General features: G+C 51.2%; 2 protein-coding genes across 2 annotated transcripts; one reads left to right on the forward strand and one right to left on the reverse strand.

Annotated features, from left to right (window-relative positions):
* Positions 1–12,331: 12,331 nt before the first annotated feature.
* On the reverse strand, positions 12,332–51,827 carry gucd1 (guanylyl cyclase domain containing 1). Its single transcript, XM_070887502.1, has 6 exons — positions 51,598–51,827; positions 51,208–51,292; positions 23,025–23,190; positions 20,532–20,623; positions 16,744–16,985; positions 12,332–13,930 (listed from the first exon to the last, which is right to left on the reverse strand). Exons 1-6 carry the CDS (start codon positions 51,626–51,628, stop codon positions 13,839–13,841), a joined length of 708 nt encoding a protein of 235 aa, XP_070743603.1. The 5' UTR covers positions 51,629–51,827; the 3' UTR covers positions 12,332–13,838.
* A 196-nt stretch (positions 51,828–52,023) lies between these two features.
* On the forward strand, positions 52,024–60,273 carry snrpd3 (small nuclear ribonucleoprotein D3 polypeptide). Its single transcript, XM_070887503.1, has 3 exons — positions 52,024–52,275; positions 58,050–58,242; positions 60,077–60,273. The coding sequence occupies exons 1-3, from the start codon at positions 52,150–52,152 to the stop codon at positions 60,136–60,138; spliced, it is 381 nt and encodes a 126-aa protein (XP_070743604.1). The 5' UTR covers positions 52,024–52,149; the 3' UTR covers positions 60,139–60,273.
* Positions 60,274–70,838: the final 10,565 nt, after the last annotated feature.

The following is a 70,838-nucleotide window of genomic DNA, read 5'->3' on the forward strand; positions in this document are numbered from 1 at the left end:
GTCGGCAAACTTGGCTATGTTACACTCAGTCCCTTCATTCAAGTCATTAATATAGATTGTAAATAGTTGGGGTCCCAGCACTGATCCCTGCGGCACCCCACTAGTTACTGATTGCCAACCCGAGAATGAACCATTTATCCCGACTCTCTGATTTCTGTTAGTTAGCCAATCCTCTATCCATGCTAATATATTACCCGCAACCCTTTTATCTTGTGCAGTAACCTCTTATGTGGCACCTTATCGAATGCCTTCTGAAATCCAAATACACCACATCCACTGGTTCCCCCCTTTATCCATCCTGCTCGTTACATCCTCAAAGAACTCCAGCAAATTTGTCAAACAGGATTTCCCTTTTATAAAACCAGCTGGCGTTGCTTGATTGAATTATGCTTTTCCAAATGTCCCAAAACTGCTTCCTTAATAATGGACTCCAGCATTTTCCCAACGACAGATGTTAGGCTAACTGGTCTATAATTTCCTGCTTTTTGTCTGCCTCCTTTTTTAAATAGGGTCGTTACATTTTCAGTTTTACAATCTGCTGGGACCGCCCCCCAGAATCCAAGAAATTTTCGTAGATTACAACTTCTCTTAAGACCCTAGGATGCAAGCCATCAGGTCCCAGGGACTTGTCTGCCATTAGTCCCATTATTTTACCGAGTACTACTTCATTAGTGATAGTGATGGTATTAGATTCCTCCCTCCCTATAGTCCCTTGATTATCCACTATTGGGATGTTTTTAGTGTTTTCTACCATGAAGACCGATACAAAATATTTGTTCAATGTCTCTGCCATTTCCCTGTTCTCCAGTATTAATTCCCCAGTCTCATCCTCCAGGGAGCAACATTTACTTTAGCCACTCCTTTCTTTTTTTATGTACCTGTAGGAACTCTTACTACTTATTTTTATATTTCGTGCTTGTTTACTTTCATAATCTATCTTCCCTCAATAATTTTTTTGGTCATTAATAATGTCCCAATCCTCTGGCCTCCCACTAGTCTTGGCCACATTGTAAGCCTTTGTTTTCAATTTGATACCCTCCCTTATTTCCTCCTCAAATTCAGCTGCCCTTAAAAGTTTGTCACCATCCTCAGCCTGCTCCACGATGACATGCAAGCCGTGATCCTGACCAATGGATCCACCACAGACCCAATTCACGTACGGACTGGGGTCAAGCAGGGCTGCATCATTGCACCAATGCTCTTCTTGATCTTCCTTGCTGCAGTGCTCCATCTCGCCCTCAATAAGCTCCCTGTAGAGCTAATCTACAGAACAAACGGGAAACTGTTCAACCTCCATCACCTCCAGTCCAGATCCAAGGTCGTCCCATCCTCTCATTGAATTACAGTACGCGGACAACGCTTGCGTCTGTGCACACCGAGGCCGAACTCCAAACCATCATCAACACCTTCATCGAGGCGTACAAGAGCATGGGCCTTACACTAAACATCCGTATGACAAAGGTCCTCCACCAACCTGCCCCCGCCACACAGCATTGACCCCCAATTATCAAAATCCACGATGTGGCCTTGGACAACGTGGACCATTTTCCATACCTCAGGAGCCTACTGTCAACAAGGGCAGACGTCGGTCGCCTGTAGAAGTGTGTTTGAAGACCAGGACCTCAAACCCAGCACCACGCTCATGGTCTACGGAGCAGTAGTGATACCTGCTCTCCTATATGCTTGAAAGACAGAGCAAGCACCTCAAAGCACTGGAGATGTACCACCAGCAATGCTGCCTCTGCAAGATCCTGCAAATCCATTGACAGGATAGGTGCACCAGCGCCAGTGTTCTCGTTCAGGCCAACATCCCCAGCATTGAAACATTGACCATGCTCGATCAGATCCATTGAACGGGCCACATCGTCCATATGCCGTAGATACTAGACTACTAAAACAAGCGCTCTACTCGGAGTTCTGACACAACAAGCAAGCCCCAGGTGGGCAGAGGAAATGCTTCAAGGACACCCTCAAAGCCTCCTTGATAAAGTGCAACATCCCCACCGACACCTGGGAATCCGTGGTCCAAGATCGCTTAAAGTAGAACATCTCTAGTCTCTTCGCCGGGAGCACACGGAAGCCAAGTGCAAACAGTGGAAGGAGCACACGACAACCCAAGCCTCCCACCCAAGGTCCTCACCCAACATCTCTTCAACCACCATCTGCCCCACCTGTGACAGAGACTGTAGGTCCCACATTGTACTCATCAGTCACCTGAGAACTCATAAGTGTGGAAGCAAGTCATCCTAGTCTCCGAGGGACTGCCTAAGAAGAAGCTATGCGGAGCACCTCCGTTCAGTCTGTAAGTGTGACCCTGAGCTTCCGGTCGCCTGTCACTTTAATTCCCCGCTCCACTCAAACTTTGACCTCTCCGTCCTCGGTCTTCTACACTGTTCCAATGAAGCCCAACGCAAACTCGAGGAACAGCACCTCATCTTTCGTTTAGGCACTTTACAGCCTTCTGGACTCAACATCGAGTTCAACAAATTCTGCTTCTGCCTCCATTTTTTTCTCCTTTTTTTAAACAAACCCCCCCCCAACCCCTTTCCTCTCTCTTTCCCATGGCAGCGGGTGATGATTCTGCCATTCACACCCCTTCCACACTCGTCTTTTGTTTAACTTGCACCATTACCATCTCTTTTTTGCCCATCATGCTTTTTGTCTCCTGCCTTCCACCCTATCACAGACCTTCCCTTTTGTTCTCTCCTCCTCTTGCACTTCCTTAATAATCTGTTACATCTCGAACTTTTCCCGTTCTGACGAAGGGTCATCGACCCGAAACGTTCACTCGGTTTCTCCCCACAGATGCTGCCTGACCCGCTGAGATTTCCAGAATATTTACCATTGTGTGCTCATCCTTAATTTCAATCCAGATTGTATCTTTTCAGATTTTCACCTCTGATGCCCTTTTACTGTTGCAATACTGAAACAATGTTTTTATAGTTGTCTTTATAGTCTCTGCTGCCTCTTTGGCCCTCTGATCATCTTTCAATATCCTTCATTTTCTGATGCTCATCCCAGTGAACCGCTTGCTCTCTCCTTCACCGGGTTTTGTACAGGTTCTTTTGTCTCCTTAATTCACGTAATTTTTTTGATAATCGGCTCAAGGCCTCATTAGCCAGAGCTTTCTGGTTCTCGGGATGTATTTATCCTGTATGCTCAGCATTATTCCTTTAAAGGTTCTCTACTGTTCTTCTTGAACAAGCTCCCCAAATCAAATTGCTCAAATTGTTCTGTAGTTTTTTTTGAGTTAGCCCTTTTAAAGTTGTATACCTGACTCCCGATCTTTGGTATTTCTGACTTGCAAATTTGAACTTGATCATTCTGCGGTTGCTGCTCCCAAGAGGAGCTAGGATTCCATTTCCTGGGTTATTATACCAGATCAAGGTTGAGCAATGCTTCGTGGGGCTTCCTTGATACACTGGGTTAAGAAACAGTCATACATTACATAGGAAATAGGAGCTGGAGTAGGCCATTTGACTCTTTGAGCTGATCTGCTAGCCTCTCTCACTATCCCCATTCATCTTAATTCCCTTTGTTCCCAAAAGTTTATCGACCTCTGTCGTGAACATACTCAATTTCTGAACATCCATAGCTCTCTGGGGGTAGAGAATTCCAAAGATTCACAAACCTTTGAGTGAAGAAATTTCTCCTCATCTCAGTCCTAAATAGCCAGCCCCTTATTCTGAGACTATGACCCCGTGTTCTAGATTCCCCAGCTAGGGGAAACTTTTTCTCAGCATTAACCCTGTCAAGCCCCTTAAGAATTTTATATGTTTCAATTAAATCACCTCTCGTTCTTGTAAAATCTAGGGAATATAGGCCTAGTCTATTCAATCTCTCTTCATAAGGCAATATCCTCATCCCAGGAACCAATCTAGTGAACCTTTGTTGCACTCTCTCTACGTTAAGTATGTCTTTCCTTAGGTAAGGAGACCAGAACTGTACACAGTACTCCAGGTGTGGCCTCACCAATGCCCTGTATAATTGTAGTAAGACTCATTTACTCTTATACTCTAATCCCTTTGTAACACAAACATGCCATTTGCCTTCCTTATTGCTCGCTGTAACTGCATGTTAACTTTCTGTGATTCGTGTACAAGGACACCCAGGTCCCGCGGAATGCAAACCTCTCTCAGTCTCTCACCATTCAAAAAGTATTCTGCTTTTTTGTTTTTCCTACCAAAGTGGATAACTTCACACTTCCCCACATTGTATTCCATTTGCCATGCTCTTGCAGACTCAGTCAACCTGTCTATATTTCTCTGTGGCCTCCTCACAGCTTATTTTCCCACCTAACATTGTATCATCAGCAAACTTGGATACATTACACTCAGTCCCTTCACCCAATCATTAATATAGTTACAGCCTGCCAGTCTTAAAAAGTCACATTTATTTCTACTGTGTTTTCTGTCCGTTAATCAATCCTCAGTCCATGCTAATATATTACCCCCAATCCCATGAGTCCTAATTTTGTGTAATAACCTCGTGTTGCACCTTATAGAATGCTTTTCGAAAATCGAAATACACCACCATCCACTGGTTCCCCCATATCCATCCTACTAGTTACATCCTCAAAAAACTTAAGATTTTCATAAAATCATGTTGACTCTACCTAATCATATTTCAGTTTTCTAAGTGCCTTGTTATCACATCCCTAATAATACAGTCAAGCATTTTGCCAACTACTGATGTCGGGCTAACTGGCCTATAGTTCCCCATTTTTTTCTCTTCCTCCTTTCTTAAACAGCGGGGTTATGTTTGCTAACTTCCAATCCTTGGGAACTGTTCTAAAATCTAGGGAATTCTGGAAGATTAATACCAGTGCATTCACTATCTCTGCAGCTACCTTTTTTAAAACCCTAGGCTGCAGGTCACCAGGTCAGGGGATTTTTTGCCACTTAATCCCATTAATTTTTCCAGGACTGTGTCTTTACATATACTGATTTCAAGGTCCTCATTCTTTCTAGACCCTTGGTTCCCCATTATTTCCGGAATGTTTTTTGTCTCTTCTACCGTGGAGGCAGATACAAAGTATTTGTTTAATGCCTCTACCATTTCCTTATTGCTCATTATAATTTCTCCTGTCTCTGCCTCTAATGGGCCCACATTTACTTTCATTAATCTCTTCCTATTTACACACCTATACAATGTGTTTTTACGTCTCTTGCTAATTTACTCATTCTTTTTTCCTCTTTCCTGATCAATGGTCCTCCTTTGCTGAATTATAAAATCCTCCCAATCCTCAGGCTTACTCACTTCCTCCAAATTAAAGGTGTTGCTATAGGAAACCGCATGGGTCCTAGCTATGCCTGCCTTTTCGTGGGATATGTGGAACACTCTTTTTCCGGTACATTGATGACTGTATCGGTGCCGTTTCCTGCTCTCGTCCTGAACTAGAAAATGTCATTCATTTTGCATCCAATTTCCACCCTTCCCTCATCTTCACATGGTCCATCTCCGACTTTTCCCTTCCCTTCCTTTACTTCTGTCTTCATTTTTGGGGATAGACTATTGACAAACATCCACTAACTCCCACACCTACCTGGACTACACTTCCTCCCACCCGCTTCCTGTAAGGACTCCATTCCATTCTCCCAGTTTCTCCGTCGCAGATGATGCCACCTTCCATGTTAGTACCTCTGACATTTCTTCCTTTTCCTCAACCGAGGATTCCCCTCTGTCATGGTTGACATGGCCCTCGACCGTGTCTGTTCTATTTCCCGCATCTCTGCTCTCACCCCTTCCCCTCCCTCCCAGAACCATAACAGGGTTCCCCTTGTCCTCACCTTTCACCCCACCAGCCTCCACATTCAACGGATCATCCTCCGCCATTTCCACCACCTCCAGCTTTTCGAAGGGACCGCTCCCTCCGCGGCACCCTGGTCCATTCCGCAGTCACCCCCAGCACCCCCTCCCCGTCCCACAGCACCTTTCCGTGCAAGTGCAGGAGATGCAACACCTGCCCTTTTACCTCCTCCCTTCCCACGACTCAGGGCCCCAAATACTCCTTCCAGGTGAAACAGCGATTTACTTGTACTTCTTTCTATTCAGTATACTGTATTCGCTGCTCACGATGTGGTCTCCCTCTAAATTGGGGAGACGAGGCGTAGATTGGGTGACCGCTTTGCGAAGCACCTCCATTCAATCTGTAAGTGTGACCCTGAGCTTCCGGTCGACTGTCACTTTAATTCCCCGCTCCATTCCCACTCCGACCTCTCCGTCCTCGGTCTCCTACACTGTTCCAACAAAGCTCAACATAAGCTCGAGGAACAGCACCTCATCTTTCATTTAGGCACTTTACAGCTTTCTGGACTCAACATCGAGTTCAACAATTTCAGAGCGTAACCTCTGCTCATAAACATTTTTCCTTTGCTCCTTTTATTAACCCCGCCCCCATCTTATGTATTTTGTTTCTGTTTCCCATCCCACCCTATCCTGACTAATGTTTTTCTAACTTCTGCCATTACTATCTCAAGTCGGCCCATCATCCCTTTTGTCTCTCTAATCTCGCCTGTCTTCCACCCTATCACATACCTTCCTTTTGTTCTTTCCTCTCCTCCCCTCCCCCCTTCAGTGCTCCTTCAGAATTTGTTCATTTTGAACATTCACCAGTTTTGACGAAGGGTCATCGACCCGAAACGTTAACTCTGTTTCTCTCTCCACAGATGCTGCCTAACCCGATGAGATTACCAGCATTTTCTGTTTTTATTTCAGGCTTACTGCTCTTTTTGGCAACATTATAAGCCTGTGCATTTGGTCTGATACTATCTTTAACATCTCTTCTTATCCATGGTTGGACTACTTTTCCTGTGGGTTTTTTGTGCCTCAAATTGTAAATTAGGTATTAATTCTTGAAATGCTAGCCATTGCTTGTCCACCGTCATACCTTTTAATGTAGTTTCCCAATCTACTGTAGCCAACGCGCCCCTCATACCTATGTAGTTTGCTTTGTTTAGATTTAAGACCCCAGTTTCAGACTTAACAAAAATCACTTTCAAACTCAATATAAAATTCTTTATGGAAGAGTGACCATAATATTAAAGGCCCATTTACTTACATAGAAACATAGAAAATAGGTGCAGGAGTAGGCCATTCGGCCCTTCTAGCCTGCACTGCCATTCAATGAGTTCATGGCTGAACATGCAACTTCAGTACCCCATTCCTGCTTTCTCGCTATACCCCTTGATCCCTATAGTAGTAAGGACTTCATCTAACTCCCTTTTGAATATATTTAGTGAATTGGCCTCAACTACTTTCTGTGGTAGAGAATTCCACAGGTTCACCACTCTCTGGGTGAAGAAGTTTCTCCTCATCTCGGTCCTAAATGGCTTATCCCTTATCCTTAGACTGTGACCCCTGGTTCTGGACTTCCCCAACATTGGGAACATTCTTCCTGCATCTAACCTGTCTAAACCCATCAGAATTTTAAACATTTCTATGAGGTCCCCTCTCATTCTTCTAAACTCCAGTGAATACAAGCCCAGTTGATCCAGTCTTTCTTGATAGGTCAGTCCCGCCATCCCGGGAATCAGTCTGGTGAACCTTCGCTGCACTCCCTCAATAGCAAGAATGTCCTTCCTCAGGTTAGGAGACCAAAACTGTACACAATACTCCAGGTGTGGCCTCACCAAGGCCCTGTACAACTGTAGCAACACCTCCCTGCCCCTGTACTCAAATCCCCTCGCTATGAAGGCCAACATGCCATTTGCTTTCTTAACCGCCTGCTGTACCTGCATGCCAACCTTCAATGACTGATGTACCATGACACCCAGGTCTCGTTGCATCTCCCCTTTTCCTAGTCTGTCACCATTCAGATAATAGTCTGTCTCTCTGTTTTTACCACCAAAGTGGATAACCTCACATTTATCCACATTATACTTCATCTGCCATGCATTTGCCCACTCACCTAACCTATCCAAGTCACTCTGCAGCCTCATAGCATCCTCCTCGCAGCTCACACTGCCACCCAACTTAGTGTCATCCGCAAATTTGGAGATACTACATTTAATCCCCTCGTCTAAATCATTAATGTACAGTGTAAACAGCTGTGGCCCCAGCACAGAACCTTGCGGTACCCCACTAGTCACTGCCTGACATTCTGAAAAGTACCCATTTACTCCTACTCTTTGCTTCCTGTCTGACAACCAGTTCTCAATCCATGTCAGCACACTACCCCCAATCCCATGTGCTTTAACTTTGCACATTAATCTCTTGTGTGGGACCTTGTCGAAAGCCTTCTGAAAGTCCAAATATACCACATCAACTGGTTCTCCCTTGTCCACTCTACTGGAAACATCCTCAAAAAATTCCAGAAGATTTGTCAAGCATGATTTCCCTTTCACAAATCCATGCTGACTTGGATCTATCATGTCACCTTGCCCATCCTCCCTACAATCCTGTTCCTCATCCATACAGACAGCAAGGGTCAAGGGCTGAGACTCCTCCATCACTACATCCTGGATCCCGATACCGACCTGACTCACAGTCACACCCACCCATCCCTGACCATTGATTAACTTGACAGCACTATTGAACCTAAGGGGTGTGACTGCCTCCTGGAGCAAAGTGTCCAGGTAACTCTCCCCCTCCCTGATCATCGCAATGTCTGCAGCTCGGACGCCAGCTCAGCAACTCTGAGCCGAAGTTCCTCGAGCTGCAGACACTTACTGCAGATCTGGTTGCTCAGGATCACGATGCTCTCCACCAACTCCAACATGCTGCAGTTACAGCACACCACCTGCCCGGCCCTCTCGAACCTTGTTTTATTTATATAGTTTTTATTCATATGACTTTTTTTAGTTTTAATTTTAAATTAGTTAATTTAGTTTATTCATTCAATAAAGTTATAGTACTCTCCCAGTTCTGAATTTAATCCACTTACCTAACCTAGAGAGGAGCTGAAATACCCACCAACCAATCACCTACCTGCTGTCTTATAACGTTACTCCTTGTTTTGCAGTCGCCACCTCTGCTGCCGCCGCTCCCGGTACAGTGCCGGCTGTGTGATGGGCCTTCTCTGCTGCTCCCTTTATACCGCCGCCTTCGCTGCTCAGGTCTGTGCATCTACCAACTCACCGGGGTTTCCCCGGTTTATTTTAGGTCAAGAACTTAAGAAGTAGGAGCAGGAGTACGGCCTACCGAGCTTGCTCCGCCAATCAAGAAGATCATGGCTGATCTTCGACCTCAATTTTCACTTGACCGCCTGATCCCCATATCCCTCGATTCCCCGAGAGTCCAAAAATCTATCTAACTCAACCTGGAATATGCTCAGCTCCGCATCTCTTTGGGACAGAGAATTCCAAACATTCACAACCCTTTGAATAAAGAAATTCCTCCTCATCTCAGTCCTAAAAGTGTCAGCTGTGGCTCAGTGGGTAGCACACTCACCTCTGAGTCAGGAGGTTGTGGGTTCAAGTCCCACTCCAGGGACATGAGCACAAAAATCTAGGCTGACACTCCAGTGCAGTGCTGAAGGAGCACTGCACTGTCGGAGGTGCCGTCTTTCAGATGAGACGTTAAACCGAGGCCCCATCTGCCCCCTCAGGTGGATGTAAAAGATCCCATGGCACTATTTCGAAGAAGGGCAGGGGAGTTATCCCGGTGTCCTGGCCAATATTTATCCCTCAATCAACATAACAAAAATCACAGATTATCAGGTCATTATCACATTGCTGTTTGTGGGAGCTTGCTGTGCGCAAGTTGGCTGCCGCGTTTCCCACATTACAACAGTGACTACACTCCAAAAGTACTTCATTGGCTATAAAGTGTTTAGAGACGTCCAGTGGTCGTGAAAGGCGCTATATAAATGCAAGTCTTTCTTTTAAATTGCCGACCCTATTAAAATAATGGCAAGCAGCATGATAAATCAGAAACAGTAGAGGGGTGGAGATAGAGCTGCGTACATGTGGAAGCTGGCTGCATATCTTAGAATAATGTTGCCAAAGGGCAGCACATGTAGATGAGAAATAGGAGGCCAAGGATAGATCCTTGGGGGTGGGGGGAACTCCAGAGGTGACAGTGCAGGAATGGGAAGTCATTGCAAGTGATTCTCTGGCTATGACTGGATAGATAAGAATGGAACCAGGTGAGTGCAGTCCCACCCAGCTGGACGATGATGGAGAGGCGTTGGAGGAGGATGGAGCGGTCAACCTTGTCAAAGGCTGCAGACAGTTCAAGATTGAGGAGGGATAGTTTCTAACTTTGATTAGAGTGGTGTCGGGGCTGTGTCCTCCCTCATCATTCACGTGCACAGTCCCATTGATTAACTTAGTTGCCTTTACACCCAAGTCAAGACTGCTCCCTTGCCGCAAATCTCTGCACCCACTACCAGGGGGCTCTGGCAGAGACTAGGAATGCACCAAAAATATCTAAAGTCCTGCCGCATGGTGTAATTAAACAGTGAGCCACTGGGAGCAGTTTCAGAGTCCTTTTATATGAAGATGAACTAATTCCCTCAATGAGTCACAAAGCATCATCATCATCATCATAGGCAGTCCCTCGGAATCGAGGAAGACTTGCTTCCACTCCAAAAGTGAATTCTCGGGTGACTGTACAGTCCAATACGGGAAATACAGTCTCTGTCACAGGTGGGACAGATAGTCGTTGAGGATAAGGGAGGGTGGGACTGGTTTGCCACACGCTCTTTCCGCTGTCTGTGCTTGATTTCTGCATGCTCTCGGCGACGAGACTCGAGGAGCTCAGCGCCCTCCCGGATGCACTTCCTCCACTTAGGGCGGTCTTTGGCCAGGGACTCCGAGGTGTCGGTGGGGATGTTGCACTTTATCAGGGAGGCTTTGAGGGTGTCCTTGAAATGTTTCCGCTGCCCACCTTTGGCTCGCTTGCCGTGAAGGAGCTCAGAGTAGAGCGCTTGCTTTGGGAGTCTCGAGTCTGGCATGCGAACTATGTGGCCTGCCCAGCAGAGCTGATCGAGTGTGGTTAGTGCTTCAATGCTGGGGATGTTGGCCTGGACGAGGACACTGATGTTGATGCGTCTGTCCTCCCAGGGGATTTGTAGGATCTTGCGGAGACATTGTTGGTGATATTTCTCCAGCCAATTGGTGTCTACTGTATCACAAAGCAATGCCCCAATCAAGGGCTCACATTTACCTGACTGGATTCAGGCTGTTACAGGTGAGCTGGGAAGTGCTTATCCCATAGACAAAGAGGGAGACAGAGTCAGGAGCAATTAGTGCTCAACGTCTGAACATAGATAACAAATTGAATGGAGTGTGACGTGCTGCTGTCCGATACACCAGCCTGGCTTTCCTCAGCTTGCTATACGGTGCATGTACGGGCCGTAGCAGTAATGATTGGTGACCCGGGAATGGCAGTGACTGCTGCACTCAGTCAGTTGGCGGAAGATCCACTTCACACACATAAGGGTTTCGCAGGAAGCTGGGTCCAAAGGGGTAGAAATGACTGCAACGCTCCACTTGTACCAACACCCAACGCTCTAGCACCCAGTCCTCCTCTCCATTCCTTTTAATGGCTTGAAACAGCACACAGTCGCGTTTAGGATGAATGTCTGCTCCGATCAGTTATAAGGAGACTGAATCTCCATTCTTCGACATAAATAATGACTTGATAGAGAAAAAAAACAGAAAATGCTGGAAACACTCAGTGGGTCAGGCAGCATCTTTCGAGAGAGAAACAAAGTTAACGTTTTAGGTCGATGACCCTTCGTCAGGCGTTAACTGTTTCTCTCTCCACAGACACTGCCTGACCCAATGAGTGTTTCCAGCATTCTCCGTTTTTATTTTAGATTTCCAACATCCGCAGTATTTTGCTTTTGTCTTAGTGGATAATGTGATTGTCATCGGACCATGGAGCACCCCCCCCCCCCCCCCCCGGGGACACGGAGACCCGGCCCCTGGGGACACGGAGACCCCCCTCCGGCCCCTGGGGACACGGAGACCCCACCCGGGACCACGGAGACCCCGGCCCCTGGGGACACGGAAACCCCACCCGGGACCATGGAGACCCCCCCCCCGGCCCCTGGGGACACGGAGACCCCCCCCCGGCCCCTAGGGACACGGAGACCCCCCCCGGCCCCTTGGGACACGGAGACCCCCCCCCGGGACCACGGAGACCCCCCCTGGCCCCTGGGGACACAGAGACCCCCCGGCCCCTGGGGACACGGAGACCCACCCCCCGACCCCTGGGGAGACGGAGACCCACCCCCCGGGGCCCCTGGGGACACGGAGACCCCCCCCGGGGACACGGAGAACCCACCCGGGACCAGTGAGCCCCCTCACCTCGCTATTCACTGAACTCTTATTAAAATTAAATATTTGTCCAAGAGAAGATTGTTGAGAAATCCAGCCTGGAATACTTATCAAATCACCTTTTAATTAGACCCCATGATATTCAAATAAACCTTATTGTAAACACACAAACATTGATCATACCACCACGAACAAAAAGGCGAACCTGTGCCTGGGATTAGCAGTCTCAATACCCTGGGATCGTGGCCCAAAGCCTCGGACAGAAACTCGAGCGTATCCAGCAGCCTGGTCAGGGAGTGCCAATATCAATGATGGCCACTAAGCAGATGAACTCTCGCCCAGCACAGTTAGCGCGTCAGAGGCACAGGACCTGCCAACAGGGTCGCGGCCTTTTGCTAATCCAGGATTAGATAGGACTTGGACTGGGTGGCACGAGCTGGGTTGCGGGGGGGGGGGGGGGGGGCGGGGGGCACAAGCTGTGATGTTTTGTTTGTGATGGATTTCTATATCACAAGGCACAGACATTTTTAAAAAATAATCTGGATGTTATAAGGGGGTTGTCTGGGATGAACCTCTCTGTAAAGTTAAAGTCTTTGCTAAAACATCATTGTTTTAAAAAAAAAAATCTGAGACACCCAGTGGAAAACGTATCCCATTTAGCACTGTACGCTGAGAATCCTATTGGAAAGGTGGATGGAGCAACCCTAGTCCTGATCGAGGTGGGATCAGCCAGCCAAATTCTTGCCTTGCTCCCTGGATCAGAGTGTGAGCCCGGGCTGCAGACCGCTCCACCCTCAGCGAGCTCCATGTCCTGGATGGACAGCTCAGTTGGGCACAGGTTTGTTAACCCCCCAAGCAGGCTGGCACTGGCGTCGGGGAGGCAGCTCCAGAGCTTCCTGGATAATCGGCCCTCAATGCAAGCTGCCTGGGACTCTGGCTGGGAGTGTATTGGTTGTCGAGTCCGGTGACCCTCAGCTCAGACAGTGCGAGAGGAGGCTGACCCCTGACCGAAGGTCACCTGGGCTAAACCAATCTCACAACAAGGCAGCATCCACCAAAACACTCTGCTCTGTATCGTGCTACATTAAAAGAGAATTTGTGCCCACCAAATCAAATCATCCTGTAGCAGAATTATCAGCACATGAAGCCAAAGCATTTGCTGGAGTTAAAGCTCTCCTTACTTCCATAGCAAAGTGCGAAACGTAGAAACGGTCATGCTTGACTCCGGTTATCAAAACCAGTTTAACTCAAAGTGGTTTGTAAGCAGCAAGGCGATGGAAAGCTGGTCTGATAGCGGGGTGTGCGGGGAGATTCTGGTGCTGCATCGCGTTACTTTTGTCCAGGACATGATTTCCCAGCGAGATTCATTGGCATGTGTCGAGCAGAGGTGCAGGAAAGACCGACGGGAGTCGTCGCTCCAGGGTGCTGTCCAACCTATGGCCATCACTGGGGGAACGAGGGGAGTCGGGCCTTGGGTGCTGCGCCGCGGCAGGAATCCATCACGCACTGTGCAAAGCGAGGAATGTGTCACAACACCACCACTTTCCTACATCCTTAGGTAGCAAGTGTTGGAACTGGAGGGAGGGAGGATCCTGCCGTGTGACACGGCAGTCAGCTGTCCTTGTAAACAAACAGGATGTCTTCGTCCGTCCCGTAGCTCGTGCGAGCCTCGTTGAAGTTACTTACGGTTGTGCAGCAGACCCCTGCGGAGCAGAAACAGGGCAAACATCAACAAGTGCACGATTCGCAAACTGCCGCATTTTACCATTTCTAATTGCCCCCCCGCGCCCCCAACCCGAGACGCAGACCCTTGCTGGGATAAAGACAGACTTGCATTTATATCGCGCCTTTCACGACCACCGGATGTCTCAAAGCGCTTTCCAGTCAATGAAGTACTTTTGGAGTGTAGTCACTGTTGTAATGTGAGAAACGCAGCAGCCAATTTGTGCACAGCAAGCTCCCACACACAGCAATGTGATAATGACCAGATAATCTGTTTTTTTGTGATATTGATTGAAGGATAAATATTGGCCAGGACACCAGGGATAATCCCCTGCTCTTCTTCAAAATAGTGCTGTGGGATCTTTTACATCCACCTGAGAGAGCAGACGGGGCCTCGGTTTAACATCTCATCCGAAAGACGGCACCTCCGACAGTGCTGCACTCCCTCAGCACTGCACTGGAGTGTCAGCCTAGATTTATGTGCTCAAGTCCCTTGAGTGGGACTTGAACCCACAACCTTCTGACTCAGAGGCGAGTGTGCTACCCACTGAGCCACAGCTGACACTGTGATAAAGTTAGAGAGAGTGGTGCCCGCCTTCCACCCCACCCCCTGCCCTTTGTTTATGTCAGAATCCGCGTGTTGGCTAGCTATTCGACCATGAGGACATTACAGCCAAACCAGATCCCACCCTCAGCCAATGTGACACACTCTCACACCAGCTCAGGGGTGGTGAGTTTAGTTACAGTCCAAGCCAAAAATAGGAAAGCCCCAAACTGGATGGGTAAGTAGAAAAGACAACAAAAAAAATGGATTGAGAAACTCTGGGGGCGACTTAGGAATTTACTTAGCATATTAAAGGTGGCATTAGAGTCCCGGAGAGGGGGCTAGCTGAAGGTGGGAAACACAACACTGAAAACTCCTTCCAGTATCACAACAGTTAACGATGGATTGAGAAAGTTGGAACTGAATGAACAAGTAATAGTGAAGAAAAAGTAGTTGATAAATTAATATTTACTAGAAATATTCACTGACGAGGAAAATTGTCTTGCTGCCCAGTGTCTGTAATATACCCAGAATCCCATGTGGCAAGTGCCTGCCTCTCAGATGAAGATCAAAGATTCTGTGGCACTATTCAAAGAGCAGGGCAGATGTCCTGGACAATATTTATCTCTCAACCAACATCACTGACATGCAACTCCCTCTACACTGTCCCATCAAACACTCCCGGGGCAGGTACAGGAGGTTAGATACAGAGCAAAGCTCCCTCTACACTGTCCCATCAAACACTCCCGAGGCAGGTACAGGAGGTTAGATACAGAGTAAAGCTCCCTCTACACTGTCCCATCAAACACTCCCGGGGCAGGTACAGGAGGTTAGATGCAGAGTAAAGCTCCCTCTACACTGTCCCATCAAACACTCCCGAGGCAGGTACAGGAGGTTAGATACAGAGTAAAGCTCCCTCAACACTGTCCCATCAAACACTCCCAGGGCAGGTACAGGAGGTTAGATACAGAGTAAAGCTCCCTCTACACTGTCCCATCAAACACTCCCGGGGCAGGTACAGGTGGTTAGATACAGAGTAAAGCTCCCTCTACACTGTCCCATCAAACACTCCCGAGGCAGGTACAGGGGGTTAGATACAGAGCAAAGCTCCCTCAACACTGTCCCATCAAACACTCCCAGGGCAGGTACAGGTTGTTAGATAGAGTAAAGCTCCCTCTACACTGTCCCATCAAACACTCCCGGGGCAGGTACTGGGGGTTAGATACAGAGTAAAGCTCCCTCTACACTGTCCCATCAAACACTCCCAGGGCAGGTACAGGTTGTTAGATACAGAGTAAAGCTCCCTCAACACTGTCCCATCAAACACTCCCAGGACAGGTACAGGTTGTTAGATACAGAGTAAAGCTCCCTCTACACTGTCCCATCAAACACTCCCAGGGCAGGTACACGGGTTAGATACAGAGTAAAGCTCCCTCTACACTGTCCCATCAAACACTCCCAGGGCAGGTACAGCACGGGTTAGATACAGAGTAAAGCTCCCTCTACACTGTCCCATCAAACACTCCCAGGGCAGGTACACGGGTTAGATACAGAGTAAAGCTCCCTCTACACTGTCCCATCAAACACTCCCAGGGCAGGTACAGCACGGGTTAGATACAGAGTAAAGCTCCCTCTACACTGTCCCATCAAACACTCCCAGGGCAGGTACAGCACGGGTTAGATACAGAGTAAAGCTCCCTCTACACTGTCCCATCAAACACTCCCAGGGCAGGTACAGCACGGGTTAGATACAGAGTAAAGCTCCCTCTACACTGTCCCATCAAACACTCCCAGGGCAGGTACATGGGGTTAGATACAGAGTAAAGCTCCCGCTACACTGTCCCATCAAACACGCCCAGGGCAGGTACAGGTTAGATACAGAGTAAAGCTCCCTCTACACTGTCCCATCAAACACTCCCAGGGCAGGTACAGGTTGTTAGATACAGAGTAAAGCTCCCACAGTGACTACATTTCAAAAGTACTTCATTGGCTGTAAAGCGCTTTGGGATCGTTTCAAGACCATGAAAGGCGCTATTGAAATGCAAGTTCTTCTCTTCTTTCCTACTTGAAGTGAAAGGGTGTGAGAAGTGCCCTGAGCCAGGTGGGATGTTTCCCCAGGTGCTGATGGAGAGGGGGAAGGGAGGAGTGTGTGGGGCGCTGGTGGGGTTACACACAACAGGCAGCAGTGGGCGGTCGATGGTTCAGGGAGCTCCCACTCGCTCCCTCAGCAGATTGCTGAGCTCCACTTACTGTCAGCATATGCCGGGTTGTTGTAGAAGATGCAGCCAGAGTTCCTGTTGTAACCGCACACCACAATGAAATGTCCCTGATAATCCGGCTTCCTGCAGAAACACTTCTGTCCGATGGGCAGGAGGCAGCAGAACTTGACCGGAGCTGAGCAGAGGTCACAGACCAGCAGGACCGCGTTGACCAGGACCACCACCACGTGTCCTTGGGCCAGGTGCTCCTGGATGGCCTGAATGGTGACCGACCTGTTTCAGGGACAGACAGAGATCACATCAGCCTCCAAGAAACGATTAAACACACAGACAGAATCCTATAGCCACCAACAAAAGATGGGAGACCCTTTCCCCACCCCCAGTGCCAGGCTTTGCCAAGAGTGGTGTCGCCAGTGCCCCATCCCCAGTGCCAGGTTTTGCTCTGGGTGGTGTAACCAGTGCCCCACGCCTAGTGCCCGGCTTTGCCCCGAATGGTGTCGCCAGTACCCCCAGTCCCAATCCCACCCCTAGTGCCCCTCCCCTAGTGCCCGGCTTTGCCCAGAGTGGTGTCGCCAGTGCCCCATCCCCAATCCCACTCCTAGTGCCCCTCCCCCAGTGCCCGGCTTTGCTCCAAGTGGTGTCGCCAGTACACCTGCGAGATCTGCCATTGCTCCGGGGAGACCACCCCTCAGCTCACCCACCAGGTCCCTGACTAATGTCTTCTTATTAAGTTTGTTTACATTGTTAACTGTGCTGAGCGCACTGGGGCCAGCATAGCACTTCCACAGTAACAGGTTCTGCTGCTAGTTCACAGTGAGGGTTCCCGACTGCTCTGGGACCTTCTATAGCCCACTGCTACCCCTCCCCAAGGACAATATCCTTTCAAAATGAAACAGGGGTCAAATTGACACGTTTTGTGTGTCAATGACTCACAAAAGCAAGCGGTGGAAATGAAACCAGACAATCATCAGTCGAGCAGGGACAGCCAGAACTATTTGTTCTCATTTTAAGATTGAAACGCTTGGTGGTGCCAATAGTAGGTCAGAGGATGGACCTAGTGTGACAGGAAGCAAGTATCCGATAGGAAGTTCACCCCGTGCACACATTACGTTGAACATATTACTGGGAACCTCCTGTGATCGGGCCACGGGCCAGGCTGAGCTTTTCGGAGGACGTGACTGTGGTTTGGTTTTGTACAGGGGCAGAAGGTTGCAGCAGTTGAGTATTGGTAAGGGAAGGGTTGCAAATGTTTGGGGCAGTTAGTCATTGGGGTACAGTAGCAGAATGGTTGAGGGGTGGAAGCAATAATTGGGTAGTCCATGTTTTGAGGGACTGGGGTACGGATTGGGGGTGTGTATGGGGAATGGATTAGTTCGATTATGGGCTGACCGGTAGAAAGAAAAGAACAATGGCGGGGGGGGGCCGCCACAGGCCTTCGAGGAAAATACCGTGGGGAAAGTGAGTGAGCGATGGAAGAGATCAGGACACATAGGAAACAAACAGGGCACATTACGGGCTTTAGAGAGAGAACCAGGAGTGAAGAAAGAACACAGAAAGGCAGCAGGCATTGGAAAGGATCAGGAGCTTTCAAAACAATGACGGGACCGGGGGGGGAGAATCCATGGGGCGGAGCAGGCTGGGGAAATGTACCTGTCGAGAGCATCTGCAGAACCTCGGGCTGTCCATACAGTGGAGATGGGGACACCAAGGGGAGGGGCAAGGAGGCCTGTCACATGATGCTCTCCAGCCAATGACCAGTAAATATGAGAGTGGTACTAAAGTGCCACCTAGCTGGGAGGTAGCAGGCCGCAATCGCCAACATTGAAGCGCTGGATCGTCGGGACCGGGGGTGACAAAATCGTGACACCAGGAAGTAAGTATGATAAACAGGAAGTGTGCACCAGAAGCAAGACTTTTAATACAATAGGTCAGTGTTCATAATACTCAGATAATTTGAAGAAACACACACACGACAATAACAGTTATCACAATCTGACATCATAGTATAGGCACACAGTTAAGACATAGCTCTTATTACACAAAGGATAGTGATCAGACATTGTGAACTGCATAACCCAGACATTTTGGAGCCTGGAACCTGCATGAGAACGCCAGCGGCAGATCGGGGCCATAAAAGGCGAGTGGCTCCTGGACCCCTTCAGGGAGCAGTGCGAGCCGGTGCAGGAGGGCGACGGCAGTGAAGAGGGAGACTGGATTGGACGCCACCATAACCCAGGTCGGTGACTGGAGCGTTAGCAAGTACAGCAGGAGCAGCGAGGTTGGAGCACAGAAGTAGAGGGATGTGATCGGGGCCCAGGAGAGCAGGGGCCCAGGGGCAGCCCACACTGCGATATGTGTGCACACTAGGTCCGTGCAACAGAGCTGGTCTCCAGTCGTCTTGGTTAACCCTTGCCACTGGACCAAGACCTAGCTCTGTCAAGCCCGCATGATGGCTGATGTACAACGGCCACCCCACGTTAAAAAATCCACGCATAGGCATCTTCCACCCTTCAACATGCAGTTCAGGACCTGGAATATTATGTCCTTCAATTAAACACCCGCGAACTCATTGAACACATCTCTTTTTGGCGTGGAAGCAAGTCATCCTCGATTCGAGGGACCGCCTAAGACAACGACAATAAAGGCCTTTAGAAACCAGCCAACAATGCTCATCTCTGACCAGTGTGTCCGACAGGGTTTTCTGCACAGTTACACACACTCAGAGAAATGTCTGTATAGCCAGGGACCAATCACAAGGAAACACTGGACTCACGAGCCAATCATGGGGAAAAACTGTGCAATATAGAGCCAATCACAGGGAGTGCTCCGTAACAAAAGATTCAATGTGTAATCAAAGGCCAATCGCCAGGGAACACTGTAATCTGACAACCAATCAAATGCTGTATCCAACGTACAGTAGGTACCTCAAAGCACCACCAACGCTGTCTCCGCAAAATCCTACAAGTCCATTGGAAGGATAGGCGTACCAACGTCAGTGCTCTCTCAGGTCAAGATTCCCAGCATCGAAGCATTGACCGCACTCGATCAGCTCCGATCGACGGGCCACATTGTCCGCATGTCCGATACTAGACTCCCAAAACAAACGCTCTACTCGGAGCTCTGCCATGGCAAGAGAGTCCCAGGAGGGTAGAGAAAACGCTTCAAGGACACCCTCAAAGCCTCCTTGAAAAAGTGCAACATGCCCACCGACTCTTGGGAATCCCTGGCCCGAGACTGCTCAAAGTGGAGGAGAAGCATCCGAGAAGGTGTCGAACACATTATAGTTTCTTCGCCAGGAGCACGCAGAAGCCAAGTACAAACAGCGGAAGGATCGGACGGCAACCCAAGCACCCCACCCACCCATCCCTCCCTTCAACCACCACCTGCCCCACCTGTGAGAGACTGTAGGTCCCGCATTGGACTCATCCGCCACCTGAGAACTCAGTGTGGAAGCAAGTCATCCTCGACCCCAGGGTACTGCCTAAGAAGTGAGTATACTGGAGTTCCTTATGTACTCCCATTTATTGAAGGCTTTATTCAGTTTTTTCAGTCGTGTTAACATACTGAGAAAGGCAAAAAAAATAACAAACTGCCATTTATCTGAATAAATTGGTGTTTATTTGTGAAAACTGATGAGAGTTAAGCGCTCTCGCCTGCCCAAACACCACCTCTAACTTCATCAACCAAACTGCCTACTTCCCACACCCGCCACTTTGGGGCCCCTCCCCTCGGAGTGCCACTGCCAATTTCCGCACCCTGTAAATGAAGCAGTCCACCTCAGTTATCCTGGTGTCTCGGTAAAGTTACGCAGCTCCCTACCTCTTCTCTACCTGAACGCCGCTCGCTTGTGCACGAGCAAACAGCTGATTGACCCGGTCCTCCTCACTGTCGAAATGTTTCCGATAGAACGACTGAGGAAAGGAAAGGAAAGCATTCAGGTCAGTTCTCTAAGAGAAACGATAGTCCATCAAGCCCCATGAGCTAGCTGGCCAGATACGGAGTGCCAACTCATTGCGCGAAACAAGTAGATTTATCTATTACATGGGTATCGGCCACACTTCCTGCCCACAAGTGTTACTTTTTATGTCAACACTTAGAATGGAAACTTATGTAAACATTTAGAATGGGATTTTCTATGTAAACATTCTATAATGGGAAAACCATATGTAAACATTGCACCATTATCGTTTGTCGATGAACCGATCAAATCACTCAAAATTCTTCTTGAAAAATGAGTCCACCATTTCTTAGGTGAAGTTATTAATGTCAAAATAATGTTTTAAACAAAATTAAAAAGTAACACCATTAAATTGATGCATTATTTTGTGTTTCTTAATGCCTTAAGGTTTTTATTTCAAGACATTAGCCTGTCACAGAAGTGTGTGCCTTGGCTGGAGGCTGCAGTTTCTACAACATGTGCCTGGAGTACATGCAACTTGTCCAATGCCCCTGCACCCCATCGATACACCAACAGCCAATGGACGGGAGAGGGTGACGGGGGTGGGTGGGGGAGAGAGAGAGACTGGTTGCGGGGGGGGGGGGGGGGCAAAAATTTGGCAGATGGAGTATAATGTTGGAGAGTGTGAGGTCATGCACTTTGGCAGAAAAAAATCAGAGTAAGTTATTTAAATGGAGAAAGATTGTAAAGTGATGCAGTACAGCGGGTACGCGCGGGCGGGTGAGGGGGCGCGGGCGGGGCCGATGGGAGGGAGGGGGGCTGACAGAGGGAAGGGAGCTGACAGAGGGAGAGACAGATGATGGTTTGACTAATAGTGATGTAATGATGTAATTCCCAGATTGTAAAGTGTTTGAGAGCATCCTTTGGACGTGCATAAATGCAAGTCATTGGCCCTCTCTAATAACTGCAATGAGACTGACAATTCCATCGTCAAACATATTCACCCAGGAGAACGGTGTGGAATCCTCCCCAGCCCCAACAAAATGGAGGATCGTTTGAAGTACAGAAAAGTTCCCGGATGAGACAACACTGAGGTAGAAATAATTCAGTCAGCAGGGAAGGTCAGAGTGCAGGCTCCCTGAATTTGTGCGAGACACTACGGTCAAATTTGGGATGGATTCTAACATCAAACGGGGACTGAACAACTGGAGCAATTTACATAGTATTCGTGAGAATCTCGATTTTGTAAATTGAGAAGAGGAAGGTGGTGAGAGTGTGAGAGAGCGCGAGAGGAGTCTCCATCCGTCACTCAACTCCTCAGTGTAATGCTGACTGCAGCCACTAGGATTTTGCTCAGTGACACAAACATTGGTGTTAAATGAAGCCCCCTGTAAGTAACCTTAGATTTATTGTTGTGATGCTGTGGATATTAACACTGAATGTATGGCACAAGCAATTTGGCCCTGGGGTTGTGAGCAATCGCGGATTGGAACAAATAACTTGACTGGTTAGAATAACTAGAAGCTTACAATTCTGTCTTTGGTTCCCTGTGGATGTTCTAACATTTAATGATTCATTCCATGGTACAATAGCTAAAGCCACTTGATCAGTGTGAACATCAATAACTGATAACAAGCATCTGAAGGCCAAGGATGGCCTGTCTGACTCCATCCTTGGAAGGATCAGGGAAGGAGAGATGGGCCTTCAGAAAGTAACAAGAAAGATATGTGGAGAGGAAGGTTTCATCCAAGAGTTGAGACAAAGAACTCGACATCTCATAAGTTAAATGGTCCTGTGTGTTATTTTATGCCAGGCCCACCCCTAAAAAGAGAATAAAGAGATTTTCAGGGCAGACGGTGCAGAGAAGAGCTGTTTGTGCCCACTGTCCGATCGGGACCACTACCAGCTACTTGTCACGGTCGTATGTCTGCTATGTCTATCCTGATTGTGTGATGTGTTTGACTATATTTGAACTACCGCTCTTTAGCAAACTGCCTTATGACTCCCAAGTCCCTTTGAGTGATGATCTGTGACTCCCAAGTCCCTTTGGGTGACCTGTGATCCTAATCTGACAGGGTGGGAAGAGAACGCTCAACCTGAACACCAAGTCCCATCAGAAGTTGAGAGCGTGGGATGAGGACAGGGTCAGAGTCCATGGTCGAATAGCCTGTCTTCACACATAAGCTGAGGTAAGATGAGCGAGGTGCCAGGGAGCTGCAGTACCAGTGGAACCATACCCCACCCCAGCAAGAGGCAGTACCATCAAGAGAGGAGGGGACTGCAACTGGAGAAAGACAGACTTCTGTTATGGCCTTAGATTAGCAACGTAGTGTCAGGAAGGGGCGAGAATATCTCGGAGTGGGAGGGGACCATTGGACAGTAAGTGTGCGCAGAGAGAATAATTGCGAGCTCACCTGATAGCGATAGCCCTTGTCCACTCCCAGGGTCTGTGTGCAGAACCTGTGCATAACACCAAACTGTTGCATCAGGTAAGCCAGGTCGATGGTCCAGACACTTTCATTGAGCTGCAGTCTCCAGTAGGCAGTCTGGAAATCGTCCTCACTCACAGGATGGAGGTACCTTTACACGGGTGAGACAGAGAAAGGGTTACAGCCCAGAGTTACCAGTGACTGTACAATGCCCAGTTAAAGTTCAGACAATGTGAGCCAGCCAGACTGGGCTTTCCCCTGTGCTATGTTCATGAAAGGCTCTATGATTAAACTCCTGTATTAAATAGGGATTGTAGCACATCAGCAGGAGATTTAAATTGCTCCCCGACCTAGAGGGTGGAACCTTGCAGTTCCTCATCCATGGCCACTCTTCACCAGGAGCCCAGAGGGTGAGCGGAGACACCGGGGGGGGGGGGGAACACAGCTCAGCCTCATCCTGTCCTTCCCCCACCCCACGCACTTCCCGACAGTGGCCTCAATAACGAGCAGGAATGAAAACCCAGGCGGATTTCTCCCCTCCTGGTCCATGGGAGTCGAGGCCAATGCTGGAACCCCTGGTGTGATGGGCTCGGAGTGCAGGCTAAAGACTGGATGTGGGCCCATGTACTACCCCGTGTGGGGCCTGTACATGCCCAGCCGGTGTGGCCTTCCCCAGTGTTTTACTGAAAGGGGGGTGGGGGAACCTTCACCAAAATGGCCAATCTTCATCTCTGAGCCCAGCCACACTAAGAATATTCAGCCATGGAGGGGAGCTTCACAATCGCTGCTCTTCACCCAATGTCCAGACACGGTAGTCAGCAGGGGGCGGGGGTCACTGGACAGCCACGGGGTGGGGTGGCGGAGGGGTCACTGGGCAACTGCGGGGTTGCACTTGTTTTCTGCATGCTCTCGGCGACGATACTCAAGAAGCTCAGCATGCTCCCGGATTGCACTTCCTCCACTTAGGGCGGTCTTTAGCCAGGGACTCCCAGGTGTCAGTGGGGATGTTGCACTTTATCAGAGAGGCTTTGAGGGTGTCCTTGTAAAGTTTCCTCTGCCCAACTTTGGCTTGCTTGCTTTGGGAGTCTTGTGTTTGGCATGCAAACAATGTGGCCCACCCAGCAGAGCTGATCAAATGAGGTCAGTGCTTCAATACTGGGGATGTTGGCCTGGTTGAGGACGCTAATGTTGGTGTATCTGTCCTCCCAGGGGATTTGTAGGATCTCGCTGAGCCATCGTTGGTGGTATTTCTCCAGCGACTTGAGCAATGTTACGGAGGGGGAAATAGGTGGTATTAGTTATGCCGTGGATATGTGGCCGGAAGCTCATTTCAGGGTCAAATATGACACCAAGGTTACGAACAGTCTGGTTCAGCCTCAGACAAATGCGAGGGAGAGGGATGGAGTCAGTGGCTAGGGAACGGAGTTTGTGGCGGGGACCAAAGACACTGGCTTCGGGCTTCCCAATATTTAACTGGAGAACATTTCTGCTCATTCAGTTCTGGATGTCGGACAAGCAGTCTGACAATTTAGAGACTGTGGAGGGGTTGAGAGAAATGGTGGTGAGGTAGAGCTGGGTGTCATCAGTGCACATGTGGAAACTGGCGCTATGTTTTTGGATGATGTCACCAAGGGGCAACATGTAGATGAGAAATAGGAGGGGGCCAAGGATAGATCCTTGGGGGACACCAGAGGCAACGATGCGGGGACGGGAAGAGAAGCCATTGCAGGAGATTCTCTGGCTACGATTAGACAGATAAGAATGGAACCAGGCGCGATGGTGGAGAGGTGTTGGAGGAGGATGGAGTGGGCAGCTCTTTGGTAGAGCTATCCAATTAATCCCACTCCCCTGCTCTTTCCCCATAGCCCTGTAAATGTTTTCCTTCAAGTATTTATCCAATTTGATAGTTGTCACTAAATCTGTTCCTATCTAGGGAAATCAGGGATAGTATTAAAGCCAAGGAAATGGCATACAAATTGGCCAGAAATAGCAGCGAACCTGGGGACTGGGAGAAATTTAGAACTCAGCAGAGGAGGACAAAGGGTTTGATTAGGGCAGGGAAAATGGAGTACGAGAAGAAGCTTGCAGGGAACATTAAGGTGGATTGCAAAAGTTTCTATAGGTATGTAAAGAGAAAAAGGTTAGTAAAGACAAACGTAGGTCCCCTGCAGTCAGAATCAGGGGAAGTCATAACGGGGAACAAAGAAATGGCAGACCAATTGAACAAGTACTTTGGTTCAGTATTCACTAAGGAGGACACAAACAACCTTCCGGATATAAAAGTGGTCAGAGGGTCTATTAAGGAGGAGGAACTGAGGGAAATCTTTATTAGTCGGGAAATTGTGTTGGGGAAATTGATGGGATTGAAGGCCGATAAATCCCCAGGGCCTGATGGACTGCATCCCAGAGTACTTAAGGAGGTGGCCTTGGAAATAGCGGATGCGTTGACAGTCATTTTCCAACATTCCTTTGACTCTGGATCAGTTCCTATCGAGTGGAGGGTAGCCAATGTAACCCCACTTTTTAAAAAAGGAGGGAGAGAGAAAGCAGGGAATTATAGACCGGTCAGCCTGACCTCAGTAGTGGGTAAAATGATGGAATCAATTATTAAGGATGTCATAGCAGCGCATTTGGAAAATGGTGACATGATAGGTCCAAGTCAGCATGGATTTGTGAAAGGGAGATCATGCTTGACAAATCTTCTGGAATTTTTTGAGGATGTTTCCAATAAAGTGGACAAAGGAGTACCAGTTGATGTGGTATATTTGGACTTTCAGAAGGCTTTCGACAAGGTCCCACACAGGAGATTAATGTGCAAAGTTAAAGCACATGGGATTGGGGGTAGTGTGCTGACGTGGATTGAGAACTGGTTGTCAGACAGGAAGCAAAGAGTAGGAGTAAATGGGTACTTTTCAGAATGGCAGGCAGTGACTAGTGGGGTACCGCAGGGTTCTGTGCTGGGGCCCCAGCTGTTTACATTGTACATTAATGATTTAGACGAGGGGATTAAATGTAGTATCTCCAAATTTGCGGATGACACTAAGTTGGGTGGCAGTGTGAGCTGCGAGGAGGATGCTATAAGGCTACAGAGTGACTTGGATAGGTTAGGTGAGTGGGCAAATGCGTGGCAGATGAAGTATAATGTGGATAAATGTGAGGTTATCCATTTTGGTGGTAAAAACAGAGAGACAGACTATTATCTGAATGGTGACAGATTAGGAAAAGGGAAGGTGCAACGAGACCTGGGTGTCATGGTACATCAGTCATTGAAGGTTGGCATGCAGGTACAGCAGGCGGTTAAGAAAGCAAATGGCATGTTGGCCTTCATAGCGAGGGGATTTGAGTACAGGGGCAGGGAGGTGTTGCTACAGTTGTACAGGGCCTTGGTGAGGCCACACCTGGAGTATTGTGTACAGTTTTGGTCTCCTAACTTGAGGAAGGACATACTTGCTATTGAGGGAGTGCAGCGAAGATTCACCAGACTGATTCCCGGGATGGTGGGACTGACCTATCAAGAAAGACTGGATCAACTGGGCTTGTATTCACTGGAGTTCAGAAGAGTGAGAGGGGACCTCATAGAAACGTTTAAAATTCTGACGGGTTTGGACAGGTTGGATGCAGGAAGAATGTTCCCAATGTTGGGGAAGTCCAGAACCAGGGGTCACAGTCTAAGGATAAGGGGTAAGCCATTTAGGACCGAGATAAGGAGAAACTTCTTCACCCAGAGAGTGGTGAACCTGTGGAATTCTCTACCACAGGAAGTGGTTGAGGCCAATTCACTGAATATATTCAAAAGGGAGTTAGATGAAGTCCTTACTACTCGGGGGATCAAGGGGTATGGCGTGAAAGCAGGAAGTGGGTACTGAGGTTTCATGTTCAGCCATGAACTCATTGAATGGCGGTGCAGGCTAGAAGGGCTGAATGGCCTGCTCCTGCACCTATTTTCTATGTTTCTATGCACTTCCTTTAAAATTGTACCATTTAATTCAGCGTCTGTCCTCATTCTTCCAACCAAAGTGCATCACTTCACACTTCTCTGCAATTGAATCTGCCACATGTCTGCCTATTTCACCAGTCTGTCACTATACTCCTCATTGTTAATATATATAACTTGGAAATGTAGTAAATAAAAAGTTGATACCGCCCCCTGGGGAACACTGTATACTTCCCTCCGGTCTGATAAACAACCTTTCACCATTCCTCTCTGCTTTCTGCCCCTTGGCCAATTACCCACCCTGCCACTGATCCCTTCAATCCCAAGGGGTTACTGACTGGTGGTAGATATTTGTTCTGTAAATATACACGTGAAGTTTATGGGAACGGTGGCACATTGGTTATGTTACTGATGCGGAGACGCAAGTTCAAATCCCACCGCGGCAGCTGGCGAATTTAAATTCAGTTCATTCAATAAATCTGGAATAAAAATCGAGTGTGACCCTGAAACTACCAGATCTAGTTCACTCATGTCCTTCGAGGAAGGAAATCTGCCGCCCTTACCCAGTCTGGGCCTATATGTGACTCCAGACCCACAGCAATGTCATTGACTTTTAGCTGCCCTCTGAAATGGCCGAGCAAGCCACCCAGTTGTAACAAACTGCTACAAGAAACAATAAGAATAAAACCGGATGGACCACCTGGCATTGACCTTGGCATCAGCTATGGACAAAACAGCACACCCAGCTCAGTCGACCCTGCAAAGTCCTCCTCACTAACATCTAGGTATTTGTGCCAGCGGGGAGCCAGGAGGCGGAGCGGGATGTTGCTGAGGCCGATAAGAGGCCCAACAGGATCGTCGGCAGTTCGAGAGGCTAGCCGATGCAGCTGCAGCAGGGAGGAAAAAACAAGTAGGAGGAAATCGAAAGGTGACGTCACAGCCAAGGGGGTAAGTGATTGGTAATAAGTTTTTCTTTTTCTTTTCTTTATCAGTAAGTAACCTTTAGCATTATTGTTGCAAATTTAAGTTTATCTAAGGGTTAAGTCATGGCAGGAGAGCTCGGACACGTGTTTCTTCCTCCTGTACTATGTGGGAACTCAGGGACGCTTCCGGTGTCCCCAACGACTACGTGTGCGAAAAGTGTATCCGCCTGCAGCTCCTGACAGACCGCATTGCAGCACTGGAGCTGCGGGTGGATTCACTCTGGAGCATCCACGATGCTGAGAATGACGTGAATAGCACGTTTAGTGAGTTGGTCTTACTGCAGGAAAAGGGTATACAGCCAGATAGGGAATGGGTGACCAACAGGAAAAGCAGTGCAAGGAAGGTAGTGCAGGGGTCCCCTGTGGTCATCCCCCTGCAAAACAGATACACCGCTTTGGGTACTGTTGAGGGGGATGACTCATCAGGGGAGAGCAGCAGCAGCCAAGTTCATGGCACCGTGGGTGGCTCTGCTGCACAGGAGGGCAGGAATAAGAGTGGGAGAGCGATAGTGATAGGGGATTCGATTGTAAGGGGAATAGATAGACGTTTCTGCGGCCGCAACCTAGACTCCAGGATGGTATGTTGCCTCCCTGGTGCAAAAATCAAGGATGTCTCGGAGCGGGTGCAAGGCATTCTGAAAAGAGAGGGTGAACAGTCAGTTGTCGTGGTACATATAGGTACCAATGATATAAGTTAAAAAAAAAGGGATGAGGTCCTACAAGACGAATTTAGGGAGCTAGGAGCTAAATTAAAAAGTAGGACCTCAAAAGTAGTAATCTCAGGATTGCTACCAGTGCCACAGGCCAGTCAGAGTAGGAATCGCAGGATAGCTCAGATGAATACGTGGCTTGAGCAGTGGTGCAGAAGGGAGGGATTCAAATTCCTGGGGCATTGGAATCGGTTCTGGGGGAGGTGGGACCAGTACAAACCAGACGGTCTGCACCTGGGCAGGACCAAAACCAATGTCCTAGAGGGAGTGTTTGCTAGTGCTGTTCGGGAGGAGTTAAACTAATATGGCAGGGGGATGGGAACCTATGCAGGGAGACAGAGGGAAGTAGAATGGGGGCAGAAGCAAAAGATAGAAAGAAGAAAAGTAAAAGTGGAGGGCAGTGAAACCTAAGGCAAAAAGCAAAACGGGCCACATTACAGCAAAATTCTAAAGGGGCAAAGTGTGTTAAAAAGACAAGCCTGAAGGCTCTGTGCCTCAATGCGAGGAGTATTCGGAATAAGGTGGACAATTAACTGCACAGATAGCAGTTAACGGGTATGATGTAATTGGCATCACAGAGACATGGCTCCAAGGTGACCAAGGCTGGGAACTCAACATCCAGGGATATTCAACATTTAGGAAGGATAGACAGAAAGGAAAAGGAGGCGGGTGGCATTGCTGGTTAAAGAGGAAATTAATGCAATAATAAGGAAGGACATTAGCTTGGATGATGTGGAATCGGTATGGGTGGAGCTGCGGAATACCAAGGGGCAGAAAACGCTAGTGAGAGTTGTGTACAGACCAGCAAACAGTAGTAGTAAGGTTGGGGACAGCATCAAACAAGAAATTAGGGACATACAATAAAAGGTACAGCAGTTGTCATGGGTGACTTTAAGCTACATATTGATTGGGCTAACCAAACTGGTAGCAATGCGGTGGAGGAGGATTTCCAGGAGTGTATTCGGGATGGTTTTCTAGACCAATATGTCGAGGAACCAACCAGGGAGCTGGCCATCCTAGACTGGGTGATGTGTAATGAGGAAGGACTAATTAGCAATCTTGTTTTGAGAGACCCCTTGGGGAAGAGTGACCATAACATGGTAGAATTCTTTATTAGGATGGAGAGTGACAGTTAATTCAGAAATTAGCATCCTGAACTTAAGGAAAGGTAACTTCGATGGTTTGAGGCGTGAATTGGCTAGAATAGACTGGCAAATTATACTTAAAGGGTTGACGGTGGATAGGCAATGGCAAACATTTAAAGATTAAACATTTATGGATGAACTTCAGCAATTGTGCATCCCTGTCTGGAATAAAAATAAAACGGGAAGGTGGCTCAACCGTGGCTAACAAGGGAAATTAAGGATAATGTTAAATCCAAAGAAGAGGCATATAAATTGGCCAGAAAAAGCAACAAACTTGAGGACTGGGAGAAATTTGGAATTCAGCAGAGGAGGACAAAGGGTTTAATTAAGAGGAAGAAAATAGAGTACGAGAAGAAGCTTGCCGGGAACATAAAAACTGACTGTAAAAGCTTCTACAGATATGTGAAGAGAAAAAGATTAGTGAAGACAAACGTAGGTCCCTTGCAGTCAGATTCAGTGAATTTATAATGGGAACAAAGAAATGGCAGACCAATTGAACAAATACTTTGGTTCTGTCTTCACGAAGGAAGACACAAATAACCTTCCGGATGTACTAGGGGACCGAGGGTCTAGTAAGAAGGAGGAACTGAAGGATATCCTTATTAGGCGGGAAATTGTGTTAGGGAAATTGATGGTGTTGAAAACCGATAAATCCCTGGGGCCTGATAGTCTGCATCCCAGAGTACTTAAGGAAGTGGCCCTAGAAATAGTGGATGCATTGGTGATCATTTTCCAACAGTCTATCGACTCAGGATCAGTTTCTATGGGCTGGAGGGTAACACCTCTTTTTAAAAAGGGAGAGAGAGAAAGTGGATAATTATAGACCGGTTAGCCTGACATCAGTAGTGGGGAAAATGTTGGAATCAATTATTAAGGATGAAATAGCAGCGCATTTGGAAAGCAGTGACAGGATCGGTCCAAGTCAGCATGGATTTATGAAAGGGAAATCATGCTTGACAAATCTTCTGGAATTTTTTGAGGATGTAACTAGTAGAGTGGACAAGGGAGAACCAGTGGATGTGGTGTATTTGGACTTTCAAAAGGCTTTTGACAAGATCCCACACATGAGATTGGTGTGCAAAATCAAAGCACATGGTATTGGGGGTAATGTACTGACATGGATAGAGAACTAGTTGGCAGACAGGAAGCAGAGAGTCGGGATAAACGAGTCCTTTTCAGAATGGCAGACAGTGATTAGTGGGATGCCGTAGGGCTCAGTGCTGGGACCCCAGCTCTTTACAATATACATCAATGATTTGGATGAAGGAATTGAGTGTAATATCTCCAAGTTTGCAGATGACACTAAACTGGGTGGTGGTGTGAGCTGTGAGGGGGACGCTAAGAGGCTGCAGGGTTACTTAGACAGGTTAGGTGAGTGGGCAAATGCATGGTAGATGCAGTATAATGTGGATAAATGTGAGGTTATCCACTTTGGTGGCAAAAACACGAAGGCAGAATATTATCTGAATGGTGGCAGAGTAGGAAAAGGGGAGGTGCAATGAGACCTGGGTGTCATGGTTCATCAGTCATTGAAAGTTGGCATACAGGTACAGCAGGCGGTGAAGAAGGCAAATAGTATGTTGGCCTTCATAGCTAGGGGATTTGAGTATAGGAGCAGGGAGGTCTTACTGCAGTTGCACAGGGCCTTGGTGAGGCCTCACCTTGAATATTGTGTTCAGTTTTGGTCTCCAAATCTGAGGAAGGACGTTCTTGCTATTGAGGGAGTGCAGCGAAGGTTCACCAGACTGATTCCCGGGATGGCTGGACTGACATATGTGGAGAGACTGGATCAACTGGGCCTTTATACATTGGTGTTTCGAAGGATGAGAGGGGATCTCATAGAAACATACAAGATTCTGACGGGACGGGACAGGTTAGATGCGGGTAGATTGTTCCCGATGTTGGGAAAGTCCAAAACCAGGGGACATAGTCTTAGGATAAGGGGTAAGCCATTTAGGACTGAGATGAGGAGAAACTTCTTCACTCAGAGTTGTTAACCTGTGGAATTCCCTGCTGCAGAGAGTCGTTGAGCCAGTTCTTTGGATATATTCAAGAGGGAGTTAGATATTGCCCTTACGGCTAAGGGGATCAAGGGGTATGGAGAGAAAGCAGGAAAGGGGTACTGAGGGAATGATCAGCCATGATCTTATCGAATGGTGGTGCAGGCTCGAAGGGCCGAATGGCCTACTCCTGCACCTATTTTCTATGTTTCGAATTGGGAGAGCTGTCCCATAGACTAGTCAAGCAACAGCTTGATATCATCATACTCATAGAATCATACCTTTCAGCCAATGTCCCAGACTCCTCCATCTCCATCACTGGGTATGTGCTGTGCCACCGGCAGCACAGACACACCAGGGGTGGCAGCACAGTGGTATACAGTCGGGAGGGAGTAGCTCTGGGAGTCCTCAACGTCGAGTCCCCATGAAATCTCATGGCTTCAGGTCAAACATGGGCAAGGAAACCTCCTGCTGATTACCACCTACCGCCCTCCCTCAGCTGATCAATCAGTACTCCTCCATGTTGAACACCACTTGGAAGAAGCACTGAGAGTAGCAAGGGCACAGATTGTACTCTGGGTGGGGGACTTCAATGTTCATCACCAAGAATGGCTCAGTAACACCACTACACACCGAGCTGGCTGAGTCTTGAAGGACATAAGCTGCCAGACTGGGCCTGCGGCCAATAGAGAGAGAACACGAGAGAAAAACCTACTTGATCTCGTTCTCACCAATCTACCTGTTGTAGATGCATGTGTCCATGACAGCATTGGTAGCAGTGACCACCGCACAGTCCTTGTGGAGACGAAGACCCATCTTCACACTGAGGACACCCTCCATCGTGTTGTGTGGCACTACCACCATGATAAATGGGATAGATTCACAACAGATCTCGCAGCTCAAAACTGGGCAACCATGAGGCGCTGTGGGCAATCAGCAGCAGAATTGTATTCCACCACAATCTGTAACTTCATGGCCCGGCATATCCCTCACTCTACCATTACCATCAGCCAGGGGACCAACACTGGTTCAATGAGTGTAGGCGAGCATGCCAGGAGCAGCTCCAGGTGTACCTAATAATGAGCCAACCTGGGGAAGCTGCAACACAGGACTACATCCACGCTAAACAGCGGGTGCAGCATGCTATAGACAGGAGTAAGCGATCCTATAACCAACGGATCAGATCAAAGCTCTGCAGTCCTGCCACATCCAGTCGTGAATGGTGGTGGATAATTAAACAACTAACGGGAGGAGGAGGCTCCATGAATATCCCCATCCTCAATGATGGCGGAGCCCAGCATTTGAGTGCAAAAGACAAGGCTGGAGCGTTTGCAACCATCTTCAGCCAGGAGTACCGAGTGGATGATCCAGATCGGCCTCCTCCGGAGGTCCCCGCCATCACAGAAGCCAGTCTTGAGCCAATTCGATTCACTCCACGTGATATCAAGAAACGGCTGAGCGCACTGGATACAGCGAAGGCTATGGGCCACGACAACATCCCGGCTGTCGTGCTGAAGACTTATGCTCCAGAACGAGCCGTGCCTCTAGCCAAGCTGTCCCAGTACAGCTACAACACTGGCATCTATCCGACAATGTGGAAAACGGCCCAGGTTTGTCCTGTCCACAAAAAGGACAGTAGCAAAGTATTGCCAGAGGACTGGCGGATAGCTAAGGTAATACCTATATTTAAGAAGGGGGATAGAACATGTACAGGGAATTAAAGACCAGTCAGCTTAACATCGGTGGTAGGAAAAATAATGGAATCCTACTGAAGGAGAAAATAGAAGAACATTTAGAAAGCAAATATATAATAACGAATAGTCAGCATGGATTTCAAAAGGGAAAGTCTTGCTTGACCAACCTCACTGAATTTTTTGAAGAGGTAACACAGAGAGTAGACAATGGTAATGCAGTAGATGTAATTTATCTAGATTTTCAAAAGGCCTTTGATAAGATACCCCATATGATGATGAGACAAGCATATGAGGGAAAATGCAACAGAGGGTTATACTGATAGATTTAGATGAGGAAAGACGGGAGGAGGCTCAAGTGGAGTGGTTGGGCCGAATGGCCTGTTTCTGTGGCGTTTATCCTGTGTAATCCTATGACTGGAAAATTGCAAATGTTACACACTTGTTCAAAAAAGGGTTGTAAGGATAAACCCAGCAACTACAGGCCAGTCAGTCTAACCTCAGTAGAGAGGAAGCTTTTCGAACCTGTAATCAGGGAAAAAATTAACTGTCACTTGAATAGATGTAGATTAATTAAGGAAAACCAGCAGAGATTTGTTAAAGGCAAATCGTGGTTAACCAATGTGATTGAGTTTTTTGATGCAGTAACAGAGAGGGTTGATGAGGGCAATGTGGTTGACGTGGTGTATATGGATTTCCAAAAGGCGTTTGACAAAGTGCCGCATAACACGCTTGCAGCAAAGTTGAAGCCCGTGGAATAAAAGGGCCAGTGGCAGCATGGGTACGGAATTGTCTCAGTGACAGGAAACAGAGAGTAGTGGTGAACGGTTGTTTTTCAGACTGGAGGAAGGTATACAGTGGTGTTCCCCAGGGGTCGGTACTGGGACCACTGCCTTTCGTGATATATATTAATGACTTGAATGTGGGTGTACAGGGCACAATTTCAACATTTGCCGATGACACAAAACTTGGAAGTATAGTGAACAATGAGGAGGGTAGTGATAGACTTCAAGAAGACAGACAGGCTGGTGGAATGGACGGACACGTGGCAGATGAAATTTAACACAGAAAAGTGCAAAATGATACATTTTGCTAGAAAGAATGAGGAGAGGCAATATAAACTAAAGGGTACAATTCTGAAGGGGGTGCATGAACAGAGAGACCTGGGGGTATATGTGCACAAATCATTGGAAGATAGCAGGGCAGTTTGAGAAAGCGGTTAAGAAGGTTTACGGGATCCTGGACTTCATAAATAGAGGTATAGAATACAAAAAAGCAAGGAAGTTATGAACAACCTGTATAAAACACTGGTTCAGCCTCAACTGGAGTATTGTGTCCAATTCTGGGCACTGCACTTTAGGAAGGATGTGAAGCCTTAGAGAGGGTGCAAAAAAGATTTATAAGAATGGTTCCAGGGATGAGGGACTTCAGTTACGTGGATAGACTGGAGAAGCTGGGATTGTTCTCCTTCGAGCAGTGAAGATTGAGAGCAGATTTGATCGAGGTGTTCAAAATCATGAGGGGTCTGGACAGAGTAGAGAGAAACTGTTCCCATTGGTAGCAGGGTCGAGAACCAGAGGACACAGATTTAAGGAGATTGGCAGAAGAACCAAAGGCGGCGCAAGAAAAAATATTTTTATGCAGCGAGTGGTTAGGATCTGGAATGCGCTGCCCGAGAGGGTGGTGGAGGAAGACACGATCGTGCCTTGGATAAATACCTGAAGGAAAATAATTTGCAGGGCTACGGGGAAAGGGACTAGCTGAGAGCCGGCACGGGCTCGACGGGCCAAATGGCCTTCTTCTGTGCTATAAATATTCGATGATTCTATGAAATCCAATCCGGCCAATTACCACCCCATCAGTCTACTCTTAATCATCAGCAAAGTGATGGAAGGTATCATCGACAGTGTTATCCAACGGCACTTACTCACCAATAACCTGCTCACTGAACAGAAAACAGCGAGTAGGGATAAATGGGTCATTTTCAGGTTGACAAACTGGGCCACGGGGATCAGTGTTGGGGCCTCAACTATTTACAATCTATATTAGTGACTTGGATGAAGGGACCGAGTGTAATGTAGCCAAATTTGCTGATGATACAAAGATGGGTGGGAAAGCAAGTTGTGAGGAGGACACTGCAAAGGGATATAGATAGGCTAAGTGAGTGGGCAAACATTTGACAGACGGAGTATAATGTGGGAAAATGTGAGGTTCCATTTTGGTCTGAAAAATAAAAATAAAAAAGTAAATTATTATTTAAATGGGGAGAGATTACAAAATGCTTCAGTACGGAGGGATCTGGGGCCCTTGTACATTGAAGGAATGCAAAATTCACAAAAAACCCCCGTGTTTGGGCTCATTCGAAAGGAAATTTAATTTGGGACTATCTACCGAAAAGTTTGGAACTCTAAAGTGCTTATGGAAGAAAGTTCGAACTTTAATAGAATGATGAACTTTTACAAGACAAATTCAGGGCTGTGGGCGGACCTACGGAGCTAGCAAGAGACAGTCTAATTAAGTAAAGCTACCTGGGTGTGAGAACTGAGTTAACCTATCTGGAAGAATGAGTATTTGAAAATCCTTCTCCACAAGAGACAGTACCATCACAATATCACCCAGAGGTAACGCCCCATCAACATGGGTCTGGACAAACCATTTTCAGCATATACATCACAAAGAGGCCCAATCCAGCCTGTATGCAAAAGACTAAGCAAAAAAGGATATTGCAATTACCAAACTAATATTTCCATCAGGAAGCAGTTTTCGAACATCAACCCACCCAAGACATATCAACTTTTAACGAGCCCAACAAAATATTACAAAGAAGAACCAAGCCCGCCAAAATTATACAAAGGATTTTGAAGAGATTTGGGGCCAAGATTAGAACACTGAAATGGTATAACTGGCCACTGTTTTCAACAGAGGTGAGAGGGCTGGTTGCTAGGTAGCTACAAGGCGGCTGCTACTACCTCACCAAGACAAGGAGAGAAACCAACCTGACAGTTGTAAACTAACTTTTCCAGCCTCGAAGTCCTGAAGGAAGGAAGAACATCACCATCTACCATTAACTATCAAAAGGATTGGTCAGCATAAGTCCCTGCCTGCTCTGGAGTCTAACCTAGTTAGAATTAGGTATTGGGAGGTGGGAGGTATAATCTTACTGCAACCCCCTTTGAATGTGTAGTGTATGGTACTTTATTGGAGTAATTATGTTTGACCTTGTACCTTTCCTTGTACTGTCCTTTATTAGAGTGATTGTAAGTTTGGCCATGTATTTTCTTACTAGAGTAATAAGCCTGTATTACTTTGACTGTAATAAAACCAAGTTCTTTGCATCAAACTAGTGTCCTCTGCACTTTTGTCACGCCCCCCCCAAATAAATCCAGGAGTACAGAACCCAAGGGAGGGGGAGCGATTCGAAACTGCTCAAGTTGGTCAGGAGGTAACCTGACCCCCTCATAGAGACCACACACACACCCCACCCCCTTACAAAATGGCGACCACGGCAGGACTCTGGTACACAGGGTGTGATGTGGAGAGCGCTGGTTTGGGGCAAAGAACCAAAATGGAAGAGAGGATTTCCTCCTATGTGTATAAGAAGGTCAATGTCACTAAGGAATGGGTGCTTAGTCTATTGCGGACTGAACGTCCAGCTGACGCTGCAGCCCAGTGGACAGCAAGTAAAGATCACAAAGAAGCAGTAGAGAAGGCAATCTGGTTGGTCTGTCTACAGCGATAGGTCAAACTGCTGGACAGAATGAATGAAACATTACAGACAGAGTTATGGGAATGCGCAGAGAACTATCAGGAAAGGGTTATGTCAGAAGAAAGATTATCAGGAGAACTCCGTAATCTAAAACAGGAAAGGACCCAAATAATGGAAAGGTGCAAAAACACTCAGGACTATTTTCAATGTCAGTTTATCGAGGCCAAAAGTAATGAAAAGTCACTGAGGGAGGAAAGCACTCGCCTCACCCTACAAGTAAAAGAGCTCTAGGAAAGATTAAAAGATGTGCAAGCAGCGTATAAAGTAGCTAGCACTAATGGGTTTGAATCGGGAGACCACGGTCCCTGCCAGCAACAAATTAAAAGTCTAAACCTTGCTCTGTCCAAGGCAAAAGGCATGGTATGCCTAATAAGCCCGGGTACGCCCCAGGTAAACCTGGAAGAGAAGGAAGAAACTACCTGGCCACTACCTGTGGCACCGGTGACTACACCGGTTCAGCAGCAGGAGGGGCAAATCAGTTGCGGGGCGGACAGGGATAGTGACCTGTAGCACCGAGTTTCAGCTCGGCCTGGCCGCTGGGAAGAGAGGGAGGCGAGCCAGAACAGGGAGAGCCAGAACCAGGGCCAATGTGCCCGGTCCGGCAACAGAAGTTTGGCCGCCCACCCTTAGTGGGGGTCAAGGGCCCCTGGAAAGTCAGTTTGTGGTTCACCACACTCCCCACCAGCTTAGGGCTATGATAAGCCACCTGGGAAAGCTAACTCCAAAGGGAGACCCCTCGGTCCACTTTGTGGAAGTGGAACATGCAGGGGATATTAATGGGTGCAATGATGTAGAAATGGCAAAGGTGCTTCTCCTATCTCTAGACAGGAAACTGTACCAGTCCCTCTCCACTGAGAGCGAAAGAGGTCAGAAAACACTTGCTGCTGTCCAAAAGGACATTTTAGAAGCTATGGGCTGCAATAACGGGAGTTTCTTCTCCAGAATAGAGAAAACGGTGCAGCTCACAGGAGAAACCCCACAGGCTTTCGTAGGCCGGTGTACAAAAGCACCTGTAGTGGGGACATAGACCGAGATCACTTAAACCTGGACGAATTAGCACACTGGCTCCGAAGCCTAGTAGCTAACAGTTTACCCCAAATAAGAACCAAGGCTGAGGCCTGGTTCGATCCCAGAGATCCCCAAGCCACAGAACATGGAGTGCTTAGGCAACTGACCCTAGCTTATAGAAAAGGCAGAGGGACAGAAGAGCACCCACAAAAGGGAAGGGTTCACGAAATCCGACCTAACCAAGACAAGAGGGAATGGCGCCATGAGGGGGGCAACTCCTCCGATACAAAACGTACCTGCTTCGGGTGCGGAAAGAGTGGGCACTGGAGAAAGGATTGTAAAAATCCCTGGAAGAATAGCTCAGGAAAGAATTCTCCAGCCCCTGCCCAAAAGACCGAGACAGATAAGCCAGTCCCTCCCCACTCATTTGAGACCTTTTTAACTGCGCTCCGAGCCATGTTAGATGGCCCTGGAAAGGTAGCCACCACCACCGGTACCGAGATCCATCTCCCCGCTCCCAACCAAAACCGTGACTAGGACAGGCGCAGCCTGTCCACCTGTGTGCCTCGAGTATGATGCATGGGGGAGACCGACCGTTCAGATGGAGATGAAAAAGGTGAAAGGGACTTACCTGCTGGACACCGGTGCCTCAAGCACCCTTGTCTATGCAGCTAACCCCGTCACCTCACCTCAGTCTAACGGGGTCCCCTACAGCTTGGTGGGTTTCACAGGCACTGAACAGACTGGCTCATTCTCCATTCCGCTCTCCTTTCATTTAGGTACACTCCACACTAAGTGGACTTGTGTCCTGATGAAGTGGGAGCAGGGAGAGGGATCCTGGGGGCTGACTTCCTCCTAGGCCACGGGATCCTAGTGGATTTAAGAAACCACTGTCTTTGGGGGTCAGTCTGTACGAGACAGGAGAGTGAGGTGAAGGTTATCCTGGGAAAACAGGGAAAAGGGACGCTGTGTACCTTGAATCACTGGTCAGTAACACCCCTGTAAAATATCAAGAGTATGTGAGGAAAAACCTTGCAGCTTTTGCCACTCACAAACATGACGGTGGGAGAATAAACGGGGTCGAGGTTAGCCGAGATGGGGACCCCATGACCCGACCGCAGAAACAGTACAACTTCCCCAGGAAGGCGGAGGCAGACGCAGACATGGAAACAGTCTTGGGTTCTCTGGTTAAACAGGGGTATTGAGACCAATAGCTACCCATGTGAACTCTCCATTGTGGCCGGTTAAGAAACCGGACAACTCCTGGAGAGCCACGGTGGACTCAACCGTAACTCAACCGTAACATCCCCGCCTGTGCACCCACTGTTGCTGCTGTTGTCGACCTCATTGGAAATATCCCAGCCTCCGCGACCACCTTCACGGTGCTGGATATTTCCAACGGGTTCTGGTCCATCCCTTTAAGAAGGGAAGATCAGTACAAGTTTGCATTTACCTTTAAGGGCCAGCAATACACTTGGAACTGTCTCCCTCAAGACTTCCTCAACAGCCCCAGTATTTTCCATCAGTACATGGCCAACTGTTTAAAGAGTTTCAGCAGACCCCAGCAATTAGTACAGTATATAGATGACCTGCTCCTGTTCACCGATGAGGGGGAGGAGCATGGCCCACTGCTGGCTGAGCTGCTGAAAGAAGAGGGGTTTAAAGTAAACCCCAAGAAGGCACAGATCGGCCTGAAGGAAGTAAAATTCCTGGGACTGGCTGTGCGCGCTGGGGAGAGAACCATTGACAAAGCTAGATGGGAAGCAGTGCAGAAGTTACCCGCCCCCAACACAGTAACTGGAGCAAGATCTTTTCTAGAGCTAACTGGGTACTGCAGAGATTTCATTGAGGATTATGCAGCCACCGCAACCCCTCTGCTCCGACTCCTACACAAGGGAGTGGAGTGGGAATGGGACAAAGGTTGCGAGGCAGCATTTATCCAACTCAAGAAAGGCCTGCAGACCGCACCAGCTCTAGGGGCCATCGATGCGGGGTAAAGAGTTTTTCCTGGAGGTAGCAGCCAGTGGGGACAGCCTGAGTGCAGTACTGCTCCAAGAGCGGCACGGCCGGCTGAGACCAGTGGTCTACTCCTCCAGGATACTCACGGACGTGGAGAAGGGATACTCCAACAGTGAGCGGCACCTCCTAGCCACTCACTGGGCTGTGAAAAGATCACTGATCTTCACAGGGGGGTCCCCTATCACACTCCTTACCCACCATACGCCCACCCAAATGAATGGGGGAATCAAGGACGGGACAGTGAGCAGTGCCCGCATTGCTCGCTGGACCCTGCTCCTCTCTCACATGGACCTATGAGTAAAGGGTCTCTGCGAGCCAAGACTCGCAGCCAACATGATTTATCCAGGGACAGCCCACCGGTGTTCCGTAGAAGGGGTATGGGAAATTAACATAGGCTTTCGGGCTGGGTTACACCCCACAGGCCAAGAGCTCTATGTGGACGGTTCAAGCACGGTATCTGCGGGTGAACGACTCACAGGCTGCGGAGTTTGTGACCCCGAGGCAGGCATTGCCCTGGCGATTAAACTCCCCAGTACTATGAGCGCCCAGCACGCTGAACTGTCTGCGGTGGTGTTTGTAGTCACACCCCCCATAGAATTCCCTACCCCATACACGATTTGCTCGGACAGTATGTTCACATGCAATTCGTGTACGGAGTACCTGACTATCTGGTCCCGAGACAGGAGACCCCTGGCAATTAAGCCTCACTGGAAAAGATCATGAAAGCCGTAGGGGAGGAAGGGAATATCTACATACATAAGGTGAAGGCACATTCCACCACAGAACCCCGTAGCGAGGGAAACCAGCAGGCTGACATGTTAGCCAAGCAGGGGGCTCATACAGGCAAGCTCTGGGATCCGTACAACCCAGGGCCCATCGTAGCAGTCAGGGGCAGGATGGGGACGGCAGGGATAGCTTTACGCCCAGACCTAAAAATGGTTCAGACCCAAGACACCGTCCTCAAAACTGTTCTGAACATGCGAGCTAAAGGAGAAAGGATAGACGGCCCGTACGTCACTGCAGCAATTGCCATTAAAGAAGGCATGCTGTTCAGGGGGGAGCAATGGGGAGTACCGCAACACCGGAGAGAATCCCTCCAGCTGGCCCACGAGGATCCAGGGGCAGGACACCCCGGACTTGAGACCACTCGGCAACAAAGGAACAGGCAGGGTGGTGGCCAGGACTCAGGGAAGAGGTCCGCGAGTTCTGTGCCAGCTGTCTGGTGTGCGCGGCCCACAACCCCAACCACCAGAAAAGAAAGGTGTCTATGGGATATAGGAGGGCAGAGGGACCCTGGCAGTCGATCCAGATGGATTACATCTGGCCCCTATCCACCGCCCAGGGAAGTTACAAGTACTGCCTAGTATTGATGGATGTATTCACCAAATGGGTGAAAGCCTTCCCATGCCGAACAGCCACTGCCCTGGGAACAGCTAGGATCCTGGTCAGAGAAGTGTTCTCTCGATGGGGACTACCACAATACGTGGAGTCCGACCAAGGGAGTCACTTCACCAGGCAGGTGATGCAGGAGAACCTTAAGGTACTCGGCATCAAAGGGAAATGGCATGTCGCCCACAACCCACAGTCATCCGGGCCTGTGGAGCGTTTAAACCATACCATCATAGAAAGGCTGCGCAAAGAGACAGTGGACTCACCCAAAGGGTGGGTAGAGGTTCTACCACTGGTCCTCATGGGGATCCGGGCCAGCCAGTCAAAGAGCATGGGGTACTCCCCGTACGAGCTCATGACCGGCAGAGCCATGCGAACCCCCACCCACGTGTTAGCCCCGGGACTCACGGAAGGTCCGCTTAGGAAAGCGAGCCGGGACAGTTTTGTCAGGAATCTGTTTGAACACCTTAAACAGATTCACTGGCAGGCTGCTAACAACATGGGAAAACAGCATTGGAGCAACCGACTGCTGCTAGAACCCCGCAAGCACCACGAGTGGGAGATAGGGGACCAGGTTATGGTGAGGAACTACGTTAGAGTAGGGGTCTTTGAGGCACTGTACATGGGACCGTACCACATTGTCGACAAGGCAAGGTCTATGCCATAAAATTGCCCCGCCGAACAAAGTGGCTCCACATAAATCAGTGCAAACTTTTCAACCCAGGGGCAGCAGCTAAACGTAAGGGACAATCAAAAACTGTAAACTGCACTAAAGACAGGCACCCCTCGCCAACAGCCCCCGACTGTGGAAATCCCACAGGGGACAAGGCAGACCCACAGACTACACCTAGAGGGGCAGGTGAACTGTGTTACTGGAGGAGCTGTCCCACCAATCATTTGGGTCTCGGACGCACCGCCAGCAGCCGGAGCCTTAAGGAGGACTCCCTGCACACCACGGCCAAAGACACCATGGTCACCAGCGCTCCAATTTAAATGGTTCAGCCCAGGGAGAGGGCACCTAAGGTCAGAGACCAGCCCGCGAGCAGGGACACCCAGCCGGTAGCCTCAGGCAACAAGGGACCCCAAGAGATAGCGGTGGAACAGCCACCAAGTGAGAGTCCCCAGCCCGTAGCCCTCAGCCAGGCAGAACCCCCAGGGGACGAAACGAACCAGGCAGCCACCCCCAAAGGAGCGGTGTGCTGCAGCACCGGAGGGAACGTTCCCCCGATAGTGTGAGACTCAAACCCGCGTCCGGTCAGGGTACTTAGGGTTAGACGGTGCAGACCGACCTATCACCTACCTCGCTGGACACCCAGCGGGAGAAGAAGAGAGAAGGCAGGAATTAACCTGGCCACCCGGAGACGGGTGGCAGATGTATATATATAGCGATGTGAATTTAAGTATGTTTAGTGAATAAGTTTAGAATAGTGTAAGATTTATCTGTGTAATGATAAGTATATATGTATTAGTAACTGGGGTAAGGAAAAGAATCTACCTGTGTAGCTGTTAAAAGAAGCACAGGCCAGGTAACACCCGGGAGTAAGAAGAATCTACCGGTATGGCTATTAGGAAGCACCGGTAAGATAACAAGCAGAACAACTGTGAGATAAAGTTAAAAGCAGACATCAGTCCACAAGGAACTGAATAAAACAGCCAGCCAATTAGAGACTATGAGCCCAATTTGGAACTCGGTCACCTTTGTCAAGCCAGAGAGCTTTCTCAGGGCTAGACAATCTGTTTTATATGCCCCCACAGGAAAGAGGACAGCATGAGAAGGATCCTGTTCCTCCTCGCCCTGATAAGGATGAGCAGCAGCGACCGAGGAGACGTGGAAGAATCCCTCATTTTCGGGTGTTCAGGAGGGAGAGCACCGATTGTAACCGCCGGGGGTGGCCCCAGAGACGTGTACACCCACGAGGGAAGATGGCCAGGGTGGCTGGGATCTAATTCTACCCACTACTCCAGCCAGGAAGGTTTTACCTATGGGGAGGCCTCAGTTCCATGCCCCCGGATCCGGATCAACGCTGCCCGAGTCAGTGTTACAGAGGGAAAACGTGTGTTTGACTTGCAAAGGGAACATTCCCCTGGGAAGATGGTGGTGGCTCAGAAAACTCAGCAAGGACGCATGGGAGCAGGAATCGGACTGGGAAAGATTCGGTAATGATACGTACCGCACCATCACGGGGACACAGGGAGGAGTAAAAGTGTGTTGGGACAAATGGTGGGAATCCGAACAAGGAATTTATGTTTGCATGTGGGGATCAGAGAATATTTGTCCCACAGGCATATCGATCACCTTCGCCAGGCAATGGCAAAATGAAGGGGAAGGGATGAGGTGGGATTCTAGCCTACACGGGTGCGCAGTCCCACACTCCCCACTCCCAATTAACGCCACCACAACCCCACCAATACGCACAGTAATAGAAAGGTGTCCTACCACCACCAAGGGACCAGGGAACGGATTAGTATTGGTACCGACCGAAAAGGTGTTATATCAGGAGGTACATTATGCAGTAGCTTCAGTAATATTAAATCTTACCGAGGTACACCTGCCTGCCTGGTGTCCGAAGGAAACAGAGCTGCTATACCAGGCCCTACTTAGAAAGATGTTTAAGAAATTTTATGAATTAGACTTTGGAAATGTAGATAAAGCAGACCGATACACCTTAAACGCCAGGGACACCATGGGCTCAGGGAGACCTAGAAGGGGAATCATAAACGACGTTTTCACTACCTACAATACAGCATCCTATGTAATAAATAGCCTAGATGCCATAGAGCTGCAAACACAGATAAACAGTTTAAAGACCCAATTGAGAAAAATCCTGAAACAGGAGAATACCGTAGTAGGGTCAGAACTACACAAGGACCAGGCTATGACTGTCCTTTTAAAGGAAATAGTGGCTGAGCTGGAAAAACATGCACAGACAGTGAATGCACTTATACGGGAGGATAGAAACGCTTCTGACCAGGCTGCACAGAACGAGGTGTGCGCACTGTATGATTGTTGGGCGAGGGCCGCAACAACCTGGAGGATTTAAAACAAGGTGTAGTCCCCTCTTGGATCAGGAACAAGCACCTCGCAGCCCTCCACCCGTACAGCAATTCACTAAGCCTGTGCCAGCTCCGCCTAGCCTCTGAAACCTACCCTGTCCCAGTAGACTGTGGGAAGTCTAACCACACTATTATGGGGATAGTATGAAGGATGCCGGTCATGGGTGGGACAGCCTGACCCGCACTGGTATACCGGGTGGAGAATATTGGAGTTATTCAGGGAGGTGCACACATTCGTTTCGCAGTGGTCCCACCCTATGTCATAAAGTGGGAGCACGTTATAACGGGTACTGACCTCTCTGGGTGCCGGAGCCGGGGTGCACATGTAATACTGTGTCCCCAGTACTTGAGTGCCCATTCAAAGTCACAGTGTGGGTTTAAAGCTGCTGGTGCACAGCCTATTAACTGCACCATGGAGGTAATGGCACAAGGCCATGTCCCTCCACAGGTAACATACATAGGGGCTGGGACATATTGTGTCACCACCAGTGTGCCCCACTACCAACATGGACACTTCTGGTCCGGTAAGTGACAGCAGTTTTTGCTTCAAACCTGAGACATCAGTTCAAGTGGCCCAGGAACGGATTGTCCCCATTCCTGAACCCTCCACTGTCCACCTCACTGTGAAGGAAAACATTACAAACCTGCAGGATTATGTTGTACATTTTGACTATGCAATTCCCCCTCTACCCGAACATCTTACCGCTCTGCTAAAAGCTGTAATTATTTCACAAAAACACTTCTACACTCTAGAACAGAAAACCATTGAGATAGGGAAAGAGATTCTTGTGATCACCATTCCGCCTTGGTGTGACCTTTTCAGAAATATAGAAGTCCCAGTCTGGATCTGAATCGCTTCCCACACTTTAGTTATTTGTCAACTCGCGATTATACTTTACTTTTGGTGTCTCACTTGCCGAGTGAAACGCAGAGGCCGCCAGGTCAGGCACCAAAGGGTGCTATACACTCCTCGGCCGAACTTGGGAATCGCGCAGGGAGGGGTGACACCATACTACCATGTTTAATTTGTGTTTGATTTTACCTGCTGTAAACCACAAAATATCGAGTGTTGTAAGAGTGTTACTTAAATGTTGTGACCATGTAACTTTATTTCACTGAACTTAAAACATGTTTGACTGTGGACCTTTATGCTATTTGAGAATGTGTTACTATGTGTTTTTATTTTATTTAACTTAACCGTATGACTGTATACTGTCATTTTACTGTGAAAACCGAGTAAAAGAGGGACATCATACCCCCTCTATGCTATAACCGAATTTCAACGACTATTTTCGCCTGTATATTGCATTGCATTTCAACGGGGGACACAGGGTAATGTTTAGCTAGTATAAATGCAGGGAAGGTTGACTCTCGAGAGCAGGAATTTTGCTTACCTTGATTGACACTCAAGAGTGTGGAGTGTCAACAGGGGGGACTGAAAGGGTGCAAAATTCACAAAAACCCTCCGTGTTTGGGCTCATTCGAAAGGAAATTTAATTTGGGACTATCTACCGAAAAGTTTGGAACTCTAAAGTGCTTATGAAAGAAACTACAAACTTTAATAGAATTATGAACTTTTACAAGACAAATTCAAGGCTGTGGGCGGACCTACGGAGCTAGCAAGAGACAGTCTAATTAAGTAAATCTACCTGGGTGTGAGAACTGAGTTAACCTGTCTGGAAGAATGAGTATTTGAAAATCCTTCTCCACAAGAGACATTAACATCACAAAATCACCCAGAGGTAACTCCCCATCAACATGGGTCTGGACAACCATTTCAGCATATACATCACAAAGAGGCCCAATCCAGCCTATATGCAAAAGACTAAGCTCAAAAGGACATTGCAATTACCAAACTAATATTTCCATCAGGAAACAGTTTTTCGAACATCAACCCACCCAAGACATATCAACTTTTAACGAGCCCAACAAAATAGTACAAAGAAGAACCAAGCCCGCCAAAATTATACAAAGGATTTTGAAGAGATTTGGGGCCAAGATTAGAACACTGAAATGATATAACTGGCCCCTGTTTTCAACAGAGATGAGAGGGCTGGTTGCTAGGTAGCTACAAGGCTTCTACCTTATCAAGACAAGGAGAGAAACCAACGCAACAGTTGTAAACTAACTTTTCCAGCCTCGAAGTCCTGAAGGAAGGAAGAACATCACCATCTACCATTAACTATCAAAAGGATTGGTCAGCATAAGTCCCTGCCTGCTCTGGAGTCTAACCTAGTTAGAATTAGGTTTTGGGAGGTGGGAGGTATAATCTTACTGCAACCCCCTTTGAATGTGTAGTGTATGGTACTTTATTAGAGTGATTATAAGTTTGACCTTGTACCTTTCCTTGTACTGTCCTTTATTAGAGTGATTGTAAGTTTGGCCTTATATTTTCTTACTAGAGTAGTAAGCATGCATTACCCTGACTGTAATAAAACCAAGTTCTTTGCATCAAACCAGTGTCCTCTGCACTTTTGTCACGCCCCCCCAAATAAATCCAGAGTACAGAACCCAAGGGAGGGGGAGCGATTCGAAACTGCTCAAATTGGTCAGAAGGGAACCTGACCCCCTCATAGAGACCACACACCCCTCCCTTGCAACATGAAACACAAAACGTTAGTATGCAGGTACAGCAAGTGATCAGGAAGGCAAATGGAATGTTGGCCTTTATTGCAAGGGGGATGGAGTATAAAAGCAGAGAAGCCCTGCTACAACTGTACAGGGTATTGGTGAGGCCACACCTGGAGTACCGCGTACAGTTTTAGTCTCTGTATTTAAGGAAGGATATACTTGAGTTGGAGGCTGTTCAGAGAAGGTTCACTAGGTTGATTCTTGAGATGAAGCGTTTGTCGTATGAAGAAAGGTTGAGTAGGTTGGGCCGATAGTCATTGGAATATAGAAGAATGAGAGGTGATCTTATTGAAACGTATAAGATTCTGAGGGGGCTTGACAAGGTAGATGCAGAGAGGATGTTTCCTTCGTGGGGGAATCTAGAATTAGGGAGCACAGAATAAGGAGTCGCCCATTTAAAATGGAGATGAGGAGGAATTTCTTCTCCCAGAGGGTCGTGAATCTAAGGAATTTTACACCCGAGAGCTGTGGATGCTGGGTCATTGAATATATTTAAGGTGGAGATAGACGGATTTGAATGATAAGGGAGTAAAGGATTATGGGGAGCAGGCAGGGAAGTGGAGCTGAGTCCATGATCAGATCAGCCATGATCTTATTAAATGGCAGAGCAGGCTCGAGGGGCCGTGTGGTCTACTATGTCCTGTTTCTTATGTTCTTATGATGTTTAGTTTCGGTTCCGTCAGGACCACTCGGCTCCAGATGTCATTACAGCCTTGGTCCAAACATGGACAACAGAGCTGAATTCCAGAGGTGAGGTGAGAGTGACTGCCCTTTGACATCAAGGCAGCATTTGAGTGAGTGTGGCACCAAGGAGCCCCAGTAAAACTGAAGTCAATGGGAAGCAGGAGGAATACTCTCCACTAGCCATACCTAGCACAAAGAAAGATGGTTGTGGTTGTTGGAGGTCAATCATCGTGGCCCCAGGACATCGCTGCAGGAGTTCCTCAGGTCAGTGTCCTAGGCCCAGCCATCTTCAGCTGCTTCATCAATGACCTTCCCTCCATCATAAGGTCAGAAGTGGGGATGTTCGCTGATGACTGCACAGTGTTCAGTTCCATTTGCGACTTCTCAGATAATGATGAAGCAGTCCATGCCCACATGCAGCAAGACCTGGAGGGAATTCAGGCTTGGGCTGATAAGTGGCAAGTAACATTCGCACCACACAAGTGCCAGGCAATGACTATCTCCAACAAGACAGACTCTAACCACCGCCCTTTGACATTCAGCGGCATTACCATCACCGAATCCCCCATCAACATCCTGGGGGTCACCATTGACCAGAAACTTAACTGGACCAGCCACATAAATACTGTGGCTACAAGAGCAGGTCAGAGGCTGGGTATTTTGCGGCGAGTGTCTCACCTCCTGACTCCCCAAAGCCTTTCCACCATCTACAAGGCACAAGGCAGGAGTGTGATGGAATACTCTCCACTTGCCTGAATGGGTGCAGCTCCAACAACACTCAAGGAGCTTGACATCATCCAGGACAAAGCAGCCCGCTTGATTGGCACCCCATCCACCACCTTCAACATTCACTCCCTCCACCACCGGCGCATCGTGGCTGCAGTGTGTACCATCTACAAGATGCATTGCAGCAACTCGCCAAGGGCACTTCAGCAGCACCTCCCAAACCCGCGACCTCTACCACCTAGAAGGACAAGGATGGCAGGCGCATGGGAACACCACCACCTCCACGTTCTCCTCCAAGTTACACAACACCCTGACTTCGAAGTATATCAGCCGTTCCTTCACCGTCGCTGGGTCACAATCCTGGAACTCCCGAACAGCACTGTGGGAGCACCTTCACCACACGGACTGCAGCGGTTCAAGGCGGCGGCTCACCACCACCTTCTCAAGGGGCAACTAGTGATGGGCAATAAATGCCGGCCTTGCCAGCAACACCCATACCCCGAGAATGAATACAAGTACATTTACATGTATTGTGGGTGTGAGGTGTTTTCTACTAAAGTTAGTGTATGCGGCTAAAAGGATGTCGATGGTATCAGCAGTTTCTATTGGACACTGAATTAGGTTAAGGATCTTACCATTCAAGGTACACGTCCCAATATGCTCTGGTTACAAAAATGTCAACTTCACACTTGTCGATATTAAATTGCACTGCTCCACTCTGCCAGCCTGTTTATGCTTCCCGTATTCTTCCTCCATCAGCTGAGGTTTATGAAGGTCGAAGCCAGTGAGAACATTTAAGAGACAATGTGGTGCATAAGGGTTTACAACAACAACTTGTATTTATATAACACCTTTAACATAGTAAAACGTCCCAAGGCGCTTCACAGGAGTGTTATAAGACTGCATTTAGGGTTAGGTTTAGGGTTACAGAGTTAACGTTGAGTCGATGATCCTTTGACAGAACTAGAGTGTGTTCGAGAGAACAGATTCTTAACAAGCACTGAAAGGGGAGAGGAGGAAACAACAAAAGGGAAGTCTGTGATAGGGTGGAAGGCAGGAGAGATTAGAGAGACAAAAGGGATGATGGGCCGAATTCAAATGGTAAGCACTCTGCTCTCACCCCTTCCCCTCCCTCTCAGAACCATGACAGGATTCCCCTTGTCCTCAGCTTTCACCCCACCAGCCTCCACATTCAACGGATCATCCTCCGCCATTTCCACCACCTCCAGCATGATCCCACCACCAATCACATCTTCCCCTCCCCTCCCCTCTCAGCATTCCGAAGGGACCGCTCCCTCCGCGACACCCTGGTCCATTCCGCAGTCACCCCCAGAACCCCCTCCCCTTCCCACGGCACCTTCCCGCGCAAGCGCAGGAGATGCAACACCTGCCCTTTTACCACCTCCCTTCCCACTACCCAGGGCCCCAAATACTCCTTCCAGGTGAAACAGAGATTTACTTGTACTTCTTTCAATTCAGTATACTGTATTCGCTGCTCACGATGTGATCTCCTCTACATTGGGGAGACCAAGTGTAGATTGGGTGACCGCTTTGCGGAACACCTCTGTTCAGTCTGTAAGTGTGACCCTGAGCTTCCGGTCGCCTGTCACTTTAATTCCCCGCTCCACTCCCACTCCGACCTCTCCGTCCTCGGTCTCCTATACTGTTCCGACGAAGCTCAACATAAGCTCGAGGAACAGCACCTCATCTTTCGTTTAGGCACTTTACAGCCTTCTGGACTCAACATCGAGTTCAACAATTTCAGAGCATAACCTCTGCCCCCATTTTGTTCTCTTCCCCCCTATTCCGCCCCCACCCAAGAGCCTGTTTCTTTTTTTCTCCTTGTCTCTAATGGCAGGTCATTATCCCGCCATTCACACCCTATCTTGACTAATGTTTTTCTAACTCCTGCTATTACCATTTAAATTCGGCCCATCATCCCTTTTGTCTCTCTAATCTCTCCTGTCTTCCACCCTATCACAGACCTTCCCTTTTGTTCTTTCTTCCCCTCCCACTTTCAGTGCTTGTTAAGAATCTGTTCTCTCCGAACACTCTCCAGTTCTGACAAAGGGTCATCGACCCGAAACGTTAACTCTGCTTCCCCTCCACAGATGCTGCCTGACCCGCTGAGATTTCCAGCATTTTCTGTTTTTATTCCAGATTCCAGCATCCGCAGCATTTTGCTTTTGAAGAAATTACGACAGGTGACCAAAGGCTTGGCCAAAGAGGCAGTTTTTAAGGAACATCTTAAAGGAGGAGAGATGCTGAGAGGTTTAGGGAGGGAGTTCCAGAGCTCGGGGCCCAGGCAGCTGAAGGCACGGCCACCGATGGTGGAGCGATTATAATCAGGGATGTTCAGGAGGGCAGAATTAGAGCGGGAATGGGGAAGAGGTGGGGGTGAACGTGCGATGTCCCCGAGGGTACTCACTGCAGCACCATCCTGGAGCAGGCAAGTCCGCAATCCCAGTGAAACGTCTGCTGGATCACAGGAACGTTGAGTTGAACAAGGTCATCTGGGAGGGGAGACAAGAGAGAGAGACATGAGACACATCCGGACTGTGACAGCACAGACCCAGGAGCTGCCCCAGCCCTCCCCGGGGGAGCCACTCCACTCCCCCTCACACCCAACCACCCACAGCTGGAGATTGGAGCCCCCGGCCCGGCCCGGCCTCCCTCCCTCCCGAGTCACGGGCTCAGGGCTCAGGGCCCGCCCCAGAGACCCGATCACAAACTCCAGGCTGACTCAGTGCAGCGCCGGGGGGCGGGGGGAGACCCGCACCACCTCCGGGAACCGCTCTCTGCCGACCGCCACATTTACCCCTCACGATGTCCGGCTCACTGGGTTTCATGGCCACCGCCGCCTCACCCTCCCGGGCCGGGAGCCCCGGCGCCTCCTTTATTTCTCTCGCGGCCGCTTCTCTCCGCCTGGCGCCGGGATACAACCCGCCGGGCGGGCGGCCATTGTGGCGGAGGATGTTGTTAAGCACGGACCGTGTGCGGGGGACTGGCTTCTGGGCGGACCCGGCTGATTGAGCACTTCCGGTTCAGGGCATCCTGGGAAAGTGGAGGACCCGCCCCGCGGGGTGTGCTGGGACACTGGAGGACCCGCCCCGCGGGGTGTGCTGGGTCACTGGAGGACCCGCCCCGCGGGGTGTGCTGGTATACTGGAGGACCCGCCCCGCGGGGTGTGTTGGGATACTGGAGGACCCGCCCCGCGGGGTGTGCTGGGTCACTGGAGGACCCGCCCCGCGGGGTGTGCTGGTATACTGGAGGACCCGCCCCGCGGGGTGTGCTGGGATACTGGAGGACTGAGCCGCAGGACCGCGCGCCGTAGGTCCTGCACTGGGAGTTGAGCCGCCGCTACCGCACCATGTCGATCGGAGTCCCCATCAAAGTGCTGCACGAGGCCGAGGGCCATGTGGTGACCTGCGAGACCAACACGGGCGAGGTTTACCGGGGCAAGCTGATCGAGGCCGAGGACAACATGAACTGCCAGGTGAGGCCCGGCATCTGCGGCCGGAGTCAGCGACCTGAGGACCGGGGGGGGCAGGAGCCCGGGGGCTCGGGACCGGGGGGGGGCAGGAGCCCGGGGGCTCGGGACCGGGGGGGGGCAGGAGCCCGGGGGGGGTGGGGCAGGAGCCTGGGGGCTCGGGACCGGGGGGGGGCAGGAGCCCGGGGGCTCGGGACCGGGGGGGGGCAGGAGCTCGGGGTCGGGGGCTCGGGACCGGGGGGGGGGGCAGGAGCTCGGGACCGGGGGGTCGGGGGCTCTGGACCGGGGGGGGGGGGGGCAGGAGCCCGGGGGCTCGGGACCGGGGGGGGCAGGAGCCCGAGGGCTCGGGACCGGGGGCTCGGGACCGCGGGGCAGGAGCCCGGGGACTAGTGTGACTAGTCATTATCCTCAATGATTTGTTCTCTAACTTCTATTGGGGATGCCGATCTGTGGCCTCCCTCTAACCCGGTATTGACCCTCTCAGACAATGATAGAGTGCAGAAGCAGGCCATTGGGTCCATTGTGGTAAACCGGATCTCCTGGTTCAACTTGATAGTTGAGAGTCTTGAGCCCTATGACCTTGTGGACAAACTCCAGTGTCTCCTTCGTAACTTGTCTGAACATAAGAAACAGGAGCAGGAGTCGCCATTCGGCCCCTCGAGCCTGCTCTGCCATTCAGTAAGATCATGGCTGGATTGATCATGGACTTAGCTCCACTTCCCCGCCCGCTCCCCATAACCCTGACTGCCTTATTGTTCAAAAATCTGTCTTATCACCACCATAAATATATTCAATGACCCAGCCTCCACAGCTCTCTGGGGCAGAGAATTCCAAAGATTCATGACCCTCTGTGAGAACCAATTCTTCCTCATTTCTGTTTTAAATGGGTGACCCCCTATTCTGAAAGTGGCCCCTTAGTCTGAAGCCAGCTATCTAGGTAGCCCTTTCCCAGTGCCATGATTACATAGAATATACAGCACAGAAACAGATCATTCAGCCCAACCAGTCCATGCCGCCGTTTATGCTCCACTCGAGCCTCCTCCTGTCTTTTCTCATCTAAATCTATCAGCATAACCCTCTATTCCCTTCTTCCTCATGCTTTTCAAACCTTCCCTTAAATGCATTGATACTATTCACTTTAACCACTCCCTGTGGTAGCGAGTTCCACATTCTCATCACTCTCTGGGTAAAGAAGTTTCTTCTGAATTCCCTATTGGATTTCTTGGTGACTACCTTGTATTGATGGCCTCTAATTTTGCTCTTCCCCACAACTCTACTCTATTTCTGTATCTACTCGATCAAAACCTTTCATAATTTTAAAGACCTCGATTAGGTCACCCCTCAGCCTTTTCTCAGAGAAAAGAGACCCAGCCTGTTCACCCTTTCCTGATATGTATACCCTCGCATTTCTGGTATCATCCTTGTAAATCTCCTCTGCACCCGCTCCAGTGCTTCTATCCTTTTTATAATATGGCGACCAGAACTGTATGCAATACTCCAAATATAGTCTAAACAAGTTTTGCATAACTTCACTGCTTTTAAATTCTATACCTCTAGAAATAAACCCTCGTGCTTGTTGTGCTTTTTTCTGACCATGTTAACCTGTGTTGCTACTTTGTGTATTTGTTCTCCGAGATTCCTTTGCTCGTCAACCCAATCCCACCTAGACTCGCACCCTCCAAGTAATAAGTGACCTCCCTATTCTTCCTGCCAAAATGTAATGCCTTACATTTATGTGTGTTGAAATTCATTTGCCATTCTGCAAGTTTATTAATGTCCTCCTGTAATTTGTGGCAGTCCTCCTCAGTATTGGCTATTCCCCCTCACCCCCACAATTTGACATCGTCTGCAAATTTAGAAATTGTGTTTTTGATTCCGAAATCCAAATTGTGAACAACAGTGGTCCCAGCACTGATCCTTGTGAAACACCACTACCCAGCTTCTCCCGCTGTGAATAGCTTCTGTTTACCCTTACTCTCTGCTTTCTGTCTTGAAGCCAGCTAGCTATCCATTCTGCTACTTGTCCCCTGACTCCGCACTCTCTGACCTTGTTCATTAGTCTATTATGTGGTACCTTATCGAAGGCTTTTTGCAAATCTAGATAAATTACATCTACTGCGTTACCCTTATCCAGTTTCCCTGTTACCTCTTCAAAAAATGCAATGAGGTTAGTCAAGCAAGACATGACTATTATTATACTTTTGGTTTCTAAATGTTCTTCTATTTTCTCTTTTAGTAGGGATTCCATTATTTTTCTTACCACTGATGTTAAGCTAACTGGTCTATAATTCCCTGGACAAGTTCTAGCTCCCTTCTTAAATATAGGTATTACATTAGCTATCCGCCAGTCCTCTGGCACTACACCTCTTTTTATTTTATTTCATTACTAATCTCATGATCCAATGTCCTGTCCACCTGTTCCAACTCCCTGGTAAATATTAAAACTAAGTAATTATTTAATATTTCTGCCTGTGGTATTATCCTGTATGTCCCTTAGTGCCCCTAGTCCCATCGCAACTTCCCCTTTTTTATTGATGTGCCTCTAAATATTTTACTATTTTGTTTTATGTTCCTTGATAATTTAATTTCATAGTTCCTCTTTGCCTTCCTAATTGTTTTTTTGACTTCTCTCCTAGATGTTATCCTACCTGCTCTGGTTCATTCCCCATTACTAGATCCAATAGCGATTCCTCCCTTGTTGGTTTAGAAGGGAGCCCTGTACACATTGTAGGAACTCCATTCCCTTATCCCCTTTACCCTACCCCTTCTGTCCAATTAATATCAGGGTGGTTGAAATCCCCCATGATGATTATTCTGTGTTTTTTACGCATTTCCCTAATTTGTCTGCATATTTCTTCCTCCACCTCCCGCACACTATGAGGTGGTCTGTAGACTGCCCCCATTAGTGTGATTGATCCCAATCTTTTATCTCTATCCATACGGATTCTATTTCTGTCTTGCTGATAGCTGCGTCACTTTTCTCGACTGCCATTATGTTATCCCTGATAAGTACAGCTACTCCACTGCCCCCCTTTTCCCCCTCTATCTTTTCTAAATATGTTGTACCCTGCAAAGTTTAATTCCCATTCCTGATGTCTCAGTAATCCCTACTATGTCTGGTTCCTCGCAATGCATGATTGCCTCCAGCTCCCGTTTTATTACAGACACTGTACAGCAATGTACACAGACAGTTTCACTCATTTTTAATCGCAGTTCCCTTCTCTTTATTTTTAACCATCATTTTACATTCTTGTTTTATAACTCTATTTATTCCTTGGCCATCAATGTCCTCTCTTACTTTACTCTTTCCTATGCTCTCCTTTCCTGTCTTGTTTATAGTTAAGCTGTTTTCATTTCTTGTAGATCGTACCAGTTTAAAGCCTTTGCCACCTCCCTGTTTAATCTCTCCACTAGGACGTGGAGCCCGTCCCATCGGTACAGCTCCTTCCTGTACCAGAACTGGTGCCAGTGTCCCATGAAAAGGAACTCCTCTTTCCCACACCATCCAAAATTCCTCTCCCCTGTTAATTCTCCTAATCTAACTAACTTTCTAAACTTCCTCTCACTTGAACATTCCCCCCCCCCCAGCCACTATTTAGTTTAAAGCCCTCTCTACAGCCCTAGTTATTCGATTCATGAGGACACAGTTCCCAGCCTGGTTCAAGTGACGCCCGTCCCGACGAGGCAGCTCCCTCTTACCCCAGTACTCCCACACCAGTCTCTGAGCCGCACATTCAACTCTGTGATCTTATTGACCTTATGCCAATTTGTGTGTGGCTTGGGCAATAATCCAGACATTATTACCTGGAGGTCTTGCTTTTTAATTTAGCTTCTAACTCCTGCTACTCTTTCAGCGGGACCTCCCCCCATTCCTACCTATGTCGTTTATTCCAACATGGACCATGACAACTGGATTTACCCCCTCCCTTTCCAAGTTCCTCTCCAGCGCCGTGAGATATCCTTACCCTGGCACTGGGTAGGCAACACACCCTTCGCGATTCTTGTACTTGGCTGCAGAGGATGCTACCTATCCCCCCAATTATAGAGACCCCTAACACTACCACATTTCTATTCTGCTCCTCCCGGACAGCCTTCTGAGCCATGGTGCCTTGGTCTGCATTGTGGCTGCCCTCCCTGCAGTCTTTCTCCTTGTCCTCACAGGGAGTGAGTACATCGTACCTGTTGGACAGGACCGGTGTCTGCGGGACCTTCTTCTCAACCTCTCCTAAATCCCCGCTACCCAGCTCCCTAACAGTCACACCCTCCCTTTCCTGAAACTGTGCTTTCCTCTGGGGTGTGACTGTATTCTGGATAAAACTGTCCAGAAATTCCTCTTCCCCCTCCTTGTGTCGGAGTGTCTCTAACTCCCATTCCAGCTCAATGATTGAGCCGAGTGACTGAAGGCAGAGACATTTCCTGCAGATGTAGGAATCCGGGACAGCCTCACTGTCCACAAACTCCCACATACTGCAGTCCCCACACATACCCTACCATCTCTCGTCTTTCTTTATTTGCTTCATGATAACCTAAATTAATTTAATTTGTTGGAAGTTTTTACTTCAACGATTATTTATAGTTATATTAATTAGTTTATCTAGTTACGTTGTTGATTTAATAAAGTGTTAGTTATTGTTCCCCAGCTCTTAGTTTAAAACACTGCACTAGCTTCGAGGGAAAAAACTTACCTGCTGCCCTGTCTCGTCACTCCATGATTTATTTTTCTCTCGTCTTTATTTACCCGTCCTGGGTGTCTCTCTCCCCCTCCGCCTCCCCCCCCCCCCCCCCCCCCCATCCCGGGTTCTCCCACACCCCGATGCAGAATTCCTTTACTGTCAGTCATTTTGTATCCAAGGATTCGCAGGCTGAGTCACGGGCCGTGGCATGAACACTCCCGTGTCCGTAACCATTCTCACACTCTCTGCTCGGGTGGTTCCTCCTGTACGGTGTGAGGGTTTTATGGGATCCACACCCGAATGATGAAGGGGGTGGGGCTTCCCACACCCCGGAAGCAACCACCCGGCTGGATTTGCCCCCGAGGTTGGGACTGCCTGAAGCTGGTTGTGACCCTGCGCCTCCTGACTGAGGTGGGAGTGCTGCACAAGGCCGGCAGCTTGCTCCACATCCCTTGCACCTTTCTGTCCCAGGTGCGCCAAGTGCAGCTCTTGCGTTGGTGTTTGCGACTGGCTCCGCTGCGCACCAGGAGCTGTGCTTCATGGTGCAGGTTTCTGGGGCGGGTCTGGGGGTCTCGGTACCCCGGTTGGTGCTGTGTGGTTCCAGTGCTGTCGGTTAGTTGTGTCCCAATGAGCTGGGACACTGTGCTGACTGTGTGAACAGTCTCCCAATGGATACACGTTGTCTCACAATCAGGGGTCGGCCATTTAGGACTGAGGTGAGGAGAAACTTCTTCACTCGGGGTTGTGAATCTTTGGAATTCTCTGCCCCAGAGGGCTGTGGAGGCTCAGCCATTGAGTATATTCAAAGCAGCGATCAGGAGTCGAGGGTTACGGGGAGCGGGCAGGGAAGCGGAGTTGAGGTTGAAGATCAGCCGCGATCTTATTGAATGGCAGAGCAGGCTCGAGGGGCCGAATGGCCGACTCCTGCTTTGAATTCTTTATGTTGCGCTCCAGTGTTTGCGTACTCTGTGTTCTGGCTTTATTCTCTGTCTGCACTTTAATGGGTCGTTGCTGCTGTTCCCGGGGTTGTGTCGTTGTTACGATGCAGGCACTGGTGTTACGATGACCCCAGTGCCTGCACTGACCCTGTGCCCCTTGCCTCCACAGATGTCCAACATCACTGTCACCTACCGGGACGGCCGCGTGGCACAGCTGGAGCAGGTGTACATCCGGGGCAGCAAGATCCGCTTCCTCATCCTACCGGACATGCTGAAAAACGCTCCCATGTTAAAGAGCATGAAGAACAAAAACCAGGGGACTGGGGCTGGCCGAGGGAAGGCTGCGATCCTCAAAGCTCAAGGTCAGTGTGCCTGTATCCTCAACCCTCGCCCATCGCTCCCTCACACCTGGGTGCTGGAACCTGTGTGTTGCCTGTGGGTGAGCTCTCCTGCAGTGGGCCCGTGTGCTGCCCAGCGGCACTTTGCTGCAGCTGATCTTACTGCCCAATGCAGGCTGATGCTGCCCTTTCACCCCTGGGGCCTGGGTTATCATCCAACTCACGCCGAGAGATCAATGTCTATGAGGGCCCTTGGTGAATTGAGCGTGATAGGGAGCTTTACTCTGTATCTAACCCGTGCTGTACCTGCCCTGGGAGTGTTTGATGGGGCAGTGTAGAGGGAGCTTTACTCTGTATCTAACCCGTGTACCTGCCCTGGGAGTGTTTGATGGGACAGTGTAGAGGGAGCTTTACTCTGTATCTAACCCCTGTACCTGCCCTGGGAGTGTTTGATGGGACAGTGTAGAGGGAGCTTTACTCTGTATCTAACCTGTGCTGTACCTGCCCTGGGAGTGTTTGATGGGACAGTGTAGAGGGAGCTTTACTCTGTATCTAACCCCCTGTACCTGCCCTGGGAGTGTTTGATGGGACAGTGTAGAGGGAGCTTTACTCTGTATCTAACCCCCTGTACCTGCCCTGGGAGTGTTTGATGGGACAGTGTAGAGGGAACTTTACTCTGCATCTAACCCGTGCTGTACCTGCCCTGGGAGTGTTGGATGGGACAGTGTAGAGGGAACTTTGCTCTGTATCTAACCCCCTGTACCTGCCCTGGGAGTGTTTGATGGGACAGTGTAGAGGGAACTTTACTCTGCATCTAACCCCGTGCTGTAGCCAGGGTGCACCTTGTCTGAGAAAGCTGACGAATAAAATCAGCTGTGTGGTTGATAATGAAGAAGAAAGCTGTCGACTGCAGGAAGATATCAATGAACTGGTCAGGTGGGCAGAACAGTGGCAAATGGAATTCAATCTGGAGAAGTGTGAGGTAATGCATTTGGGGAGGTCTAACAAGGCAAGGGAACACATATTAAATGGGAGGACACAGAAGTGTAGAGGAACAAAGGGACCTTGGAGTGTTTGTCCACAGGTCCCTGACGGTAGCAGACCAGGTGGTTAAGGCGGCATACGGAATACTTACCTTTATTAGCCAAGGCATAAAATACAAGAGCAGGGAGGTTATGCTTGAACTGTATAAAACACTGGTTAGGCCACAGCTTGAGTACCGTGTGCAGTTCTGGTCACCACATTACAGGAAAGATGTGATTGCACTGGAGAGAGTACAGAGGAGATTTACAAGGTTGTTACCTGGTCTGGAGAATTTTAGCTATGGAGAAAGATTGGAGATGCTGGGTCTGTTTTCTTTGGAACAGAGGAGGCTGAGGGGAGACCTGATTGAGGTGTATAAAATTATGAGGGGCCTGGATAGAGTGGATAGGACGGACCTGTTTTCCTTAGCAGAGGGGTCAATAACCAGGGGGCATAGATTTAAAGTAATTGGTAGAAGGTTTAGAGGGGATATGAGGGGAAATTTCTTCACCCAGAAGGTGATTGGGGTCTGGAACTCACTGACTGAAAGGGTGGCAGAGGCAGAAACCCTCACCACATTTTAAAAAGTACTTGGATGTGCACTTGAAGTGCTGTAACCTACAGGGCTACGGACCAAGAGCTGGACAGTGGGATTAGGCTGGATAGCTCTTTGTCAGCCGGTGCGGACACGATGGGCCGAATGGCCTACTTCCGTGCTGTAAATTTCTATGCTTGTATGAAATGATGCCAGAAATGATAGTTTTCTGTTCCGGGAGCACAAAGCTCACCAAAACTTAAGAATTAAATCCTGTTAATATTACTTTGTTGTTCTCAGTGGCTGCCCGGGGGAGAGGACGTGGGATGGGCCGTGGGAACATTTTCCAGAAGAGGAGGTGAGGTCTTTTCTGCCCTTCCCGTCCCACAGAAGGATTTCCAGGATTGCTTTGTGTATTTGTTATTTTATAATTCTGTAGACTGACATGAAGTCCATTTTGTTGAGGTTTGTTGCCAATAAACATTGTTTTCAATAAATGATGTCTGTGTTTGGTCCTAGTGTGCCTGTGCGAGCGACTGTCTGTCTATGTCTGCGAGCGTCTGTCTGTCTGTCTGTGCGAGCAAGTGCCTGTCTGTCTGTGCGAGCAAGTGTCTCTGTCTGTGCGAGCGTCTGTCTGTGCGAGCGAGCGTCTGTCTGTGCGAGCGAGCGTCTGTCTGTGCGAGCGAGCGTCTGTCTGTGCGAGCGAGCGTCTGTCTGTGCGAGCGAGCGTCTGTCTGTGCGAGCGAGCGTCTGTCTGTGCGAGCGAGCGTCTGTCTGTGCGAGCGAGCGTCTGTCTGTGCGAGCGAGCGTCTGTCTGTGCGAGCGAGCGTCTGTCTCTGTCAGCGAGCGAGCGTCTGTCTGTCTGCGAGCGCCTGTCTGTATGTCTGCAAGCGAGCGAGCGTCTGTGCGACCGAGCATCTGTCTGCGGTATTACCATGGGTTGTGGTGCTCTTTGCCCCACCTCGAAGCTGCAGGGTGTGCTCACAGTGACAGGAGGGGCCGTGAAGGATGGGTCACAGGTGGGAGGGGCTCAGTGACTAGCTGGTGGGTGGGGGGAGAGAGAGAGAGAGACTGGCGGCGGGGGGGTAGAGAGTGAGAGGGAGACTGGGGGGGGGGGTTGAGAGGGGGACTGGGGGGTAGAGGGGGACTGGGGGGAGGTGGTTGCGAGAGAGGGGGGACTGAGGGGGTGGTAGAGAGAGAGAGCTTGGGGGGGGTAGAGAGAGGGAGACTGGGGGTAGAGAGGGAGACTGGGGGTAGAGAGGGAGACTGGGGGTAGAGAGGGAGACTGGGGGTAGAGAGGGAGACTGGGGGTAGAGAGGGAGACTGGGGGTAGAGAGGGAGACTGGGGGTAGAGAGGGAGACTGGGGGTAGAGAGGGAGACTGGGGGTAGAGAGGGAGACTGGGGGTAGAGAGGGAGACTGGGGGTAGAGAGGGAGACTGGGGGTAGAGAGGGAGACTGGGGGTAGAGAGGGAGACTGGGGGTAGAGAGGGAGACTGGGGGTAGAGAGGGAGACTGGGGGTAGAGAGGGAGACTGGGGGTAGAGAGGGAGACTGGGGGTAGAGAGGGAGACTGGGGGTAGAGAGGGAGACTGGGGGTAGAGAGGGAGACTGGGGAGAGAGAGGGAGAGGGCCGGGGAGGGGAGAGAGAGGGAGAGGGCCGGGGAGGGGAGAGAGAGGGAGAGGGAGAGGGCCGGGGAAGGGAGAGAGAGGGAGAGGGCCGGGGAGGGGAGAGAGAGGGAGAGGGCCGGGGGGGGAAAGAGAGGGAGAGGGAGAGGGGTGGGAGAGGGGGAGGGGGGGGGGGAGGGGAGAGAGAGAGGGGTGGCCGGGGGGGGGGAGAGAGCGAGTGGGACTTGGAGGGGTGGGCTGAGAGGGGGGGTGGACTGAGAGGTGGGCTGAGAGGGGGGGTGGACTGAGAGGTGGGTGGGGTAGAGAGAGAGAGAGAGAGTGGGGAGGGGGGGGTGGAGAGGAGAGAGAGGGGGACTGGATGGGGTGGAGGGAGATGGACTGGGGGGTAGAGAGAGGGGGACTGGGGGGTAGAGAGTGTGGGGGGGGAGAGAGAGAGTGGGACTGGGGGGGGCGGGGAAAGAGAGTGGGACTGGGGGCGGGGGGAAGAGAGGGACTGGGGTGGGGGGGAGAGAGAGGGACTGGGGGGGGAGAGAGAGAGAGGGATTGGGGCGGGGGGGGGAGAGAGATTGGGGCGGGGGGGGGAGAGAGAGGGGGACTGGGGGGGGAGAGAGGGGGACTGGGGGGTGGGGAGAGAGGGGGACTGGGGGGTGGGGAGAGAGGGGGACTGGGGGGTGGGGAGAGAGGGGGACTGGGGGGGGAGAGGGGGACTGTGGGGGGGGAAGAGAGAGGGGGACGGGGGGGGGAAGAGAGAGGGGGACGGGGGGGGGGGAAGAGAGAGGGGGACGGGGGGGGGGAAGAGAGAGGGGGACGGGGGGGGAGAGAGAGGGACTGGGGGGGGAAGAGAGAGGGACTGGGGAGTGGGGAGAGAGGAACTGGGGTGGACTGTGGGGGGGAGAGAGGTGGACTGTGGGGGAGAGAGGTGGGGTTGGGAGGGGGGTCGGGGGGGGTAGAGAGAGGGGGGACTGGGTGGGGTAGAGAGAGAGAGAGGGGACTGGGTGGGGTAGAGAGAGAGAGGGGACTGGGTGGGGTAGAGAGAGAGAGGGGACTGGGTGGGGTAGAGAGAGAGAGAGAGGTCTGGGTGGGGTAGAGAGATAGAGAGGAGGGACTGGGGGTAGAGAGAGAGATGGGGACTGGGGGGAGAGGGACTGGGGGGAGAGAGGGAGAGGGACTGGGGGTAGAGAGAGAGAGAGGCGGGGTAGAGAGAGAGAGAGAGAGACGGGACTGGGGGGGGTAGAGAGAGAAAGGGGACTGGGGGGGTAGAGAGAGGGGACTGGGGGGGTAGAGAGAGGGGACTGGAGGGGTAGAGAGAGGGGACTGGGGGGCTAGAGAGAGGGGACTGGGGGGGTAGAGAGAGGGGACTGGGGGGGTAGAGAGAGGGGACTGGAGGGGTAGAGAGAGGGGACTGGGGGGCTAGAGAGAGGGGACTGGGGGGCTAGAGAGAGGGGACTGGGGGGGTAGAGAGAGGGGACTGGGGGGGTAGAGAGAGGGGACTGGGGGGGTAGAGAGGGGGGACTGGGAGGGTAGAGAGAGGGGACTGGGGGGGTAGAGAGAGGGGACTGGGGGGGTAGAGAGAGGGGACTGGGGGGGTAGAGAGAGGGGACTGGGGGGGTAGAGAGAGGGGACTGGGGGGGTAGAGAGAGGGGACTGGGGGGGTAGAGAGAGGGGACTGGGGGGGTAGAGAGAGGGGACTGGGGGGGTAGAGAGAGGGGACTGGGGGGGTAGAGAGAGGGGACTGGGGGGGTAGAGAGGGGACTGGGGGGGTAGAGAGAGGGGACTGGGGGGGTAGAGAGAGGGGACTGGGGGGGTAGAGAGAGGGGACTGGGGGGGTAGAGAGAGGGGACTGGGGGGGTAGAGAGAGGGGACTGGGGGGGTAGAGAGAGGGGACTGGGGGGGTAGAGAGAGGGGACTGGGGGGGGTAGAGAGGGGACTGGGGGGGGTAGAGAGAGGGGACTGGGGGGGTAGAGAGAGGGGACTGGGGGGGTAGAGAGAGGGGACTGGGGGGGTAGAGAGAGGGGACTGGGGGGGTAGAGAGAGGGGACTGGGGGGGTAGAGAGAGGGGACTGGGGGGGTAGAGAGAGGGGACTGGGGGGGTAGAGAGAGGGGACTGGGGGGGTAGAGAGAGGGGACTGGGGGGGTAGAGAGAGGGGACTGGGGGGGTAGAGAGAGGGGACTGGGGGGGTAGAGAGAGGGGACTGGGGGGGTAGAGAGAGGGGACTGGGGCGGTAGAGAGAGGGGACTGGGGGGGTAGAGAGAGGGGACTGGGGGGGTAGAGAGAGGGGACTGGGGGGGTAGAGAGAGGGGACTGGGGGGGTAGGGAGAGGGGACTGGGGGGGTAGAGAGAGGGGACTGGGGGGGTAGAGAGAGAGGGGGACTGGAGGGGTAGAGAGAGAGGGGGACTGGGGGGGTAGAGAGAGAGGGGGACTGGGGGGGTAGAGAGAGAGGGGGACTGGAGGGATAGAGAGAGAGAGAGGGGGACTGGAGGGGTAGAGAGAGAGAGAGGGGGACTGGAGGGTAGAGAGAGAGAGGGGGACTGGAGGGTAGAGAGAGAGGGGGACTGGAGGGTAGAGAGAGAGAGAGGGGGACTGGAGGGTAGAGAGAGAGAGGGACTGGGGGGTAGAGAGAGAGGGGGACTGGGGGGTAGAGAGAGAGGGGGACTGGGGGATAGAGAGAGAGGGGGACTGGGGGGTAGAGAGAGAGGGGGACTGGGGGGTAGAGAGAGAGAGGGACTGGGGGGGTAGAGAGAGGGGGACTGGGGGGGTAGAGAGAGGGGGACTGGGGGGGGTAGAGAGAGGGGGACTGGGGAGTAGAGAGAGAGAGAGACGGGGAGTAGAGAGGGGGACTGGGGGATGGTTAGAGAGAGAGAGAGAGGGACTGGAGGGTGGTTAGAGAGAGAGAGGGACTGGAGGGGTAGAGAGAGAGAGAGGGGTCTGGGTGGGGTAGAGAGAGGGGGGGACTGGGGGTTAGAGAGAGAGAGAGGGACGGGGAGTAGAGAGGGGGACTGGGGGGTGGTTAGAGAGAGAGAGAGAGACTGGAGGGATAGATAGATAGAGAGAGAGAGGGGGGGGACTGGAGGGGTAGAGAGAGAGACTGGAGGCTTTAGAGAGAGAGAGTGGGAGAGCCTGTGGTGGTGGGGTAGAAAGAGAGCCTGGGGGTAGGAGGTTAGAGAGAGAGCCTGGGGAGGGGAGGGGGGGGGTGGCAGAGAGAGAGGGAGTGGGGTTGAGGGGCTTTGCGGGTAGAGAGAGGGGACTGGGGATAGAGAGAGAGAGAGGGGGACTGGAGGGGTAGAGAGAGAGAGAGGGGGACTGGAGGGTAGAGAGAGAGAGGGGGACTGGAGGGTAGAGAGAGAGAGAGGGGGACTGGAGGGTAGAGAGAGAGAGAGGGGGACTGGAGGGTAGAGAGAGAGAGAGGGGGACTGGGGGGTAGAGAGAGAGAGGGACTGGGGGGTAGAGAGAGAGGGGGACTGGGGGGTAGAGAGAGAGGGGGACTGGGGGGGTAGAGAGAGAGGGGGACTGGGGGGTAGAGAGAGAGAGGGACTGGGGGGTAGAGAGAGAGAGGGGGACTGGGGGGGTAGAGAGAGGGGGACTGGGGGGTAGAGAGAGAGAGAGACGGGGAGTAGAGAGGGGGACTGGGGGATGGTTAGAGAGAGAGAGAGAGGGACTGGAGGGTGGTTAGAGAGAGAGAGGGACTGGAGGGGTAGAGAGAGAGAGGGGTCTGGGTGGGGTAGAGAGAGGGGGGGACTGGGGGTTAGAGAGAGAGAGAGGGACGGGGAGTAGAGAGGGGGACTGGGGGGTGGTTAGAGAGAGAGAGAGAGACTGGAGGGATAGATAGAGAGAGAGAGGGGGGGGACTGGAGGGGTAGAGAGAGAGACTGGAGGCTTTAGAGAGAGAGAGTGGGAGAGCCTGTGGTGGTGGGGTAGAAAGAGAGCCTGGGGGTAGGAGGTTAGAGAGAGAGCCTGGGGAGGGGAGGGGGGGGGTGCAGAGAGAGAGGGAGTGGGGTTGAGGGGCTTTGCGGGTAGAGAGAGGGGGAGACTGGGGATAGAGAGAGAGTGAGGGGGGTAGAAAGAGAGACGGGGGTGGGGGGGTGTAGAGAGAGAGGGACTGGGGGCGGGGAGGTAGAGAGAGAGGGACTGGGGGGTGGGCAGAGAGAGAGGGGGACTGGGGGGAGGGGAGAGGGGGAGGACTGGGGGGGGAGGGGAGAGGGGGAGGACTGGGGGGAGCGGAGAGAGAGGGACTGGGGGGAGGGGAGAGGGACTGGGGAGGGGAGAGAGAGGAACTGGGGGGTATAGGTAGAGAGAGAGAGACTGGGGGGGGTGGTAGAGAGAGAGAGAGAGAGAGAGCCTGGGGGTGTGGTAGAGAGAGAGGGAGGGAGCCTGGGGGTGTGGTAGAGAGAGAGAGCCTGGAGGCGTAGAGAGAGAGCCTGGAGGCGTAGAGAGAGAGAGAGAGAGAGAGAGAGAGAGCCTGGGGGGGTTGGTAGAGAAAGGGAGAGGGACTGGGAGGGGAGAGAGGGAGAGGGACTGGGAGGGGAGAGAGGGAGAGGGAGAGGGACTGGGAGGGGAGAGAGGGAGAGGGACTGGGCGGGGAGAGAGGGAGAGGGACTGGGAGGGGAGAGAGGGAGAGGGACTGGGAGGGGAGAGAGGGAGAGGGACTGGGAGGGGAGAGAGGGAGAGGGACTGGGAGGGGAGAGAGGGGAGAGAGGGAGAGGGACTGGGAGGGGAGAGAGGGAGAGGGACTGGGAGGGGAGAGAGGGAGAGGGAGAGGGACTGGGAGGGAGAGAGAAAGCAAGGGACTGGGAGGGGAGAGAGAAAGCAAGGGACTGGGAGAGTAGAGAGAAAGAGGAATTGGGAGGGTAGAGAAAGGGTGGTACTGGGGGGGGGAGTAGAGATATGGACGGGGGGGTGGGGGGTAGAGAGAGGGAGGGACTGGGGGGTGGTTAGAGAGAGAGAGAGGAACTGGAGGGGTAGAGAGGGACTGGGGGTTTAGAGAGAGGGAGAGCCTGGGAGGTAGAGAGAGAGAACCTGGAGTGGGGGTTTAGAACGAGAGACTGGGGGGGGAGTTAGAGAGAGGGACTAGGGGGTTAGAGAGGGGGACTGGGGCGGAGAGAGAGAGACGGGGGGAGGGGGCAGAGAGAGAGAGACGGGGGGAGGGGGTAGAGAGAAAGAGAGAGAGAGCGAGGGGAGCTGGGGGGAGTGTAGAGAGAGAGAGAGGTGGATCTGGGGGGTCGAGAGAGAGGGGGGACTGTGGGGGTCGAGAGAGGGACCTAGGGGGTAGAAAGAGAGGGGGGGACCTGGGGGGTGTAGAGAGAGAGGGGGGACTGGGGGTTAGAGAGGGGCGGGACTGGGGGTTACAGAGAGAAGGGGGGGGACTGGGGGTTTGAGAGAGGGGGAGGACTGGGGGTTAGAGAGAGAGGGGGGGGGGACTGGGGGTTTGAGAGAGGGGGGGGACTGGGGGTTTGAGAGAGAGGGAGGACTGGGGGTTTGAGAGAGGGGGGTACTGGGGGTTAGAGAGAGAGAAAGGGGGATTAGAGAGAGAGGGATGTGGGGGTAGAGAGAAAGAGGGGGACTGGGGGTAGAGAGAGGGGGGCTGGGGGGAGAGAGAGAGAGAGAGGGAGGGAGGGACGGACCGGGGGGGGTAGAGAGAGAGGGTGGACTGGGGGGGTGGTTAGAGAGAGAGGGGGGACTGAGGGGGGGGTGGTTAGAGAGAGAGCGGGGACTGAGGGGGGGGGTGGTGAGAGAGAGCGGGGACTGAGGGGGGGGTGGTGAGAGAGAGGGGGGACTGAGGGGGGGGTGGTTAGAGAGAGAGGGGGGACTGGGGGGGGGGGGTTAGAGAGAGAGGGGACTGGGGGGGGGGGTTAGAGAGAGAGGGGGGACTGGGGGGGGGGTTAGAGAGAGAGGGGGGACTGCGATGGGGGGGGTTGTGAGAGAGGGGGTACTGGGGGGGTTAGAGAGAGGGGGGGACTGCGATGGGGGGCGTTGTGAGAGAGGGGGACTGCGATGGGGGCGGTAGAGTGAGAGGGAGGGTCCGGGGGGGTAGAGAGGGGGACTGGGGGTTTAGAGAGAGGGAGAGCCTGGGAGGTAGAGAGAGAGAACCTGGGGTGGGGGTTTAGAACGAGAGACTGGAGGGGGGACATTAGAGAGAGAGGGACTGGGGGCGGGGGGGGGTAGAAGCAGAGAGGGACTGCAGGGGACTGGGAGGTAGAGAGAGAGGGGGACTGGGAGGTAGAGAGAGAGGGGGACTGGGAGGTAGAGAGAGAAAGGGAGACTGGGAGGTAGAGAGAGAAAGGGAGACTGGGAGGTAGAGAGAGAGGGAGACTGGGGGGGGGGGGGGGGGTTGTAGAGAGAGAGACTGGGAGGGGGGGGTAGAGAGAGAGCGGGGGTGGGGGAGGTAGAGAGATAGAGCCTGGGGGGTTCGAGAGGGATTGCGGGGGGTAAAGGGAGAGCAAGGGAGAGAGAGCCTTGGGGGGGGGGGGGGGGTAGAGCGAGAGAGAGAGAGAGAGAGGGGGGGGGGAGACTGGGGTTGGAGAGGGGGGGGGTGGTTAGAGAGAGCGAGAGAGAGAGACTGAGGGGGGGGGTTAGATAGAGGGACTAGGGGGTTAGAGAGGGGGACTGGGGGGGTGAGGGAGAGAGAGAGAGACGGGGGGAGGGGGTAGAGAGAGAGAGCGAGCGAGGGGAGTTGGGGGGGTGTAGAGAGAGAGAGGTGGATCTGGGGGGTCGAGAGAGAGGGGGGACTGTGGGGGTAGAGAGAGAGCGAGAGGGACCTAGGGGTTAGAGAGAGAGGGGACTGGGGTTTAGAGAGAGAGGGGGGGACTGGGGTTTAGAGAGAGAGGGGGGACTGGGGTTTAGAGAGAGAGAGGGGCGGGACTGGGGGTTAGAGAGAGGGGGAGGACTGGGGGTTAGAGAGAGGGGGGGGGACTGGGGGTTAGAGAGAGGGGGGGGACTGGGGGTTAGAGAGAGGGGGGGGGACTGGGGGTTAGAGAGAGGGGGGGGACTGGGGGTTAGAGAGAGGGGGGGGACTGGGGGTTAGAGAGAGGGGGGGGACTGGGGGTTAGAGAGAGGGGGGGACTGGGGGTTAGAGAGAGAGGGGGGGGGACTGGGGGTTTGAGAGAGAGAGGGGGGGACTGGGGGTTTGAGAGAGGGGGGGAACTGGGGGTTTGAGAGAGGGGGGGGAACTGGGGGTTTGAGAGAGGGGGGGACTGGGGGTTTGAGAGAGGGGGGGGGCGACTGGGGGTTTGAGAGAGAGGGGGGACTGGGGGTTTGAGAGAGAGCGAGAAAGGGGGATTAGAGAGAGAGGGATGTGGGGGTAGAGAGAAAGAGGGGGACTGGGGGTAGAGAGAGGGTGGCTGGGGGGAGAGAGAGAGAGAGAGAGAGGGAGGGACGGACGGACCGGGGGGGTAGAGAGAGAGGGTGGACTGGGGGGGGGGGGTTAGAGAGAGAGGGGGGACTGAGGGGGGGTGGTTAGAGAGAGAGGGGGGACTGAGTGGGGGGGTGGTTAGAGAGAGAGGGGGGACTGAGTGGGGGGGTGGTTAGAGAGAGAGGGGGGACTGGGGGGGGGGAGGTTAGAGAGAGAGGGGGGACTGGGGGGGGTTAGAGAGAGAGGGGGGACTGAGGGGGTTAGAGAAAGGGGGGGGGTTGTGAGAGAGGGGGACTGCGATGGGGGCGGTAGAGTGAGAGGGAGGGTCCGGGGGGGGTGTAGAGAGAGGGGGGACTGCGATGACGGGGGGGGGGGGGGGTTTGAGAGAGAGGGGGACTGCGATGGGGGGGGGGATGTTGAGAGAGGGGGGGAACTGGGGGGGGGGGGGGGGAGAGAGAGAGTGGGGGGTACTGGGCGGGTAGAGAGGGGGAGGAACTGGGGGGGGGGAGAAAGAGAGGGACTGGTAGAGAGAGAGAGAGAGAGGGGGGGACTGTGGGGGGGCGGTGAGAGAGGGAGCGGGACTGGGAGGGGGAGAGAGAGAGCGGGACTGGGAGGGGGAGAGAGCGAGAGGGACTGGGAGGGGAGAGAGGGAGTGGGACTGGGAGGGTAGAGAGGAAGGGTGGAGAGAAAGCAAGGGACTGGGAGGGTAGAGAGAAAGCGAGGGATTGGGAGGGTAGAGAGAGGGTGGTACTGGTGGGGGGTAGAGATATGGACGGGGTGGTGGGGGGTAGAGGGGGGTACTGGGGGTTGGTTAGAGAGAGAGAGAGAGAGAGAGAGGGGGACTGGAGGGGTAGAGAGAGGGACTGGAGGTTTAGAGAGGGAGAGCCTGGGGGGTAGAGAGAGAGAACCTGGGGTGGGGGTTTAGAAAGAGAGACTGGGGGGCGACATTAGAGAGAGGGGGACTGTGGGGCGGGGGCGGGTAGAAGGAGAGAGGGACTGCAGGGGAGGGGCGTAGAGAGAGAGAGGGACTGGGAGGTAGAGGTAGAGAGAGAGAGAAAGAGAGGGAGACTGGGGGGGTAGAGAGAGAGAGAGAGCGGGGGTGGGGCAGGTAGAGAGATAGAGCTGGGGGGGAGGGTAGAGAGGGATTCCGGGGGGGTAAAGAGAGAGAGCGAGGGAGAGAGAGCCGGTGGGGGGAGGGGGGTAGAGCGAGAGAGGGATTGGGGGCGTGGAGAGAATGGGGTTAGAGAAAGAGAGAGACTGGGGGGGATAGAGAGAGGGACTAGGGGGTTAGAGAGAGGGACTGAGGGGATAGAGAGAGAGACGGGGGAGGGGGCAGAGAGAGAGAGAGAGACGGGGGAGGGGGTCGAGAGAGCGAGGGGACCTGGGGGGGGGGTGTAGAGAGAGAGGTGGATCTGGAGGTCGAGAGACAGGGGGGACTGCGGGGGTAGAGAGAGAGAGCGAGAGGGACCTGGGGGGTAGAGAGAGAGAGGGGGACCTGGGGGTGTAGAGAGAGAGGGGGGGGGACTGGGGGTTAGAGAGAGAGAGGGGGGGGGACTGGGGGTTAGAGAGAGAGAGGGGGGGACTGGGGGTTAGAGAGAGAGAGGGGGGGACTGGGGGTTAGAGAGAGAGAGAGGGGGGGACTGGGGGTTAGAGAGAGAGAGAGGGGGGGACTGGGGGTTAGAGAGAGGGAGAGCCTGGGAGGTAGAGAGAGAGAACCTGGGGTGGGGGTTTAGAACGAGAGACTGGAGGGGGGACATTAGAGAGAGAGGGACTGGGGGGGGGGGGGTAGAAGCAGAGAGGGACTGCAGGGGACTGGGAGGTAGAGAGAGAGGGGGACTGGGAGGTAGAGAGAGAGGGGGACTGGGAGGTAGAGAGAGAGGGGGACTGGGAGGTAGAGAGAGAGGGGGACTGGGAGGTAGAGAGAGAGGGGGACTGGGAGGTAGAGAGAGAGGGGGACTGGGAGGTAGAGAGAGAAAGGGAGACTGGGAGGTAGAGAGAGAGGGGGACTGGGAGGTAGAGAGAGAGGGGGACTGGGAGGTAGAGAGAGAGGGGGACTGGGAGGTAGAGAGAGAGGGGGACTGGGAGGTAGA

The sequence above is a fragment of the Pristiophorus japonicus genome, chromosome 8 (genome assembly GCF_044704955.1).
Source record: "Pristiophorus japonicus isolate sPriJap1 chromosome 8, sPriJap1.hap1, whole genome shotgun sequence".
NCBI classification, from domain to species: Eukaryota; Metazoa; Chordata; class Chondrichthyes; family Pristiophoridae; genus Pristiophorus; species Pristiophorus japonicus.

Bases quoted from the DNA above. Each gene is read 5' to 3' on its own strand.
- gucd1 (XM_070887502.1), bottom strand. From the start codon at position 51,628: ATGAAACCCAGTGAGCCGGACATCGTGAGGG. The intron at 23,191-51,207 runs GTGAGTACCCTC...ACCCGTGTAAAG, and splicing joins TGCTCCAGGATGGTGCTGCA to GTACCTCCATCCTGTGAGTG. The intron at 16,986-20,531 runs GTAGGGAGCTGC...TCCCTGAAACAG, and splicing joins GGCGTTCAGGTAGAGAAGAG to GTCGGTCACCATTCAGGCCA.
- snrpd3 (XM_070887503.1), top strand. From the start codon at position 52,150: ATGTCGATCGGAGTCCCCATCAAAGTGCTGCACGAGGCCGAGGGCCAT. The intron at 52,276-58,049 runs GTGAGGCCCGGC...TTGCCTCCACAG, and splicing joins AGGACAACATGAACTGCCAG to ATGTCCAACATCACTGTCAC. The intron at 58,243-60,076 runs GTCAGTGTGCCT...TGTTGTTCTCAG, and splicing joins TGCGATCCTCAAAGCTCAAG to TGGCTGCCCGGGGGAGAGGA.